The 72,089-nt window shown below is 43.1% G+C and overlaps 1 long non-coding RNA gene and 1 pseudogene across 1 annotated transcript; both read right to left on the bottom strand.

Annotated features, from left to right (window-relative positions):
- Positions 1–16,596: 16,596 nt before the first annotated feature.
- LOC131824407 (uncharacterized) lies at positions 16,597–50,080 on the bottom strand. Its single transcript, XR_009350849.1, has 3 exons — positions 49,965–50,080; positions 23,360–23,548; positions 16,597–16,864 (listed from the first exon to the last, which is right to left on the bottom strand). It is a non-coding gene; the product is annotated as an uncharacterized LOC131824407 (long non-coding RNA).
- On the bottom strand, positions 31,280–32,114 carry LOC131824406 (histone H2A.Z-like; annotated as a pseudogene).
- Positions 50,081–72,089: the final 22,009 nt, after the last annotated feature.

Here is a 72,089-nt window from a genome sequence, read left to right as displayed (position 1 = left end):
AAGCAAGTTAAAAAAGAACAATCCTGTCAAAGTCCCTAAATTCTGTTTCCTTCTTTCATGGTGTTATTTTCACAAAAGCTAAATAAATGCTATAATCCACAAAGCTAGGATACAAAACAGTGTCATGTGACTGTACTTGAAAGCATGGGATGTTAGGGGCACTTTAGAGACACTAATCCTGCCAAGCACACTTTCCATGTTCTTGTCCACGTGTGGAACACCCACATTGGTTCTGTACTCTGTTCATGCATGTTGCCAAGAGTACCTTGCTCTTTCCATTGACTTGCAATGACTTGTCCATCCTCTTCCACCAGGCTGTGAGCCATCCCCTCCATAACTCTCAATCAAGGACCAAAACATCAGTGCCATGTACACCATTTCCAATGCTCCCTCAACCCCCAAGCCCTCACAACAAATTCATGGTGTCACCACCATGATATTCTTGCCTCTTCCTAGAAGACATTACTCCAATTTGTTTTAAGCAGGGGGGATTGTAAGAAATTATATTACACAGACAACAGAGTATTGTTTTTAAAACTAGCAATGATAATACATGAGATCCTGAGCACTAGTAACTCTTGTTACTTAGAGCTAGTAACTCTTCCTTTCTTTCTCCTCTAGCCTCTAATTTGCTAAGTCAAAAAAAGAAAATCAGGAAATATTCTCAGTGTTTCTTGAATTTTGGTCCCAAAGTCATGGGCACTGTGGTATACATGATGATCTACTCCTAACTGAAAAATAAACTTGGTTTTCTTTGAGTTTTGATGACCACTCTGAGCCAGCCTTCGGTGAGAGGTTGGTCATACTCAGGTAGTACATTCAGCCAACCTTTAGGAAAGACCTATCCTTTTTCTGATAACCCCAAAGTTACAAATCACAGTGATGGAAAGGCAAACTGAGCATCTATTTCCTATCCACATTGTTGACTTCTGTGTCTCTCGGGTCTTAGCTGCAACGCCATAGCGTCTTATTTACCCCCTCCCCAATGTGGATTTGGTGGTCTCCTTTGTGTTCCCATAACACATCATGGGCCATGTGACATGGCTCTTCCAACACATGAATACAATCACTTCTACCTTCAAACAACAAAAACAAGAAACCAAGTTAAAAGAACAATCCTGTCAAAGTCCCTAAGTTCTGTTTAAGGTTCAAGATGACAAGCGCCTCCAAGATGGAGACTGAAAGTGTTCACCATTATATCCCCAGTGCTTTGCACATGGTAGCTACTCAATGAACGCTTGTTTAAAATATACAAGTAATCAAATGAGTGGCTTTCAAGATTCAAAAGTTCAGAAGTAAGACTCTAAATTTCAGTCATCCTACTTCTTAAGATGTTGAAAACCCTTTGTTTTCAAAGAATAATTTTTTTTAAGATTTATTTATTTATTTTTCAGAGAGAGAGATGGGGAGAGAGCAAGCGCAGGCAGACAGAATGGCAGGCAGAGGCAGAGGGAGAAGCAGGCTCCCCGCTGAGCAAGGAGCCCCATGTGGGACTCGATCCCAGGATGCTGGGATCATGACCTGAGCCGAAGGCAGCTGCTTAACCAACTGAGCCACCCAGGCGTCCCTCAAAGAATAATTTTGAAAGAGAAGGAACCATCTAGTTCTCAGAAAACAATTGAAAGGTTAAAGAGGAGAAGTTGGATGAGTTAGGCAGGTGCCCACCACCCACCCTCCCTTTCTCTTCTCAGTCTCTCTCTCTCTCTCTCTCAAGCCACTCCTGGAATGGCCAGCCTGAGGTTTTGCTTGTCCTTATCCAGCCATCTCTTCTGCTCTGTGGAGTGGAGGTGGATTGGGCACGTGGGTAGTGGTTAAAGGAACAAAACAGCTGGCAAGAGCTGAACCCTCCTTTAACAACACTTAATACACTCCTTTACAATGCTTGGGGGCTTGACTCACCGGACATGACTAAACTCTGGTCCCCAGTCAGCACTCGGGTCCTCCCAACAGGGGCCCTTTGCCTGAACCTGATGCTAATTAGGAGATCTCAGTCTGCACTCTGGATGGCTGTGGTTTATTCATGATAATCCCAAAACTTCTTAAATAGTAAACTTGTGGGTTAGTGGAGTATTCATGTGAGCTCAGAGCCAAGGGAAAGGCCAGAAATTGAGAGTGAAGACAGAATGGTTTCTTTTACAGTCTGTGAGCTAAATCTAACTCACCAAATGGAATCAACCGAAATGGCCTGATTCAGATTTCAGATGCTAATCATGGTTATGAACTGGGGTGGGGTGAATCACTAGTCTAAAGCAGCTGAGGTTCAACGAACATGAAATGTAGTGTCCACAAACTCAGGACTGGATTGTTCAAATCATTAATATTCACAAAGGTATCTTGGCATAGATGTACCCATCATTAATTCTGGTAGGAAAATACCAGTTGTATTACCATTGTAATCATACATTCAATGTCTACAATGGCTGCCCCAGCTGAAAGGCCATTTAGCAAAGGAGGAAGGCTAGGGACTCTTGGGCCTAGGGCCATGTTCAGGGCTCAAAGCCAGTTACCCCATCATCCTGAGTATCAGGAATATGAAAACTCTAAGCCATGCATTTGATCTTGATGAGGCTACTGTTGGTTACCGTTAAGGTGTCATCAAGTAAGTACCTGTACATGGTGTAGACACATAAGAGCATGGGTTTTAGAGACAGAGGGGGAAAGACTGTTTCCGTAAGCTGATATGTATATTGCTTCTGACCGATACAGCATTTTTGTCCCTACAGCTTTAATGTCCACTGGTAACTAACTTCCATGAGGGAAGGAACCGGATGAGTTTTGTTTACCACCATAGCTCAAGCACCCTGCAGCAGTGAAAGGCACAGACCAAGAGCTCAATAAACATTTGTCAAATGAATGAACGAATGGGCATACTGTTTCATTGTTTATTTAGGGAAAGAAAACTAAGAAATAGAGAGGCAACTGATGTATTTGAGTTGGGGTCACCCACTCAGCATTTGCCTGTAGGACTCATTACAGTTAGTTGCTCATAAAACATAGCTAAACTTGTGTCCTGGTGTTCCTTTCATATTTTTCTAAAAGGCAGGGGAACATAGAAACATGAATAAATGACAAATACATGTAGAACTAAGGACAAGTCTTGACTTGTGTCTAAAAAGCAATGTCTACCATCTTCTATTCATAATACCATAGACATGAAGAAAAACCCTTAGGAAGAGAGGAAGCAGGGGCCAGAACATGGGTTTTGATGTTTTCAACAGTGGAATAACAGTCTCTAAGCCCCTTTTTGTTAGACTATGCTACTGCTTTGCTCTGTAGCCACAGTGCCCCCCAGTTAATCTTCTTGTATTAGTAGAGGACAGAACAAGGAATTTATGTAGGTCAGAGAATATTTTGAAATTCCAAACAGAAGAGCTGCTAATGAATTTAGTTTAGGGTGTCTTGCCACCAGAAAAATGATAGACCTTCCTAAACACCTTTGGCTGTTTGCTCATCAAGAAAAGTCACACATTTTCTCTCTGCAAAACTAGCAAAGAAAAAAACCAGGCGGAGTGTCACCGTGCTCCTGAAGGACGGAGGCCTGGGGCTACTGTTAAATTCAGCATCTATCACTATAACCCTGGAGAACTGGAAGAAAGTTCCACTCAGAAGACACACGAGGTCGGTGGCTTCTTATTCCAGGTCAAGGAAAGAGCCCAGGTACAGAGGGAGATGCTGATGCCTGGACATATCCTCACTCATGGACAAAAACAAAGTTGGCTTACATTTCTTTTGTTTCCAATAGTGCTTTTTCAGTGACTTCCCCCCAGATTTCTGTCTCTGCTGCAGCAGCTCCTAAGGAGCCTTTGTCTGGCATCCAGATGAAGCTCTGGATGGGACTTTTACATACTATAGCAACCCCTGCATTGCAGACCCCACCGGTTTTACTATAGGGGTAATTTCTTCATGATTTCTTGAGATAAGTCAACTATGAATATGCCTTTGAACAAGTCTCAGTCCAAGTACGTGAGTTTAGATCCTGCTGGTCACTTGCTTACCCAGAATCTGAACAGTCAGTGAGGCAGTGCACTAGACACTGACTTGGAATCTCACATGGGCTCCCTCGTTACCTTCCAGTCTTGGTCAGGGCCTCAGTCTGGAGCTGGCATTCTGGGAGTACCCACCTCAAAGGATCAGGTACATGGAGACAAAACAAGGAGCCCATGGACAGTGCTGAGAAGGTTCAATGCTCATCGGCTGTACTGATCCTAGGAAGTGAGATCAAGCGCCTTTGGAGCATCATCTGTTCCAATGCCATAACATAATGTCCAGTTCCAGACTTCGTGGGAAATCAACCCCAAAACAAAGAGATTAAACTTGAAGGTGCAAAGCTCTGCCCCATTTTGGCGATAACATGTAAACACGTAAAATGCTCATCCCTCCATGACCAACAATTCCATTTTCCAGCCTTTGCTTTTTCTGCACTAAAGAAACCCACACACTCTGGTGCAAGAAGTGTGTTCAAGAATGTTCACTATAGCATTGCAGAAGAACTGTAAATAACCCAACTGCCCACTAATGGCTTAAAAAAATGTGTATAAGGGAATAGTTGGTGGTCTTTGTACAAGGAGGCCCTCTGCTTTCTAACACAGAAATTGCTGAATGTGAAGAAGAAAGTTCCAGAATGACATGAAGGTTACCATATGTATAGAATGTAGAATATGTGATTTCTCTCAGAATTATACATGTGTGTGTAAATACAAGGAAGTTGCTCTGGGAACGGGACAGCCACAGGGAATTGTGGTTAAATGAGAGGTCAGCCTTCTCCCTTATGTTCTGATTTGTTACAATGTGTTTCATGTATTAAGTAAAAATTGTCACATATAGTAACGAATTCATATGTATTTTTAAAAGATGTTATTTACTTATTTGAGAGAGAGAGAGAGAGAGCACCAAGCAGAGGGGGCCACAGGCAGAGGAAGAACTAGGCTCCCCATTGAGCAAGTAGCCTGATGTGAAACTTGATCCCAGGATCCCAGGATCATGACCTGAGCTGCAGGCGGGCGTTAAGCCAACTGAGCCACCCAGGTGTCCCTAATATACATACTTATATTTGATATCTAATGTCTATAGCAATATAAACTAATTTATAATTAGTACAATTAAAATTATTATTGAAATAATTTTTAAAATTTACTTACTATTAAAATTATGTGATTTGTGATTTTTTTATTTATACAGTATTCAATTTATAAAGAAAATACAAGAGAATCACATCAGGGTGTCAAACATGAAGATTCCTGGGTCTCATCCCCAGAAGTTCCAATTCCTCTATCTTTGGGATATGACCAGGAGTCTACATTTCTGTCATGGTGGTTCTTCTGCTGTTGATGGCCTCAGGGCCCCACTGGAGATCATTTCATATCAAAGTTTCTTCTCCCGTTGTAAGGCACATGGAAACCACACAGTGATCTAGGAAAGCACAGCTCTGTGGCTGAAGGTCTAGGGTGGTCCTAGCATTCTATGTCTTTAACACACTGATGATGCCTGTCCTTGGGCCCCACAGTGAAGCTTGACCTGACTCAGGTTTGGAAATGGGTAGAAATTCAATGGGAGCAGGAAGGACCTCTGAGAAAGAAGGGCAGATGTTTGGGGGCAGAAGCAAGGAAGCGTGAGAGACTGGTCTGACCAGTCTGGAGGGAGTTTTAATGCCAGGCTGAGAGTTGGCACTTGGTCCATGAGGACTGCTAGTGGCTTTAGGGAGGGGCCCAGCATCCCAGTAGCAAAGGGAGGGAGAATAAAGATGGGTAAGAGCTGGGGGTTTGCAGGAATAGCCAGTGACCCAGGGCTGGGCCTGGATCTGAGGTCAGGGCTGTTTGGCAAGACTTCCCCAGGGACAGAAGTATGATCCCAAATTACAGGGGGCTCCAGAGCTGCTGATACTCTGCAGTGGACAAGGGACCACCTTCCACATTCTAAGACGAGGGGAGTATATTCAGAGAAACACTTCACACTTTTCTTCATGTGAAATGGCACTTCTTCCCATGTGGTAAAAGAAAACTTTAATTTGTCAGGATTCAGACCCACTCATACACCTTTTGAGACGTCTTGAAGAGAAAGTTAATGATTACAGTCAAGCTGAGAATATAAGATGGGGTAAGGCAGGGGCAGAGTACTGCAAAACCCCAGCATTCCTTGGTCACATAGGACTCTTCTTTTGGTGACTGGACAATGAATAGTTAATTCTCTGCCTCACTTTGCAGAAGGGGATGAAACCACCCACTTTTTTCCAAAGTCACATGTAGAATGATTTCAGAGCAGCAGGCTCCCCTTAGCACCCATTCTACATCTCCAGCTTCAGAGACAGCTTCTCCCACTCCCCCAGCAGGAAGCTAAGTTCAAGTGGTGTCACAAAGAGTGGCACAGGACCTTCCTGGTCCTGCCTGACCACACCACCCACACACACCATGACGATAATGGGTGGTCTTGAAGGGGCTGAGGGGACACACCTTCAGAACCTCTACATGATCTAGATCAGCAGCTGGGCATTTTGAACACTTGTCAGTTGAAAATTACCACACATCTGCTCTAATTGCATCGGCAGGAAGTATAATCCAGGCACCTGCAGTAAACCTTGATACCCCAATCCCATTGCATCTTCACAGCATTATTTTTACCTGTGAACAGCTATGTGCCAAACTGAGAATCCAGTTTTGTCATAATAGTAAGATTATGGATTATTACATCTTTTACACTTTGATCATAATGGTGCCACTCTGTTTTCAGTTAAAAACAACACTTCCACAAACTTATACACACTATTTTCTAAACCAAGCCATTTAATTATTTTTACTAAAAACACTTCATTTCCTAATTTAAAAAGCAATACACGCTATTGTAAGAACACAGAGAAGGTGTAATAAAGACAATGAAAGTCATCCACCATTTCTCCATGCAGAGGTTTATATTTTATAACACTTAAAAATAAGAAAGTGGATGAAGTCTTAAATAAACTTTTTATGTTGGAATAATTTAGATTTACATAAAAATCGCAAGGATGGGGCACCTGGGTGGCTCAGTTGGTTAAACATGCAACTCTTGATTTCAGTTCAGGTCATGATCCCAGGGTCCTGGGGATCAAGCCCTGCATCAGGCTCTGCACTGAGCATGGAAACTGCTTGGGATTCTCTCTCTCCCTCTCCTTCTGCCACCCACTCTCCACACATGCTCTCTCTCTCTCTCTCTCTCTAAAAAACAAAACAAAACAAAACAAAAACAGTTGCAAACAAAAATAGTTGCAAACAGTTGCAAACAAAAGATAATACAGAGTTTGTGTACACACCCTTCACCCAGCTTCCCCAGTGTTAACATACTGCATAGCTTTGGAGCATTCATCAAAACCAAGATGGGAACACTGGTAAGATACTATTACCTAAACTGCAAAGTCTATTCAGATTCCTGTTTTTCCATTAATGTATTTTTCTGGTCTAGGATCCCACCCAGGGTACAACACTGGGTGGACTTAGTGCTTAGTTTTTGTAAGTCTCCTTTCTTCCCAAGTCTCATATGTAAAATACTAATAAGAAAACACCACAGGGGCGCCTGGGTGGCTCAGTGGATTAAAGCCTCTGCCTTCGGCTCAGGTCGTGATCCCAGGGTCCTGGGATCGAGCCTCACATCAGGCTCTCTGCTCAGCGGCGAGCTTGCTTCTCCCCTCTCACTCTGCCTGCCTCTCTGCCTACTTGTGATCTCTCTCTGTCAAATATATAAATAAAATCTTTAAAAAAAAAAAAGAAAACACCACATTTATATTTGGTATTTTTTTGAACTGCAGAAGAAAGCATCAAATATCTATAGCCTTCATGTCTGACGTGTGGTGTAGTGGTGTCTTAGTTCTTTCGGGTTACTATAAAGTGCCACAGACTGGATAATGTATAAGTAGCAGAAATTGCATGTAGCAGAGTATTTCCTTTTTTAAGACAAAGATAAGTGGAGACAACATCATAATGTGGTCCCCAGAAGGCCCAGAGGGAGTGCTATGGCCCTTCCGTCCCCCTCCCTCCCTTTCTCCCTTCTTTCCTCTTCACTTTCACTCCTTTGATCATTTATTCAACAAATGATTCTCGTGTGTCAGACACTGTAGCATGCAGTGCTGAGGATGCCTCTGTGAACAGGACGGACACTGTCCCCACTCTCACGGTGCCTGCTGTGTATCAAGGAAGAAGGCCTTTCTTCAAACAACCTCACCAATAACTGGCTACACACTTATAACTCTGACATGTGCTGTATGGTGAGGTACCAAGGTCCCGGAGACCTAATCTGAGCATGAAGGGGCTAAATGTGAATGATGGGTAAGAGTGGTTCAGACAAGGCAGAAAGGGAAATCTGGGCAGGAGACACAGCTTGGGCAAAGGCCCTGAGGTGGGAAAGAATGCTTATTGACATGGCATCTTGTGCAAAGGAAGAGGCCCTTCATAACCTTTGCTGAAGGGATGAATACAGTTTTCACTTCACAGTGTATTTGAAGGGATGTTCACTTAAGCCCAATCAACAATACTTGCCAAGAGCACACCAAATCCCCATCATGGCCCTCAGTGTCCCAATCCCTGTCAAAACAATTCCTCAGCATCACCTGGAATCTCCAGGTAGCCCCCTGCTTCTCTCTTAGGGCATAGGGTAGCCCAGCATGTGGTTAACCAGCTATCCCAGTCACTCTTGTTGGAATAGATGGTACTGTGCTCTCCTGGCATGGGCCAGATCCCAACATTGTCCGTTATATCTCCCTTTGGTGCCAGCTGGGTCCTACTTTGCTGCCCAGGGTGAGAAGGGAGTCCTCTGCTCAGACTCAACTTCAGCTCTGTGTATTTTGACAGCTCAGCCCTGTCACCCATTGATTCTAATCACAGAAAAACACATCCTTTCCTGCTGCAGGGCTATGTAGACCTGGGAGTTAACTTCATGACTGCCAGTGTCACTTCATAGCCAACTACCAAGAGACAGCCAACTCTCAGCGAGTCAGGAGCTCACATGGTTGACTGGAGGCTGGAGAGCCAATCTGGGAGCTTTGGCAGGCCACTCAGCAGAAATGACATGTATGACCTCCATCCGCCCTGGCATCACTGCGTTCCTTATGCTCTCTGGAAGGATGGCCCAGGAAGTGAGAAGAACATCTTCCCTTTCAACTCCCCTCACTCCCAAGGCCCCACACAAAGAGAAGTCCCAAAGAGTAACTAGGACAGAAGAGGACAAGAGGTTGGACATGGGACAGCCTGAAGTACGACATATGTCCACTACAATGATTTTATTCCTTCAGCCATTATCTGATGACTGCTTGATACGAGCCAATCCCTAGGCCAGACACTGGGGGCCCAAAGGTGAATTTGACATGGAACCTTCTCTCCAGGGGTCTTCCTTTACTTGCAGAGAGTAGCATATGGGAAACACATGGGCACTCTGAGTGTTGGAAGGGCCTGTGGCATGTCTGTACTGACACAGAAAGGGTGGGGTGGTTAATTCTGCATGGGGAGGCCAGGGGTGAATGATAAATCTTGATAGTAGAGGTAACACTGAAATTGTGTATTGAAGGAGGGCTGTTTGGCTGGCAGGCAGTTTGCGGGCGTGTTTGGGCAGGAATGATAACATTCCAGGCAGAGAGAACAGCAGATGCCAGTGCATGGAGGTGTGAAGTGGGCATAGGGTTTTAGGGAGTTGTAAGTCATTTGCTATGGCTGGAATCCCCAGTTTGAATGAATTCTGGCAAACAAATTAAACTTTCTCAAATAGGGCTAGGACACTGGGGGCCCAGGAACTTGGAATTTCATTCTCTAACTCTGCAGTGTCTAATGTGTAGCCTCTAGCCATATGTGGCAATTTCTATTTCAATTAATTGAAGTAAAATGCAACTAAAAATTCAGTTCATCAGACACATCACCCACATTTCAAGTGCTCAGTAGTTACATGTGGTTAGGGTCACCATATTGGACAGCAGAGATGTAGAACATGCCCATCGTCACAGAAAGTCCTGTTGAACAGTGCTTCTCTAGGCTGCAGGAATCACGGGAGGATTTTAGACAAGCAAATAGCAGCATCATATTTCACAGAACACTCCCTATAGCCAGTGAGGATGGATCCGAAGGGGCCGTGACAAAAGGCTAGAGACCAGTTAGAAGATTATTGGACCGGTCCAGCCAACAAGCTGCTTTTTGGGGACTGTCCCCTTTTGCCTGGAACTTATCCTTATCCAAAGTTGGGTTGAGAATCATTCAGGACGACTAATGTTTCACTGAACTCCCGATGTCCACCCACCCCAGCCTGAGAGACAGGCACCACCAAAGGATCATAGCAAAGCTGGGCAGTCAACACAGTGAGATTGGATCTCGTTTCATGGCCAGTAAGGCTTGAGGCTTGTTATGCGAGGTGAGGGTGTGTCTGCAGGCACAAGGACCCCAAATCTAGGCCCCCTCACACCAAATGGATGAAGAAGATTCAAGTTTTTCCACCATGAAAGTCAGGTCAGAATGGTCAACAGAGTGCTCAGTTGCCTGTTGTCCTTAACACTGAAGCAGTCACAAGTTGGGAGACTGAGAAAGCAGGAATACTCCATGAACCCCAATAAATACCCCATTAGCTCCGGTAAGTTTCCCTGCCTGTTTGCAGCTGCAGACATAGAATCTGGGAATAATGACACATCCTTGCTTTGAGTATAATTAATGACAATATGCCTAGTATGCCATTGACTCAGATGGAACACCTGACAGAGATTTCCCTTGAGGCTGCACTCTGGGGGTGTGGGTGTGCCCGCATGAACCGCTCTGAAGTGTGTGAAGATCACCCCTGTGTTTCTGGCTGAGTCAGAAGAAGATCTAGGGCTTAGAAGTCCTGGTCCAAAGCCTAGCCTTGCCAGTAAGCTAAAAACAGTCTTAAGAATGCTTCTCCCACTGACCTCTAGCCTTCACTATAAGTGACCCAGTCCTGGAGATATTCGTTCACTTAATCCTCATAACAACTCATGATGCTGATGCTATTATTATCTATACTTGACTGAGGAAACTGAGGCATAGAGGTTAAGCCACTTGCCCATGCTTACAAAGCTACCAGTATCCAACCCTAGCACCTTGGCTCCAACACCCACCCACTGTGGGCTACTGAGAAGCACATATCTGATATGAGCCACTGCCCTGAGGAAGCCTTCATGGCCAGACAAGTGAGTGCTTTTGTTGTTAGTGCTATGGTCCTCCTGGTGATGGTGATTCGGTGGACTGGCACCAGTTCCTTTGGGGAGGGGTTGCCTCAAGCACCCGGATCACACACCAAGTCCACAGCTTTTAGTATACCCCAAGCAAGGAGGTCTTGTTGCCCTTGTGACTGGATGCCACCGGGATGAAAATCCTATCCTGGTTCCTCCCATTTCCCCCATGGCAATACCACAAGCCTCCACCGCAGGCTTTGGAGAAACACCTCTTTCGGAGGCAATGTAGCACATGGCATGCTGGCACAGAGATGACAATACACACCTGCAGGCATTCCCGGTGCTGAGCCAAGTGAAGCCTGCCTCCCACGCAACTCCAGCTGCAGTGAGCTGGGCCTGCTCATCTTCTCACTGCCAGCTTCAGAGGGTCAACGTGGGTGTGTCTGAGGATAGTTTGGATTACTGAATATGCTGCCCAGAGGGGCTGTTGCTGCACAGGACCAAGTCCATTGGTGAAAGACATCACCAACCAAACTCTGGCCCTGGGCTCAAGGTAGTGATTTGAGAGCTCAGCATCTGCAGAGTTAGATATTTCCACTGTTCTATTGGGTGAAACCAGCAAATTATATAAGAATCTAAATGTAATGGAAAAATCCAGGGTAACCTCTCTGACTTTAAGTGTAGCTTGATCCGGGACCCAAAAGAGTGTCATTAGGACTTGTTTTGCCTTGATATCATACATTTGCTCTGCCATACATTGTTGGCTCCTTTTTTGATCTCTGTGTCATGACTGTTTCCTTACTAAAGCCAAGATGGCTGCAGGATGACTAAGTTCAGGGTTTCACTCAATGGGAAAGAATAAAAAACTCTTCCAGTGACTTCCACAAAAATTCCTAAGATTCACTTTGATTGGACTGACTTAGGGTGTGTGTCTGTCCTTAAACCAATCATTGTTGCCAGAGGTATAAGCTCCACTACTGAAGAATGAGGCAAGCAAAAATCAGAGAGGCCTTATTAGACAAAAGGGAACAGATACTAAGTAGTCAAATCACAGATATCCACAATGGGTACATAAGAAAATTTTCCTCAATGAGACTTGGACAAATGGTGTGATATTTGCAGGACAACAGGGCAAGAAAATGGCAGAGGGAGTAGTGTCTTAAACCCATCTTTAAGATCTCCTCTGTACATGTGAACTGACCTAACTCTGGGTGTCTCAATTGTGGCTGAAATGTCAAAGGGAAGCCCAGATAGAGGCTTTACAATGCACACACTGTCCTCATGGATCCTTTTTATTTTATGGCAAGGTCTGATGTTGCCTATACATTTATTACCCTCAATTACCCTCCTTCTTTACGTTTTGTCTTGCCTCTACTAGATTATTGCAACAGCCCTCCAGCTTTCACCCTGCTCAGCCTCTACAACCCTTCCTGCCCACTGCAGGGAACAGCCTTTCCCCACTGCAGCTCTTCGACGTAGAACGCCTTTCAAGAATTGTCCTGCTCATATGATATATTCAAAATTATAGAGAGGGAAAAATCTACAGCCAGGAATACTCTATCCAGCAAGGCTGTTATTCAGAATAGATAGAGAGATGGAGTTTCTCAGACAAATAAAAATTAACCACTAAACCAGCCCAACAATAAATATTAAAGGGAACTCTACGAGTGGAAAGGAAAGACCATAAATGAGAGTATGAAACATAAAAACAGAAAAAGTAAGTATTTCTGTAAAAAAAAAAGTCAGTCAAGTCATTCAAGAATAAAGGGGTGTAAAGTACGACACCATATACCTAAAATGTGGGAGGAAGAGGAGGAAAGAATCAGTTCAAACTCAAGTAACCATCAACCTAATATAAATTGCTATATGCAGAAGATGTTGTATACAAATCTAATGATAACCACAAATCAAAACCTGATAATAGATATGCAAAGAATAAACAGAAAATAATCCAGGTACTTCACTAAAGAAAGCCAGCAAACCATAAAAAGTATTTAAAAAAAGGATCAGAGAAAAACTACAAAAACAACCACAAACAAGTAACAAATGGCAAAACATACATAGTTATCAATAATTGCTTTGAATGTAAATGAACTAAACACTTCAATCAAAAGACATAGGGTTGGGGCCCCTGAGTGGCTCAGTGGGTTAAAGCCTCTGCCTTCAGCTCAGGTCATGATCCCAGGGTCCTGGAATCAAGCCCCGAATGGGGCTCTCTACTCAGTGGGGAGCCTGCTTCCTCCTCTCTCTCTCTGCCTGCCTCTCTGCCTACTTGTGATCTCTGTCTGTCAAATAAACAAATAAAAGAAAATCTTTAAATCATAAAAAAAAAATACATAGGATATCAGAATGGGAAAAAATAAGGACCATCTATATGTTGCCTACAAGAGACTCATTTCAGACCTAAAGACACCTGTAGATTAAAAGTGAGGGGATGGAGAACCATCTATCATGCAAATGAGTGTCAAAAGAAAGCCAGAATAGCAATACTTACATCAGACAAAATGGATTTTAAAAAGAAGCCTGTAAAAAGAGACAAGGAAGGACACTATATAATGATAAAGGGGACAATCCAACAAGGAGATGCAACAATGGTAAATATTTATGCACCCAACATGGGAGCACCCAAATACATAAACCAGTTAATAACAAACATAAAGGAACTAATTAATACCAACACTATAATGGTAGGGGACTTTAACACTCCACTTACATGGATGGACAGAGCATTGAAACAGAAAATCAATACGGAAAGAGAGCATTTGAATGACACACAGGAACAGATGGATTTAACAGATATATTCAGAACATTGCATCCTAAAACAGCAGAATATGCTTTCTTTTCAAGTGCGCACGGAACATTCTCCAGAATAGATCACGTATCAGGCCACAAAACAAGCCTCAACAAATACAAGAAGATCAAAGTCATACCATGCATCTTTTCTGACCACAATGCTATGAAACTAGCAATCAACCACAAGAAAACATCTGGAAAGAACACTAATAATGAAGGTTAAACAACATGCTACTAAACAATAAATGGATCAACCAGGAAATTAAAGAAGCAAAAAAAAAAAAAAAAAAATAGATGGAAACAAACAAAAATGGAAACACAATGGTCCAAAACCTTTGAGATGCAGCAAAAGTGGTTCTAAGAAGGAAGTTTATAGCAATACAGCCCTAGTTAAAGAAGCAAAAACTATCTCAAATACATAACCTAACCACCCAGCTTAAGGAGCTAGAAAAAGAACAAACAATACTCAAAACCAGCAGAAAGAAATAATAAAGACTAGAACAGAAATAAGTGACATAGAAACTAAAAGAACAATAGAACAGATCAATGAAACCAGGAGCTGGTTCTTTGAAAAGATCAACAAAATTGATTAACATCTAGCCAGACTCATCAGTGAGAGAGACAGAGGACTCAAGACTCAAATAAAAATCACAAAGGAAAGAGGAGAAATAACAACGAATACCACAGAAACACAAACAATTGCAAGAGAATATTATAAAACACTATATGCCAACAAATTACACAACCTGGAAGAAATGTGTAAGTTCTTAGAAACATATAAATTCCCAAAACTGAAGTAGGAAGGAAAAGAAAATTCAAACAGATTAATTACCAGCAAGGAGATTGAATCAACAACCAAACAACTCCCAACAAACCAAAGTTCAGGGACAGACAGCCTCACAGGCAAATTCTACCAAACATTTAAAGAAGAGCTAATACCTATTCTTCTCAAACTGTTCCAAAAATAGGAGAAAAAGAAAAACTTCCAAATTGAATTCTATAAACCAGCATTACCCTGAGGCCAAAACCAGATAAATACACCACCAGAAAAGAGAACTACAAACCAGTATCTCTGATGAACATATATGCAAAAATCCTCAACAACTACACTAGCAAATTGAGTCCAACACTATATTAGAAAATCATCCACCACAATCAAGTGGGATTTACTCCTGGGCTGCGGGGGGTGGGGGGTGGTTCAATATTCACAAATCAATCAACGTGTTGTGTCACATCAATAAGAGAAAGGATAAGAACCATATGATCATTTCAGTAGACGCAGAAGAGGCCTTTGACAAATTACAACATCCATTCATGATAAAAGCCCTCAACAAAGCAGATTTAGAGGGAACATACCTCAACATAATAAAGGCCATCTGTGGAAAACTCACAGGTAACATCATACTGAATGAGGAAAAACTGAAATCTCTCTCCCTAAGGTCAGGAATAAGGCAAAGATGTTTACTCTCACCGCTTTCATTCAACATAATATGGAAGTCCTAGCCACAGCAATTAGACAAAGTAAATAAATAAAAGAGATTGAATTGGTAAGGAAGAAGTAAAACTTCCACTATGTATAAATGACATGACACCAAATATAGAAAACCCTAAAGACTCCACCAAAATGTTACTAGAACTGGTAAATGAATTCAGTAAAGTCACAGAATACAAAATCAATGTGCAGAAATCTGTTGCATTTCTACACACTAACAGTGAAGCAGTAGAGAAAGAAGTTAAGAAAATCCTAACCTAAAATTGTACCAAAAATAATAAGATACTTAGGAATAAACCTAATCAAAGAAGAGAAAGAACTATAATCTGAAAAGTATAAAACACTGATGAAAGAAATTGAAGATGACACAAAGAAATGGAATGACATTCCGTGCTCATGAATTGGAAGAATAGATGGTTAAAATGTCTGTCCTACCCAAAACTATCTACACATTTAATGCAGTCCCTATCAAAACACCAATAACATTTTTCATAGAACTATAACAAACAATCCTAAGATTTATATGGAACTACAAAAGACCCTGAATAGGCAAAGCAATTTTAAAAAAGAAAAGCAAAGCTGGAGGTATCAAAATCCCAGACTTCAAGTTATTTTACAAATCTGTAGTAATGAAAGCATTATGGTATTGGCACAGAAACAGACACATAGGTCAATAGAACAGAATAGAAATCCAGAGATAAATCCACAATTTTATGGTCAATTAATCTTAACAAAGCAGGAAAGAATATCCAATGGGAAAAAGAATATCCAATTGTCTCTTCAACAAATGAAGTTGGGAAAACTGGTCAGCTTTATGCAAAAGAATGAAACTGGACTACTTTTTTTATATCACACACAAAAATAAACTCAAAATGGATTAAGGACCTAAATGTGAGACCTGAAACCATAAAAATCCTAGAAGAGATCATAGGCAGTAATGTCTCTGAAACTGGCCATGGCAACATTTTTCTAGATTTGTCTCCTGAGGCAAGGGGAACAAAAGCAAAAATAAACTATTGGAATGACATCAAACTAAAAAGCTTACTCTTATTTCCCCTGTAGAGCAAGGGAAACAATCAACAAAACTAAGATGCAGCCTGTGGAATGGGAGAAAATATTTGCAAGTGACATATCCAATAAAAGGTTAGTATCCAAAAAATATAAAGAACTGACACCACTCAACACTAAGAAGACAAATAATCCAATTAAAAAATAGGCAGAAGACATGAACAAATACTTCCCCAAAGACATCTGGATGCCCAACAGACACATGAAAAGATGCTCATCGTTACTCATCACTGTTACTGAGGTGTCTTGAATACTTCTTTCTCTGCCGTGGGTCATCAAAGGTGCACCCAGACCATCTCTCCAGTTTGCGTTTCTCAAAATTTCCATGTCAGGGAAGGAGCTCTGTTTTCATTCAAACTGAAATGATATTCCAACTGGTTTAATCCTAGAGAGCCAGAAAGAAGACTCTTGTTTAACCAAAATCTAAAAATATGGAAGTTCGAAGAGCCAGACAATATTCTACACATCACATCTCTAAGACACAGATACAATGGGAACAATCCGAATGGGGCAGTCAGTCCAGAGAGCAACCCCCGGAGCAACTGCAGTCTTGCTTCTAGTTCCTGACACTCCGAAATCTACAGGACCATGTGAGAAAATCAAACAAGAAGGAGAAAACCTTCCAGGCTCTCCTCCAGGTTCTGCCAAGCTCTGGTCCAACAGAGTCCATGACACTTCTGTTTTGTGTGGGCAGAGTTTGGTAGATCCACCCATTCATTGAATTCATTGAATATCTCCCATTGGCTGAGTGCCAAGCACTCTGTGGGATCAAAAATAAATAAATCAGTCCAGGTGTCTGGTTTTGAGGACACATGACAACGTGGTGTAATCTCAGGACAAGGAACCATCGTGCAGAGCAAGGTAGGTGAAAGAGCTGGCAGATGAGTTCAAGGTATTGGAGTCCCGTGCAGGTGTGGCAGCTTCCAAACAGGGCTATAGGGAGGGCTTCTTAGAAGAGGAAGGGGCATTTGCCTTGAATTCTGAGGGTCGGTGTTGATTTGGCAGGTACATGTGGAGACCGGGTTGGGACGGTGAGGGACAGAACTTCTAGGTGGGAGGAGTCAGGAGCAAAGCTGCATGGGCCTAAATTATACTCGTTAGCAGCGGGGCAGAATTTCATGCACCCAGTGCTGAGTGAAGGAAGCTGCTGGAGAGACCTATGGTAGAGCTATGTTTTATAAAGTTTAAAAGGCAAACTGAACCATAGTGATTAGAGACTCACATATAGTGGTAAAAGGATAAAGAAAAGCAAGGGAGTCTTTACCATTAAAACCAGCAATGCTGGGGCGCCTGGGTGGCTCAGTGGGTTAAGCCGCTGCCTTCAGCTCAGGTCATGATCTCAGGGTCCTGGGATCGAGTCCCACATCGGGCTCTCTGCTCAGCAGGGAGCCTGCTTCCCTTCCTCTCTCTCTGCCTGCCTCTCTGCCTACTTATGATCTCTCTCTCTGTCAAATAAATAAATAAATAAATCTTAAAAAAAAAAAAAAAAAAAACCAGCAATGCTGTTCCTCTTAGGAGGGGAGGGAGCATCATGACCTGTCTGTTACCCCCCTTGGCCATCATACAGGTATTTACTCTCCAATAATTCATGAAGCTCAGGTATGTTTTATTTTTCTATTTTTATGCTGTGTTTCATAGTGGCACATAATAACCTTACTTGTCCATGCTTGAAGGTGAAACAGTTCTTGTGTCCCCTATCTCCCTCTTGTCTTTGGAATCTAGTTCACCTGGTTTCCTTGTGACCTTAGTTCTCTGATGAGGTTTTGTAGATTATCTGTCTTTTCACACTGTGGGAGGTGGTTGGGAGGGATGGAGTGAAGTTCTCCTGTTGCTGTTCTCATGCTAAATGGGATTTTTAATGTTATAACTCATAATGAAAAAAACATTTAAAGATTTTATTTGACAGAGAGAGATTACAAGTAGGCAGAGAGGTAGGTTGTGGGGGGGCAGGCTCCCTGCCGAGCAGAGAGCCTGATGCAGGGCTCCATCTCAGGACCCTGGGATCATGACCTGAGCTGAAGGCAGAGGCTTAACCTACTGAGCCACCCAGGTGCCCCCCAAAATGTTTTTTTAGAAAGGGAGACAGAGGCAGCATCAGCCAGAGTATGTAGCGCTAGACAAGAGGGTACCTGCAGGGCTGTCAGGGAAGTGAGGTTGAGGTTGGGGGTGGGGGGAAGAGAGCTTGGGGAGTCAGGCTGGGGATGTGGTCAAGTCTGGAAGGCGATGGGGGGCAGGTGGCGGCAGGAGAGGACAGAGGCTTGGGCACATGGCTCAGCAGTCAGGGCAAGAGTCCAGCTGGGCTGCAGAGACCAGAGCAATGGAGGGCAGGGGGAATGGGAAAGGATGGATGCATGTGAGCAACATGGTGGCTGCTAGGCGAGAGGAGTTCAGGGCCTCAATGGTAAGAGTCTAAGAATGTCCTGGGCAGGGGTGATATGGGAGCATGCCAAGACATTGTCAGCTAAGAGGTGATGATTGGGGTGACATTGATACCACACTTGGTGCCAGGAGGACATCTGCAGACAGTTTTAAATGGGGGAAATCTTAGTACCCCTCTGAGAGATGCTGGGATGAATTAGGAAAATAAGGAAGGGCTTGGTGATACCCAACAGGTAATGTCCTCTTGGAAGGTGAGAAGCCTGTGCTTCACAGCAGACTGGGGATAGTTAGTTCGATTCTAGCATTCGTATTTACTTTATTTTTTTTTAAGATTTTATTTATTTATTTGACAGAGAGAGACACAGTGAGAAAGGGAACATAAGCAGGCTCTCTGCTGAGCAGGGAGCCCAATGAGGGGCTCGATCCTAGGACACTGGGATCATGACCCTAGCCAAAGGCAGATGCTTAATGACTGAGCCACCCAGGTGCCCTGGCATTCATATTTAATGTCCTGTCTTCTACTTTGCAACTCCATTAACATCATTGAGTTGAGTCTCGTCCCCACCATCTGTGAGTAGCCATCCTTCCCTTCATCCATCATCCCTGTGTGTCCCTGGTGATAGCTGTGAGGCCCCTGGGATCTTTGCTGAGTGTCAAGCCATCCATACCTGCGTGACCCTGGCAGACCTCAGTCTGGCTGGAGTACAAATAGAAGGGTTTATCCTCTACATTTGCAATTCAGCTCTGAAATCTAGAAGCACAGCCCAGTGTTCCTGTCACAAACAATACTGTTGATTCTTCAACTTTTAGCCATGCCTCAACCTTAATTCTAAGCCTCACTTTCAACTCTTTATATTTGATTTCCTGGAATATCACAACTTATGTCAAAAAGTCAGCCCAAGACACTAGGGAAAAGGTCCATTTTGTTCCTAGAACCTCCCTGAATTAAATTCTTCAAAATATAAAAGAATCAGCTCAGTTTGTTGGTAAGGGAGTCTTGTTTTCTGATTGTCTGGGTTTAATTGACATCATAGGCTCCCCTGCCCCAAGGGAAAGAACTGAGGAAATTTCTTTGTGGTAATCTTGAGAGCTTCTGGGGATCAGGATGGAATACAATCCCACCAATCTTTAGTGGGTCTCCCAAGGGGGCAAGGGGCACTGGCTACAGTAAGTTAGACACTAAGATGAAATAGACCATTACAGAGAGGCGTGTCACTAGAACAGAGTCATGGAGAAAAAACATGGTGCCTGTATAGGTTAGTTAGTAAAGTTTTACTACTTAGGTCAAGTGGTGTCTTGGTGTAGGTCTTATTTCCCCTAATCTGCATGCATACTCTAGGAAGTGGACAGGGCCCCAGAAACTCGGAATGTGCAACTTCTCACGATCTCTTTCAGTCTCCCTTTTTAGGGTGGTGATCATGGTCTTTACATAGAAAGAAGGTCCTAGGTCTGCCTGAGGCATTTCAAATGAACTGCCAATGAGAAGTTCTTGGTTCTTATATTGCCCAGTGAAACTGATGGTACTTACCTTGTTTTACCATGTTCTTTACTTTTCCTTTACTCCTCCTAATATCATCCGTCTTTTCTTTATTCAAAAGTTTGAGCAAAGTTAATGTTTAAAAAATTTTGGTGGGTAAGATTTATAGAGTAACCAACATAAAGAACACTGGTTTTAATGTTCAGCTCAGTTTTTAGTGAGTTTTTTGCAAGTGTGAAAATAAATGAATAAAGTAAAATAAACAAGTGGGAACAAGCAGAAGCTATTTATTCAGAACTTGCCCTAGCAAGAGAGTTAGCAATTGCCTTTGGTAGGGATTCCAAGGCAGAAGGGTGGGAAAGCTCTACAGGGAAAAAAAAGTGATGGCTTCAGGAGTCCTCTGATTAGAGGCTGGAGGAGGGGACATGGGTGAGCCAGAGGCCCATGAACTAGAAGCAGGGCATCCTATGTAATTGGTTAGGGGAGCGTAGTTGCTATTAGGCTTCCTCTAGTTGGCCTAGAATTAGAAGCAGGCTGTAGGGTCAGTGGTGGCAAACAAAACAAAACAAAACAAAACAACAAACAAACAAACAAACAAAAACCAAGGGAAGTTGGCTGCTATTGACCAAATCCTGACTCTGTCTGGGCCAATTGCTGTAGATACTGTGGTTTGGCTCTTTGGGCTTCTTGTGTAAGTCAGAATCCTATTGTTATACATGGTCAGGCTGTTCATTTGCTACTCTGTCTCTCACATGTGTCCATCCATGTTCCAACCAGAACAAAGGAAGAAGTGTGTTCGAAATGTATTTCGTGTCCTTGATTCGCATGTTTGAAATTTATTCAGTGTTGTTGAACCCATGGAGTACAGACAATGTTAGAGCCACTCCTATCTATGGAAGGCCTCCACGGTATTTAGAGAGGTGATTGTTTAAAGTGGTCAAGTTAATACATAGAGTTACATCTAGAAAAAAATCCTTGCCAGATTTCATGAAAGATAGGACTTTGTCTTTCCTTATTTTTAAGCTTCTCCTCTTTGTGTGAAGAAGAGAATACAAAAAGAGGAGGACAAAAGAGAGTTCTGTTTGGGACCATGGAGCCCGGGAAAAAGTTGATAGGACAAAAAGAAAGTTGAAGTACTGTGTGGGGCACAGGAAAAGAAGTGCTGGGGTTAGAGGAGGACAAGGAGGGACAACTAATAAAGGAGCATGGAATGGGAGACTTGTAACAGGGAGCCAAAGATTTGACTGCCATCTCCCCTTATGCCTTCAGACTGCCTCTCTCCTGCTTCCAAAGAAATACAATTCTTGGCTGGGTGCATGGCTACCCAGAAAAAAAAAATTAATTTCCAGTCTCCCTTGCAGGTAGTTATGGACACATGACTGTCTCCGGACCAAAGGGAAGGGTTATGCGGAACATCCAGGCTGTTCTCCTGTTGGTTAGAGGAGTGCCCTGCTTTTCTCCTTTGCTGTTGGAATGGGCACATGGTGGTGATGAATCATCTTGAACCACTTAATTGAGGGGAATAACTTAGGGACAGCAGAGAACAAGATTGAAGGAGACTGGGTCCCTCCCTCATAGGCCAACAGACCTGCCCCGGACTCTTGATGTCCAGGCTGTTAAAGCAGAGGGAAGTAGCTTCCATCTTGTTCAAGCCACCATTATTTGGATCTCTCCTACATTATGTCAACTTCTGTGAGGCTTACCTTTTCTATCTACTGATTTATGTGCTCTGCTGTATATAATAGTTGATACTTTGCTTCCCAGTACTCCCCTTGAAATCTGCCCAGAGACAAGCCTACTGGTCTTATCCCCAAGGCACCTGCTGGAAGTAGCCTAAGGGGGAAGGGAAACAATCACAGTGATGCCATGGGCGCCTTTTGGTTATGACTTCATAACATCAACCAGCAAACCAAGATGTTACCACACTTGAACACCAGACTTCCACATTCTGACAGCCAGGCTCACTGGACATTTATGGCCATGAGGCTGGTTTGGGGATTTCATTGCCATCCTTTCTTGAGCACAGCTGACAGCTTTAAGCTGACAACTTGTTTTTTGGTCCTGAATAGAAGCATCTGTGTTGAGCATCATGGTTCTGTTCCAAATCTAGTTTCTGTTCATCAGCTATGTCGTTAACAATATCGGTTTACTTCTTTCCTTCTTCTTCTTCTTTTTAATCTATTAGCACTAGGGTCTGGGTCAATTTACCCCAGAACACCTATGAGTCTCAGTGAGGCCCAGCTCCCAGCAAGCCTAGTGTTTGTAAAACAAGGAACATTTACTTTCCTGGACTATTGCACAACTAAATTAACATTCATAAAACTTCCTGAGATGTTCCAGGCGCAAGCCATTACTCACAACATGTTGCTGTGTTCCAGTGGGCCCCTTATATTGCTAATTGCTAGAGTTCCATAATTCTTTGCCCTGATCTGTGCAGAGGGTGGCCAAACAGTGGTCTCTCTACTATTTCCTCTTGCCTGGTTAATTGTTGCCAGACTTGCTGTTCTCTAAGCTAGAAACCATGCCAGCTGAATCGGCTTTGTGTTTGGGGCATTTGCCTCAAATGATGCCAAATCCATTCTTGACCCTAATTATATGAAATATGCTTCAGTAATTTTCCACTAGGTGAATTAAAATAATGCCTGCACCACTGCTTGAACCTCCCCCATCATTGTAACATGATTACAAAGAATTCAAGGATCCCGAAACATATCATATATTTCTTCCCAGGCTATTATACTCCAGATCCCTCAAGGAGCTGCCACAACCCGAGCGTAGTGCCAGGACTCCACTGAAAGAGATTGAGATGAATTGTGGGCTGAATTTTAATTGTAGAGCATTTCCAACCACTGAATCTGAGTTTCTCTGCTCTCCTCTCTCCCTCTCTGCCTCTCTGTGTGACTCCTGCACAAACACGTTTTATTTGGCTGCTCAAAAACTTTGCTCTCAACTTTTTCCCATACAACTCCTTAACCATCCTTTCATATCTGTTATCCAGCAAAGTTTTGTTAAGGAGCCACTCACTTTGAGAACACAGGGACCCCAGCATTTCATCGGGCAGTTGTTTGTTTTGACTGCCTTCCAGATGGATGCTTCCGGCCTCATTGTTTACCATGGGACACACACGCAGGCTCTTGTTTCCCCTCATTCTTCTCTGGGCACCAAGTTTCTCTGTGTCTCAGTAGTCACGGAAATCTCTCCTCTAAATACATCCTGTGAAACACAAAGACCAAAACAGCCCAAACTGGAAGGGTTCTTGTGCTTGTTTCCCACTGCCCACGTTCATCAGATTTTACACATTCTAACAGCATGTGTATTGCTAGCCAAGGAGGGGAATAATATTCTGTTGTCGGGATCAATGTCCTGATTTTACTTCATGTCTCTGAATAGATGCCCAACCATCGTACATGTCTAGTCCTCGAAGATGCCCAAATGTGTAGAGTTAAAGCTGATCCAGTTGCCAAGATGACAACTGGCTTGACAGTGATCCTCCTTGATCTCCATATTTGTTTCAGCTCTTTGCCAAAGCCCCATATTCATTTATCTTCTCTGCATGAGGTTGGGAAGCTCAACTCTGCCCTGGTCTCACTCTGTAATGAGCCTTGGGCCCGCTGACGGCAAGACTCCCCTCAGGCAGGTTTCATTCCTTTGCTGCTAGGGAAGTCCTAGAAGACCCAAGAACCCCTCAAATGGCCACCACACTCCAACTCCAGTGGAAGGGTTGGCGATTCCTCTCTCTTTCAACAGTGTTCTCACTATAAACTTCTTTGGGAATATGTCCTCCTCAGGTGAGCTGGGTTGGTCCAGGGTTCTGGGCTATATATATGCATCAGGAAATTGTCCTGGCCTACTGCCCAACTTCTTCATGGTTCTCTGAATTACCATGACAAGGAACTCAGCTGTGGAAGCTCATGGGTCCTTTCCTACAGGGCACTCTTCTGTAAGTAAGAGTGCTATCCCTCTGTGTCTCATCTTCCCAACATCAATTAACCTCAAATTCAATTCAGCATGTAAATGTTGAACACTTTCTCCATGTCAAACAAAACAGTCAATGTATTCTTAACCATTTTTGAATCTTGCATCTCTTTGGAAATCCCATGACAGCTATAGATCACCTTTCTAGAAAAATGCACAGATTTTTCTAGGCAATCTCTCAAAGCCAGACAAAAGGCCTAGATTTAAAAGCTGCTAAATGAAAAGAAAGAACTTGGTAGCTCTGTCATTACCAACAATAGGACCAATGGGGAACCCCCTCAAACTCTACAACCTTTAGTTTGTTTAACCATAAAATGCGACTGGTAGAACTTACCCAGATTATCCTTGTGGGATTGTAGTGAGGCTTTAACAGAGTATGGCTGTAAACAGAAAATGTTGTTCCTGAACACTTCCCACACATGAGAGTTGATAAGAATTTCAAATCTCACCTTTTGGAAAGGGGGGAAGTGAGGATTTGTGATTGCCAGTGTTTTACAAATGGAGATTCCAAGGTGGATTAGATGGCATCCTTTGCCAAATAGAATCTAATCTTACAATTACACAGGGACAGGAAGATAATCAAATATCGGGGGTTATGGAGATTTCCAATCAGGTTCAGGCTCTGATTGCCTTAGGGAGCCCCCTCACTTGCCAACAGGGTAAAGAACTACCTTGGCCCTCATCCCTGGAAACATTCCTGTTGGTCAATGTCTCCCTGAAGACGGCAACGCTGGAGTGGGTAAACCCATTTGGCTAGAAATCCAATGTAGCCATGATTCATTTGGCTCAGAACTAATCTGGGAGAGGTTTGTTGGGGGTATTAAAATGTATCCCCTTCATCTTCAGTGCTTTCATAGTATTCTCCAGGGATTTTGCCCTTACTCCAGCTTCCCCAAGATGATTTTAGGTTGAGAGTTTTTTTTTTTTTTTTTAATTTTTTATTTTTTATAAACATATATTTTTATCCCCAGGGGTACAGGTCTGTGAATCACCAGGTTTACACACTTCACAGCACTCACCAAATCACATACCCTCCCCAATGTCCATAATCCCACCCCCTTCTCCCAAACCCCCTCCCCCCGGCAACCCTCAGTTTGTTTTGTGAGATTAAGAGTCACTTATGGTTTGTCTCCCTCCCAATCCCATCTTGTTTCATTTATTCTTCTTCTACCCACTTAAGCCTCCATGTTGTATCACCACTTCCTCATGCTGCCAGAAATGTGACTGGTTCAGAAAATCTGAGCCCATGTTCAGTACTAAGAAAATGGTGAAGGGTCCAAGGCTTGGCTCACATTTGCTTTCAATGGTTTTGTTGATACTCAGACCTAGAGCAACTATTCTGCTAATACGTGAAGAAGTTGGAAGAACCGGAAATTTTCTGTTCAAAATCTATCAGAGCTGGGCAGAATCTATTCCCCCAGAGGTTTCCAGAAGCTCCTTAAAACAACATGTGATTGTGTTTACTTCTAAAAGTAGAGCACAACAGCTTGGTGTACAAAAGGTATGTCAGCAGCCCTGTGTGCCAAAGGTTTCAACATCACAAAAGTTTGGAAGCCAGGGAGGGAGGAAGGAAGTAATGAAGGCCAACAGAAAATAGAAGCCAGTATGAATATTCAACGTCAGCAGTTCCCAAATGAACAGGAACTGAATCTGTAGCTAACAAGTAGAGTAGGATCATGGGCTAGGAGGCACCTGTCTGTACAGGGCGAGCATCCTCTTCACAGGGGTGTTTCATTGTATGTATCTGAGGACACTGACTCCCTCCTTCCATATTTAAGATTTCTTTGAGTAGGAAAATAATTCACTAAACCTTTTGCTTTCTTAGATGAGAAAACAACAACACTGGCTGTCTGGAGAGTCTCTAAAGATACTGTGTAGCATCAAAAATTAAATTCTATAAAAAATAGATAATAACAAGGAACATTTGCATTGGGTTTTCCAGTGAACATCAGACTTAGGTAGACTTTTATTCCTTTGATCTTTTAACAGCCCTGCAAGGCAGACAAAACAGTTATCTTTTATTAATGTCATTATGGATGAAACTAAGGCTCTATGGGATGTCCAAGCCTACAGACTGTCTGGTCTCAGCCTTGTGGTTCAACTGAAGTTCTCGGGCCACAGCAAGGGAGAGGGGAAAAGCCCTAAATCTATAACTGGCCAAGGGGAAGGAGATAGGAGTTGGGACATGGGATTTTATGAGCCCCAAGAAACACCAGGTACAATCCAGGACTGTTTAAGTCTTAGTCTGAGGAATAAACACAGGGAGGGCTAAGATGAGAAGGAGGCTATGGGAGTGATATGCAGGGCTGCCTGAGGAATTGGAGATGCCCACATCCTCTTCTGGGAGGGTTTTCAGTGAAGGGTGTGAGTCTGCTTCCATTTGCCTTTGATGGTTTTGTTGATACTTGAATTGGGACTGGTAGTCCACTGATGCATGGGCAGAGCTTCAAACCCAGGTTTTTCTACATTCCTCACTTAGTCCAGTGTTCTTTCCACTTCAGTCAAAGGTTTGTGAGGGAAAACCAAAAATATGTGTTTGTATTTTAACAGCTTGTCTCTGGCAGCAAAATGAAAACCATGCATCAGCTAGAGTTAAATTCTGCATGCAGGACATACCTGACCCTAATCACACAAATGTGCCTGTCAACAAGGGGCTAGAAATGCTGAAAAGTGCTCATGTGGCTGAGCCATCTGGGAACTGACACTGCCCAGTTAGGGGATGTGTCATTTCTTCTGCAAGGAGGTAGGTGAAAATACCTCCCACCCACCCCGGTCCTGTTGGAGACTAAGTGTGGTTTCCCATAGGTGAGTCCAGCAAACCTTCTTTTCTACTGAAGAAGTTTCCGCTGTGTTCTGGAGGTTATCCAAAGGAAGGAGTGGGGGCCAAGCATGGCATTGAGATCAACAAAGATTCAACAAGGTTTCCTCTGAGAAACATTCAGAACCCTCAATATGTCAAAGCTCCAGGAGGGACATTCAAGATAGAGGTGTTCCCAGATTTCTTTGATCATGAGACTCTTGCTGTGAGCATCTTGGGGGAAGGATAGACCACAGAAAAAACTCTGGCTGTAGCATGATTTGGATCTTCTCACATTGCATTCACATGAGCAAAGGAAATCTAGTTCTTGCATTTTTGTCAGGAAAGCCTGCCCTGTCAGGTAGCAGGAGTAAGGGACAGGAGCAGCCATGTTTACAAGGTCCAGTGCACTTGGTTAAATGCAGTCGCTGACACAGTCTTTCTAGGTCTTCATGGGAAGTGCTCCACTTTCTGAAGTGATGTGTAAATATAAGGGAAAGGGCTGTATATTACAGGACCCTGCGATATCAGAAGGAGGGTGGGATGGTTGGATAGATGTAAGGGCCAGTCTCAGCCATGGGGCAGCAGTCTGGGATTGCTGTGTGCATGGTGACCACTGGATCTGGGTTTCCTACTGGTGTTGCTGCTGTCACTCACAGACTGGTTCCTCTCAGGTTGACTTAGCCCACTGTTGCTCTTGTTGGCACCACACAGTCTTCTGAGTGTCTCTCCCACTCTCCTCTGCTCAGGGACAACCTCACCTTCACCAGGGGGCTCTCAGGAGGCCCAGTGCCTCTCAATTCAGCTTCGTTGTACCCTGAGAGGGCACATGGGGACTGGAAAGTATCTTCCAAATCACATAAGACCCAAACTCTTTCTGCCAGATCACACTGGGCCCCTGAGTGTTCTCTGATGTGGCTTCCCATGGTAGGTTGGTATGGGGAGCTTATGGGGTCATCTCCTCCCAGGGTCCCAAATGAGACGTAGGCAGAAGTGGTGCCCCCAATTTCTCTCCATTCATCTGACACACTACGCAAGCCCAGAGGCAGTGTTTAAGACACATACTGACACTGGCTTCTCCCTCCTAAGCCCCTTTTCTCTTCCTGATTGAATAGGACTCTGTGACCTAAAAGGCTGGGGTCACCCTCAGGTCCACCAGGACTGCCATTCTCTCTAAAGGGTAGGGAAATAAGGACTTAAAAAACCTTTTTTCCTAAAGGCATTTCTTGATTTAAAATCCTAGTTTGGGGGCTTAGTCAGTTTCAGCTCAGGTCATGATCTCTTGGTCTTGGGAATGAGCCCTGTGACCTTCCCCTTGCTCAGCATGGATTCTGTTTGTTCCTCTCCCTCTGCCTCTCCTTCCCCCTCTGCTCCAACCCCTCCCCCCATCCCCTGTCCCTGCACTTGTGCGCTGTGCTCTCTCACTCTAAAATAAATAGTTAAATAAAATCTTTTCAAAAAAATAAAATCCTAGTTTGGATGTTAGATGCTAAATGCATTTAAAAGTTCCCTAAAACTCCCCAAGGCCAAAGGATTCCTCTTGAGGGAAAGGGGGAGGCATTAGTACCAGAAAATACATATTTTAAAATATTATTTTGATTAAATGGTGTTTGCTGCTCAGAGAATTGGATAGCCATGCCAAATGCAGTTAGTGGAAACAAAAACATTTAATTTAAAAAAATGGGGGGGGGTCATTCCTATGTGGGTTACTGAAAAACCGTGGTTTTTAGTCAGTCTATACAATTACAAAAAGCATGAAAGTTAAATAGTGGAATGTGTACTGCACTCAACGGCCTCCAGCTTGACTGAGAAAGCCCCAAATGCCTGCTGGTCAGTGGCTGCCTCATCCTGCAGACTGCAAACTTAACCCTAGCCCAGTCCCACACATGCACAGGGGCAGGTAGAGCCCTGGCCAGCTTCCAGATCTGCACAGTCCTAGTGTGTGCTATCATAGGCTTTCACTGGGATGATAACAACCCAATAGGTTTACAACTTTTCGAGTAATCCAGGCCCAGATTTTAGGGGACAGATACGCACAGTTCTACTTGAGATTGTCCAAACTCATAGCTTTCATAGCTGGAAGTTCTTTAAAATTGTTGTTATGAAAAGTTTAAAAAATACAGAAATGAAGAATAGTAGCATGAATCTCCACACATCCATACTTGAGATTTAACAATTGTTAGCATTTTCCTGTATTTGCTTCATTTCTTCTTCTGACGTGATTTTAAAGTAAGTTACAGACATCATGGCATTTCTTCCCTCAATACTTCTTTAAACAATAGAAACAATTCCTTATATAACCATAATATCATTTCTTTAAAGTGGACTTTATTTTTTTAGAACAGTTTTAGATTTCCAGCAAAATTGCGTGGGAAGTACAGCGATTTCCCATATATCCCTTGCCCCACACACATATAGACTCCTCCATTATGAACACCTGTCACTAGAGTGGTACATTTGTGACAACTGATGATCCTACATGACTCATCGTGATCATCCCAAACTCGTACTTTACATTATAATTCACTTTTGGTGTTGTGTGTTCTATTGTTTTGATAGATAGATTTGATAGATAGATTGATTGATGTATAATGACATCGATCCATCATTATACCATCATGCAAAATTGTTTCACTGCCCTAAAAATCCTGTGTGCTCAGCCTTTTTGTCTAACCCCCCACCTTTGGCAACCACTAATATTTTCATTATCTTCATAGTTTTGTCTTTTCCAGAGCATCGTGTAGTTGCAATTATAAGGTATGTGGCCTTTTTAGATTAGGTTTTTTCACTTCATAATATGCATTAGGATCTTTCCCTATATTCTCATGGCTTGATAGTTCATTTCTTTTTAGTGCTGAATAATATTCTATTGTCTAGATGCACCTCAATGTATTCATCCATTCACCTACTAAAGGACAGTAGCTCTTGGCTGTTTCTAAGTCTGGGCAATTATGAATAAAGCTACTATAAATATCTATGTGCATGCTTTTGTGTGGACATAACTTTTCACCTAACTTGGGTAAATACCAAAGAGCACAGCGCTGCTGGACGGTATGACAAGAATATGTTCAATTTTGTAAGAAACTGCCAAATTATCTTCCAAAGGGGCTGTACCATTCTGCACTCTGACCAGCAAAGAGTGAGAGTTCCTGTTGTTCCGCATCCTTGACAGCATTTGTTGTTGTCAGTGTTTGGAGTTTTGGCCGTTCTTATATTTAAGTGTGTAGTGGTATCTTGTTGTTTTAACTTGCAATTACCTAATGATTATATGATGTCGAACACCTTTCATATGCTTACTTGCCATCTATATATCTTCTTTAGTGTCGTTAAGAGCTTTTCCTCATTTTAAAAATCAGATTGTTCATTTTTGTATTGTTGAGTCTTAAGAATTCTTTGGTTTGAATAGCAGTCCTTCATCTCTTTTGCAAATGTTTTCTCCCAAGTCTGTGGTTCGTCTTCTTATTCTCTTGACAGAATCTTTTACAGAGCAGAAGTTTTTAATTTTAATGAGGTTCAACTTCTCAATTATAAGGCTATGGTTGTGATTTCGGTGCTATATCTAAAAAGTCCTTGCCATACCCAAGGTCATTTAGATTTTCTCCTGTGTTAGCTTCTAGTTTTATAGTTTTGCATTTTACATTGAGATCTGTGATCCATGTCAAGTTAATTGGTGAGGGGCATAACGTCTGTGTTTACATACATATTTCTGATCGTTCCAGCACGGTTTGTTGAAACGACTTTTTCCCTGCATTGTATTGTCTTTGCCACTTTGTCAAAGATCTGTTGACTATATTTATGTGGGTCCATTTTTGGACTATTTATTCTGTACCATTGATCAATTTGTCTATTCTTGATTAATATGTCTTTATCCTAAACCTTGAAGTCAGATAGTTTCAATTCTCGCCATCCTGGGAATTTTGCCATTCCCAATACACTTTAGAATCAGTTTGTTAATATCCACAAAATAATCTGCTGGGACTTTGATTGGGATTGGGATTGAGATTGGATCTATGGAACAAGTTGAGAAAAATGAGCATTTTTTTTTTTTTTTTTTGGATATAACCTTTATTGAGCTTATCCACTGGAGTGGAAATAATGTCTGTACAAAACCAAATGTTTGTTACTATAACTTCTACATCACAATTAAAGTCCAAACAGTTTTTTAAAAACAAAACCCACTACTTCAGAATCAATAGCTTCTTTGAAGCCACAATAACACTTAAATATGGTTAAGACCCAAACGCAGAAATTTGGCTGGTTGGAAAGCTAATTAAACTTCCAACTTGCTCAAATAGAATTACAAAAAGGCAAAATTCTGTTTTTCACAGCGATACAGTCCCCGAAAATCACCAACACTGGACAGCTGTTAAGAGTATTTAGAGTCCCGAGTTAATAAGGAATCCAGGCATCCTTGAAACAGTCTTCCTTTGTCCTTTCTTCCCAATCAGAGATTTGTGGATGTGTGGAATGACACCACCACCAGCAACTGCAGCCTTGATGAAAGAGCCCAATTCTCGATCTCCACCAATAGCAAGCTACAAGTGAGGAGGAGTAATATGCTTTACCTTTAAGTCTTTTGATGCATTTCCTGCCAATTCAAGTACCTCTGTGGTTCCTCTACTCCAGGATGGCTGCACTGTACATAGCAACAGCCGCGCCCACACATCCATAACTGGTTGTCCTAGTTTCAGGTGTCATTGAACGCGGACCACCGGGAACTGCAAGCTGGCTCTCTGTGAGTGGGAAACCGCCTTTGTCGTGGCCTTTCCAGAGTCTTCCCAGCCTCACCGCCAGCCATTTCGAATTCTGCTGAAGCTCAAACAAGCAAAGCTGAGAAAGAACTAGTCAGACAGCCAGCGAGATCCCACCGCCTACTCCTTCATTGCACCGCGATTCAAACTGCCGAAAAATGAGCATCTTGACAATTTTGAGTCTTTTTATCCACTGACATCTATTTATTTAGTTCTTTGATTTCTTCCATTGGAGTCTTGTAGTTTTCCTCATGTATAGATCTTGTACATGTTTTTTGGATCTATACCTAAGTGTTTTATTTTGGGGGTGCTAATGTAAATGATGTGGTTTTCAAAATAGTTTTTGTTCAAGTATAGTTGACATAGGTAATGTGTTTTTAATTTCAAGTTCCACTTGTTCATTGCTGATGTGTAGAAAAGCAATAGACTTTTGTTAGTTAATCTTTTTTTTTTTTTTTTTTTTTTTTTTTTTTTTTTTTTTTTAAAGATTTTATTTATTTATTTGACAGAGAGAAATTACAAGTACATTGAGAGGCAGGCAGAGAGAGAGAGAGAAGGAAGCAGGCTCCCTGCTGAGCAGAGAGCCCGATGCGGGACTCGATCCCAGGACCCTGAGATCATGACCTGAGCCGAAGGCAGCGGCTTAACCCACTGAGCCACCCAGGCGCCCCTGTTAGTTAATCTTATATCCTGCAACCCTGCTATAATAGCTTATTTGTTCCAGGAGGTTTTTTGTTGTTGTTGATTTTTTCAGATTTTCTACATAGGCAACCATGTTGTCTGTTAAAAAAAGACAGTTTTATTTCTTCTATCCCAATCTGTATTGTTTTTTATTTTCTTGTCTTATTGCATCAGCTAGGACTTCTTGTACAATGTTGAAAAGAAGAGGGAACATCTTTATTTCATTCATGACCTTCGAGGGAAAACTTTGAGTTTCTCCCACATAATCATGTTAGCTGTAGGTTTTTTATAGATGTTCTTTATCAGGTTGAGGAAGTGCCCTTCTATTCCTCCATATTTTTATGCCTAAAAAATTAACATGAGTTCTTTAATATTATCTATAATTGGTTTCAAATATTTCCAAATATCTTTTTACATTTAGTGGTTCAAATCAGAATCCAATTAAGGTTGGCCTAAAATTCTTCTTTTAAATCATTTTTTAATGTGTATTATTTATATTGACCATGATAAATGGACACATATTTACCCCTTTTCAAAAGGGACAGATCCAGCATGTGGTAGGAAATATTTAATTGGCTTTCTGGGTCAGGTTGGGGGTAGATCTTACAGATTTTGCTGATTTCTGTGATGTAATTACCCTTAAAATGCCTGAGTTCAACCTACCAATGTAATGCTATTGAATAGGACATTTTGAAGAGCTATGAGCTACTGGTTTTCTTAAGCCAGTGGGAACTAGCTCTGGCACACCACTGGTTGAATTGAGGGATTAAACCAACAGATAAAACCAGGGTGTGGCAGCTCATGTGACCCTGGAACTGGCTAGACTAAGGACCATGGGAGCAGTGGGTGTGAAAGTAGGCCAGTCACAGATGAGAAGAGTAACTACATAGAAAGGTGGGGACGCCTGGGTGGCTCAGTTGGTTAAGCAGCTGCCTTCGGCTCAGGTCATGATCCCAGCGTCCTGGGATCGAGTCCCACATCGGGCTCCTTGCCCCACAGGGAGCCTGCCTCTCCCTCTGACTCTGCCTGCCACTCTGCCTGTGCTCTCTCTCTCTGACAAATAAATAAATAAAATCTTTAAAAAAAAAAAAAAAAAAGAAAGGTGGATGTACACAGGTTGGGTCACCCACGTTTTGAGGGCTGAATCTTGGTGCAGCTCAGAGACTCTTTTGTGATGCAAATAGCCTTCAGAGTCACAGTAACCTGCTCAAGAGGCTGCTGCCAAGGTTCTGTTGCTCTATGATAACAGTGCAGCCAGCCAGATGCAACAGTTTTCTGTGCCATGAAGTGCTGCATGAGGCTTGCCTGGGCTGACTTTGCCTCCAGAAGCTGAAATGAAATCAAAGAGAAAGGATAAATGGAGGCTTTTCCTTCTCTTTGGTGTGCGCCTATGTGATATAAGCATATTTTCCATCAAGAATTAGTTGCTTAGAGAAGAAGGATCCAAGGAAATCTGGACCAGGTGTTCACTCCGCTTAGTCCTCGAGCCAAGAAAAACCATTTTCTGGGCACTGAGAAGAAGGAAAAGGGGAAAACTAATTAATGGTCCTCTTTCTAATTGTTTCTGCTTGTCCCAGGGACTGGGCTTCATTTGACCCTTCAAGCTCCAGTGGGCAATGGGACCTTATTTCTGCAGAGGATTTTCTGATGGTCATGAGGAAGTCACCCTGTGGGGGGGGGAGTTTTAAAGATCGATGACTTCCTTTATGAAGTAAAAGCTTTACCTGCAGCAGTGTCTTTAGGAAACCAATACAGGTAACAGAAAATAAGAAATTCAGCTACTCAATCTGGGAAGGGCAAGCAGAAGGCTGTGGGATGTCACATAAGCAGGCTGATGGATTTTTCCCAGAGTCGACGGGTGTTTTGGCAGAATTGTCCTGAGTGACTGGTTGCTTAGGCGATGTACAGACACAGCTTTCTTCTAACTCAATATGATGTCAATTATCTTTCTCTTTACCTGCTAGACTCTAGGAGAAATAAATCTGTATATTTTAGGAGGGTGCATATATTCTCTTTGTGAGTGAAATGAAACCAAGGGGATAATTTTAATAAATTATGAGTGCTCATTTATTCTGAAGGGGAGGAAAGAAAGGGTGATTCTCTTTCTAGAGCAGTCTCTTGATCTGTCCAATCTCTTAAAGAATAATTGAACCAGCAACAATCACTTCCATGAAGTATCTATTAATTACGCTGCTCTATAAACAGTCTCTGCATTCAGACATGCTGACTGCTAAAAACAGATCATTACATCAACAAGAGTGTCGTTAGAGTTTTAACTACTCCCAGATTCAGATCTAACCCTGAAAAATCAGGGCTTTTGCTTTATTTTGCCTTTCCTTACTGTGCCCCAAATCTCATCTCACATATTCTGAAGTCTTTGCTTTCCTCCAGATTCAAGTCTTTTTATCTTCTTTTCTTTTGTGTTATCAATCTCATATGGTATCCCAAAATACACCATTTCTCTTAAATGATTCATTTTTTTTTCTTATTCAGCAAACTCCCCGACAGCTGGCAGAAAAGGCACCACGAACCAAGCCTGATATAGTCCATTCAAGCCTGCATTTTTTTCTTTCAAATGAGGAAGTTGGATTATGTGTCACTTAGGATTAGGTTCAGCTGTAATGGAGACCAAAATAACAGTGGCTTAAATTAAACATGGGGTTATTTCTCTCCCACATAGTGAAGCCCGGTGGTAAAGAGTACAGGGTTGGCACAGTAACTCCATGATCATCAAGGACCCAGGCTCCTTCTATCTTGTTGCTCTGACATCCTCCAAAATTGACTTCCACCTCCTGGTCTAAGATGGCTATTTTAGATTAAGCTGGCATGTCCACATTTATTTAAGTTATCAGTAAAAAAGGGTGCATTGCCTCTGACAGGACACTACCAGGAGTCACACTCAATACTTCCACTTAAAAGCTATTGGATAGCTGCAAGAAAGTCTGGGAAATGAGGTGTTTATTCTGAGAAGCTACTGGCCAGCTAAAAATGGGATATTCTATTACCATAGAGGAACAGGAGAATAGACACTGGGAAGAGTTAGCTGTTTGTACCACAGATTAGATCTGTGATTTGAATTCCTGTCTTCAAAGTCCTAAGGTTTAGGTGTGTTGCCAGGGACTACTGTGGGTTTGAGAAGGGGTGATGTATGGGTAAATTTGCATAGGATCCCAGAAATTTTCTCAAAGTCAGAGCATATGGATCCCCCACTTTGAATTGCATCGAACATTTCTGATGAGAGGTAGTGGTCTAGACTGAGAACCATGGGCAGCCAACGTGTAAGAATTCTCAGAGCCCCAGGGTAAGAGGTGGTTCAGGGAAGTGCCCTCAGTTGGTCAAGGTGAAATTTGATTCTGGAGCAGGGAGCTAATTTGGACAAGGACACATTGTGCTGATGTTTAGACTGCTTTTCATCACTGACCTCATGTATGTAGCATTGACAGAAGCACCAGCAGCTGACAGCTGGGCCCTGAAATTGAAATGATAAGATTCTGTCTTTTTCTCCCTGAATGGGCTGTGATCCAAGTGATGGTTACAATAGAGTAGCATTCTGAACCTTGGCATGATTGACATTCAGGGCCAGATGATTCTCTGTTGTGTATAGCTATAATGTGCATTGTACGATGATTAGCAGCATCCTTGGCCTCTGCTCAACAGATGCCAGTAGTATCCTTCCCATGGCAAAAACCAAAAATGCCTCCAGACATGGTCAGATGTCCCCTGAGGGCAAAATCACTCAGTGCCCAACCACTAGCCTAGGATCTAGGTAATGGTGCCCATTTTTATATTTGCTTATGGTTGTGTAATTTGGTGTCCACCCTTTCAAAAATTAGATGGGCTACATATCAAAGGCCTTAATATGTTCATGACTTTGACTTAATAATCTAATTTCTTGGCCTTTGCCCTAAGGGAAAATATTGCAGGAGGCTTTCTGTCTAAAATGTTCTTTGTAATACCATTTTCAATAAAGAAAAATTGGAAACAATAAAAAATATTTAAAAGTAAGGAACAAATTGAGTAAACCATGGTAGATTCTTGCACCCACTGAAATGCATATATGAGTTTATAATAACATGGGAAAATACTTATGATAAGAAAGCACACAAAAAACTATGCAGAGGAAAAAAGGCAGGAAGGAATTCACAAAAATGGTAGACTCTGGGAAGTGGGAATTAGGACCAGTTTTTTCCTCCTTCCATTTTCCTATAATTTCCAAACTTTCTAAGCTCAATACGAATGATGTTATAGCAAACTACAAAACAAAACTTAAAAAAAAAAAAAAAAAAAAAAACCACATCTGATTTTTAAAAAAAGTTCAGGTGGTCAAAGGAGGAAAGCAATTCTCACAGCATTCCTTGGGAAAGAGTACCTGTCTTGGAGCATCCACAGACCTTTATAAACACTCCTGGAGGGGCGCCTGGGTGGCTCACTGGTTAGGTGTCTGCCTTTGGCTTGGGTCATGGTCCCAGCGTCCTGGGATGGAGCCCCATATCAGGCTTCTTGCTCTGCAGGAAGCTTGCTTCTCCCTCTCCAGCTCCTCTGTGCTTATGTTCCCTTTCTCACTATCTCTCTCTGTCATAAATAAATAAAATCTTAAAAAACAAAAAACCAACCAACCAACCAACCACTCCTGGAAGCAGCACTGTGGGCAGAGATGCCAAACTGTGTGTCATATGACCCTACCAGCTGGCATTGAAGGGGGAATCCCTAGTAAAGGCTCTGATAGAACCCACTCCACTTATGAGAAAGCTTGACCGAAGCCACTGTCAAGTGAGAGTCCTCGATATTGGATAGTGAAAAACAGGCCAATCAGATCCTGTCTCAGGACGAGTGCATAAATACACTCCCTGAGGACTCTTCTCCGCCCACTCCTCCAAGTCAGGAGATTCAGGGCGGTAAGCTGCTGAGTCCTGAGCTGTGAGCACTATTATCCTGGTTCCTCCCCAGACAGGAAGATGGCTTTCCTTACTCTGTCACTTTCTTACAAGAAGTTTCTGCCGTAGGTGGAGAGCAAAGCAGCATGGGACCTGTGTCTTACAAAGCTTATTTCCCTTTGGGTGTGTGTAGTAGACACTGCAGGGGCAGCTAGAGCCTTCTTCCCTGCACCTGATGGCTCCATAGGCCACCCTAGAGATGAGTGGCACAGGGAACTTGTATTAAATTCCAGATTCCCAGCTCCTCCCCCTAGATAATCTCATTTAATAGTCTTGGAAAATGGGGCACTCAGGAATTTGCACGTGAGTTCCCAGGTAATTCTGATGCATAATCCAATTTGGGAACCATTGTTTTACCCACTCCTGGAAGAACTACACCCTCATGCTCTTCTTCTGAAGTAATACTTAATAGTATAGAGGTTCCTCAAAAACGGAACTCTGTATCCCCATGTTCATAGCAGCATTATTCACAATAGCAGAAATGTGGAAGCAACCCAAGGGGCCATCGTAGATGAATGGGTAAAGAAACAAAACGTGGTATAGACACCCAACAGCGTATTTTTGTTCAACCTTCAAAAGGAGCAAAATTCTGACACATTATATCAGAGATGAACCTTGAAGACATTATCCTGAATGAAATAAGTCAGACAGGAAGGGACCAATATGGTGTGATTCCGCTTACAGGTGGTTTCCTAGAGAAAGTGGAACAGCCATTGCCAGGAGCCGAGGGGCAGGAAGGGTGGGAAGTTATTTAATGGGTATGGAGTTTCAGGTTGCAGAAATGAAAAAAATTGTGGAGATACGTGGTGGTGATGTTCTTAATGCCAGGAAACTGGACGGTTAGAAATGGTTAACAGGGTAAATTGTACATACAAAACCCCAAGAAACCAGCCAAACATCCACCAAAATAAAATCTGCAATTCTTTCTAGCAAGGAAATAAGCCAACATGAAGAAGCCAATAAAAATCATTTTTTCAGGATTACAAAATACTATCAGTGACGAAAGTCTTTAGGAAAGAAAATTAGTACAAAACACACTTCTTGTATCATATCGGGGTCCCTTATAAAATAAATGGAAATAGGAACAGGGAGAAAAAAGTAAATCTCTGGTTAAAGGGGAAAAAAATAATTCCTAAAAGTTTATGAGCAGGTCTTTCTGGGTCTTGAACAATGTCTCTGAAATGTTGGGAGTTCAAAACTTTCAGAATACTATAGCCTCCTGCCCCCACTCTGCAGATGGGGGACATCTCTCTCCTGTAAACATAATCTGTCTTTGATGTTCAAACAGATTCAGAGACTCTGGGGTCTTCTTGTGCTGGGTGCCAACAGAGGAGCCCCGTTCCCTGCATCAGCGGGAAACCCTTCTGGGTGCGCGATGACTTGCTATATAGACTAAAGAGAGCCTGGTGAGTTGGGGACTGTGTGATCTAAAAGGGCCTAGTGGGCTGGGGGCTTGTATGAACGTGAAAGACTACTATTAGGGTGGTTAGCTGCTCGTCATTGTTTTCCCAGCTTTACATAGAGCATGAGTGATGTTTCAGTTTGGATTGGATCTGTCCTGTCTGTGTGAGTGAAAATCTAAAACAACAGTGGCTAAAACAACACAGAAGTTTATCTGGCAGTCCTGTAAATGCATCCAGAGCTAGGGAGTCTGGGCTGCTGTGGTGGCTCTGTGAAGCTCTGTAGGGATTCAGGCTCCTTCTGCCTCATCACTGCTGTCCTGGGCTCACAGCCCAATACCATTATTTGACTGTTTGGCTTCAGCCATCTAGTTGATGCTCTGGCCCAGGAGAAAGAGGAGGGGTACAGAGACCCACTCCATCCCAAAACACCAGGTGCGCAGGACACTCCCATGTAAATGGAGTGTCCCAAGGGCCAGAATGTCCTCTTATAGCCACAGCTAGCTACAGGGGAGGCTGGGCCATGCAAGCTCTATTCCAGGGAGCTGTTGCCCAGCTAGGAAGGAAGGGCTGATATTGGGGTGGATGATTAGCTGTCTTTGTTCCCAGGAAGACAGTCAGAAGATAGGATACTGGCACTTCTTCTTGAACCCTGTGCTGCATGTCTCTGTGAGACTTTTCCGGGCCCTCAGACCTCAGTGTCTCTTAATTTTTACAACTTCCCCAGGTTTCTATTATTTTTCACTTTACAAACAGAGGTACTAAGACCCTGAGAGCTTATGTCACTTGTCTGAGGCAGCTCCATAAACAGTGCCATTGGCCTCCAAATTCTTCAGAATCAGCTTTGGGTGGTCCCAAGGCCTTTTGTGTGTAACACCCAATGGTGCTAAGTAGTGTCTGGCCCCGGGGATGCCTGTGTTGGTCTACTGTGGGTCCCTCAATTCTGGGCAGCATCACCTCTAAACATATGTCTTATTAACTCCTGAGTCTGCTATGCCAGAGCCCAGGAACGCATTGTACGGAAAGCGGCACATCAGCCCTGTCTTTACCCAGGAAGCTCAAAACCTCAGTTGGGTTGTTGCCTCGCTTGTTTTTGAGCTCATGTGACCATTCCAGTGTGGATTTGCCATCCTCCGTTGGGCTGCTGTACACACTTTAATTCAGGACATGCATGTGCTAAGCAGGGGAGGAGGATGCTTGTTCCCGACCTCAGAGAGACAAGGAGAAAAAGGAGCATCCGTCCAGAGCTGGGCTCCCCCAGTGCTGAGATGTCTGTTGGTAAAGGGAAACATCTCAGAATGAGAAAGCTGGGGGGAAATATCCCCCTTTGGCGGCTCCATTTTCTCTTGCTGTTTATATGAGTTCATTCCATACTTTCAAAGACTACTCTTGAGGGATTAGGGAATTACATGTTTAAATCAATGAGGAATAAGCCAAGAAGTGTAGCTTTTAAGAAAGATGCTGGTGTCCTGGGTTTGGTTCCAGCCCAGGACCTGCCCCCCACCCCTCGCCTTTACCCCTGTCCATTTCCGCTGGTGGAAGTCTTCTTCTTAGGGGCAGTTCTAGGAAGCACTGACAGCCCTGCCTTGCTGAGGAAGACCACAGAGGCTTCTTTTCAGCTTCATGGCAGGGTTGTTCCATGCAAGGTTGGGGCTCAGTGCCTTAGCATCTCATCTCCTTTGAAGGAGCACAGAGTAGGTTGCACGTTCCTTTCCCATACGTCTTTTCTTTCATAGATGACACCTCCACCATCCTGCCTTTTGGCTGCTACAGAGAATCCTCTAATTCTAGCTCTTAATTTCTGTTTTGAAATAGCCTTTCAACAGCAAACATAAAAGCAAATTCTTGTTTATTATTAAAAAAAAGTTTAGAAAACAGAGATACCTAAAAGAAGAAAAAAAAAAATGTGCCTCTTATTCTATTACCCAGAGATAATTGTAACCAATTATTCATAGATCTTTCTAAGCACCTAAGCATATGCATGGGTGGATAAAAAGCTTTAGAGAAGCAAAAGTGAGGTCAGGCTACTTTACAACCAGCTTTTTGTCTTTCTATGTCAATAAATACATTTCTGCAGTATTGTTCTTAATGGCTGAGGACAGTACATCACATCATCATTTTTTGTTTCTGTTGTTTCCACCTCTTTTTTTTTTTTTAACATGTAATGTATTTTTTGCTTCTGGGGTACAGGTCTGTGAATCATCAGTCTTACATAATTCACAGGACTCACCATATCACATACCCTCCCCAATGTCCAACACCCAGCTACCCTATCCCTACCCCCACCCCCACCCCACGCCAGCAGCCCCCAGTTTGTTTCCTGAGATTAAGAGTCTCTTATGATCTCCCTCCATGGTCCCATCTTGTTTCATTTTTCCCTCCCTTCCCCTCACAAGCCCCCACCCTGCCTCTCCAATTCCTCATACCAGAGAGATCATATGACAATTGTCTTTCTCTGATTGACTTAATTTGTTTAGCATAATAGCCTCTAGTTCCATCTACATCATTGCAAATGACAGGATTTGGGGGGGGAGGGTTGATGGTTGCATAGTATTCTGTTGTAGATATATTTACCACATCTCTTCTTTATCCATTCATCTGTTGATGGACATCTAGGTTCTTTCCATAGTTTGGCTATTGTGGACATTGCTGCTGTAAACATTCAGGTGCATGTACACCTTCAGGTCACTACATTTGTCTCTCTAGGGTAAATACTCAGTAGTGCGATTGTGGGGTTGTAGAGTAGCTCTATTTCAAGTTTTGAGGAACCTCCATACTGTTTTCCAGAGTAGCTGCACCAGCTTACATTCCCACCAAGAGTGGAGGAGTTTCCCCTTTCTCCACATCCTCACCAGCACCTGTTATTTCCTGGCTGGTTAATTTTAGCCATTATGACTGGTGTGAGGTGGTATCTCACTGTAGTTTTGACTTGTATTTCCCTGATGTCCAGTGATGTAAAGCACTTTTTTCATGGGTCTTTTGGCTATTTGGATGTCTTCTTTGCAGAAATGTCTGTTCATGTCCTCTTCCCATTTCTTGATTGGATTATTTGTTCTTTGGCTGTTGAGTTTGATAAGTTCTTTATAGATTTTGGATACGAGCCCTTTATCTGATATGTCATTTGTAAATATCTTTTACCATTCTGCCAGTTGTCTTTTGGTTTTGTTGATTGTTTCCTTTGCTGTGCAAAAGATTTTTATCTTGATGAAGTCCCAATAGTTCATTTTTGTCCTTGCTTCCCTTGCGTTTGATGATGTTTCTAGGAAGAAGTTGTTGTGGCTGAGGTCAAAGAGGCTACTGCCTGTGTTCTCCTCAAGGATTTTGATGGATTCCTGTCACATTGAGGTCTTTCATCCATTTTGAGTCTATTTTTGTGTATGGTGTAAGAAAATGGTCCAGTTTCATTCTTCTGCATGTGATTGTCCAGTTTTCCCAGCACCATTTGTTGAAGACACTGTCTTTTTTTCCATTGGACATTCTTTCCTGCTTTGTCAAAGATTTGTTGACCATAGAGTTGAGGGTCCATTTCTGGGTTCTCTATTCTGTTCCACTGATCTATGTGTCTGTTTTTGTGCCTGTACTACTTGATGATACTGTCTTGATGATGACAGCTTTGTAATAGAGCTTGAAGTCTGGAATTGTAATGCTGCCAACTTTGGTTTTCTTTTTCAATATTCCTCTGGCTATTCGGGGTCTTTTCTGGTAAATTTTAGGATTATTGGTCATTTCTTTGAAAAAAGTTGATGGTATTTTGATAGGGATTGCATTAAATATCCCCTAATGTTAGGCAATAAGATTAGTTCATTACTCTATTTTTAAAAAGATTACTATTTTTTTTTTTAAATTTTTTATTTTTTATAAACATATATTTTTATCCCCAGGGGTACAGGTCTGTGAATCACCAGGTTTACACACTTCACAGCACTCACTAAATCACATACCCTCCCCAATGTCCATAATCCCACCCCCTTCTCCCAAACCCCCTCCCCCCGGCAACCCTCAGTTTGTTTTGTGAGATTAAGAGTCACTTATGGTTTGTCTCCCTCCCAATCCCATCTTGTTTCATTTATTCTTCTTCTACCCACTTAAGCCTCCATGTTGCATCACCACTTCCTCATATCAGGGAGATCATATGATAGTTGTCTTTCTCTGCTTGACTTATTTCGCTAAGCATGATACGCTCTAGTTCCATCCATGTTGTTGCAAATGGCAAGATTTCATTTCTTTTGATGGCTGCATAGTACTCCATTGTGTATATATACCACATCTTCTTGATCCATTCATCTGTTGATGGACATCTAGGTTCTTTCCATAGTTTGGCTATTGTGGACATTGCTGCTATAAACATTCGGGTGCATGTGTCCCTTTGGATCACTACATTTGTATCTTTAGGGTAAATACCCAATAGTGCAATTGCTGGGTCATAGGGCAGTTCTATTTTCAACATTTTGAGGAACCTCCATGCTGTTTTCCAGAGTGGCTGCACCAGCTTGCATTCCCACCAACAGTGTAGGAGGGTTCCCCTTTCTCCGCATCCTCGCCAGCATCTGTCATTTCCTGACTTGTTGATTTTAGCCATTCTGACTGGTGTGAGGTGATATCTCATTGTGGTTTTGATTTGTATTTCCCTGATGCCGAGTGATATGGAGCACTTTTTCATGTGTCTGTTGGCCATCTGGATGTCTTCTTTGCAGAAATGTCTGTTCATGTCTTCTGCCCATTTCTTGATTGGATTATTTGTTCTTTGGGTGTTGAGTTTGCTAAGTTCTTTATAGATTCTGGACACTAGTCCTTTATCTGATATGTCGTTTGCAAATATCTTCTCCCATTCTGTCAGTTGTCTTTTGATTTTGTTAACTGTTTCCTTTGCTGTGCAAAAGCTTTTGATCTTGATGAAATCCCAGTAGTTCATTTTTTCCCTTGCTTCCCTTGCCTTTTGCGTTGTTCCTAGGAAGATGTTGCTGCGGCAGAGGTCGAAGAGGTTGCTGCCCGTGTTCTCCTCAAGGATTTTGATGGATTCCTTTCGTACATTGAGGTCCTTCATCCATTTTGAGTCTATTTTTGTGTGTGGTGTAAGGAAATGGTCCAATTTCATTTTTCTGCATGTGGCTGTCCAATTTTCCCAGCACCATTTATTGAAAAGGCTGTCTTTTTTCCATTGGACATTCTTTCCTGCTTTGTCGAAGATTAGTTGACCATAGATTTGAGGGTCTATTTCTGGGCTCTCTATTCTGCTCCATTGATCTATGTGTCTGTTTTTGTGCCAGTACCATGCTGTCTTGATGATGACAGCTTTGTAATAGAGCTTGAAGTCCGGAATTGTGATGCCACCAACGTTGGCTTTCTTTTTCAATATCCCTTTGGCTATTCGAGGTCTTTTCTGGTTCCATATAAATTTTAGAATTATTTGTTCCATTTCTTTGAAAAAGATGGATGGTACTTTGATAGGAATTGCATTAAATGTGTAGATTGCTTTAGGTAGCATAGACATTTTCACAATATTTATTCTTCCAATCCAGGAGCATGGAACATTTTTCCATTTCTTTGTGTCTTCCTCAATTTCTTTCATGAGTACTTTATAGTTTTCTGAGTATAGATTCTGTGTCTCTTTGGTTAGGTTTATTCCTAGGTATCTTATGGTTTTGGATGCAATTGTAAATGGGATTGACTCCTTGATATCTCTTTCTTCTGTCTTGCTGTTGGTGTAGAGAAATGCAACTGATTTCTGTGCATTGATTTCATATCCTGACACTTTACTGAATTCCTGTATAAGTTCTAGCAGTTTTGGAGTGGAGTCTTTTGGGTTTTCCACATATAGTATCATATCATCTGCGAAGAGTGATAATTTGACTTCTTCTTTGCCGATTTGGATGCCTTTAATTTCCTTTTGTTGTCTGATTGCTGAGGCTAGGACCTCTAGTACGATGTTGAATAGCAGTGGTGATAATGGACATCCCTGCCGTGTTCCTGACCTTAGCGGAAAAGCTTTCAGTTTTTCTCCATTGAGAATGATATTTGCGGTGGGTTTTTCATAGATGGCTTTGATGATATTGAGGTATGTGCCCTCTATCCCTACACTTTGAAGAGTTTTGATCAGGAAGGGATGTTGTACTTTGTCAAATGCTTTTTCAGCATCTATTGAGAGTATCATATGGTTCTTGTTCTTTCTTTTATTGATGTGTTGTATCACATTGACTGATTTGCGGATGTTGAACCAACCTTGCAGCCCTGGAATAAATCCCACTTGGTCGTGGTGAATAATCTTTTTAATGTACTGTTGAATCCTATTGGCTAGTATTTTGTTGAGTATTTTCGCATCTGTGTTCATCAAGGATATCGGTCTATAGCTCTCTTTTTTGGTGAGATCCTTGTCTGGTTTTGGGATCAAGGTGATGCTGGCCTCATAAAATGAGTTTGGAAGTTTTCCTTCCATTTCTATTTTTTGGAACAGTTTCAGGAGAATAGGAATTAGTTCTTCTTTAAATGTTTGGTAGAATTCCCCCGGGAAGCCGTCTGGCCCTGGGCTTTTGTTTGTTTGGAGATTTTTAATGACTGTTTCAATCTCCTTACTGGTTATGGGTCTGTTCAGGCTTTCTATTTCTTCCTGGTTCAGTTGTGGTAGTTTATATGTTTCTAGGAATGCATCCATTTCTTCCAGATTGTCAAATTTATTGCCGTAGAGTTGCTCATAGTATGTTCTTATAATAGTTTGTATTTCTTTGGTGTTAGTTGTGATCTCTCCTCTTTCATTCATGATTTTATTTATTTGGGTCCTTTCTCTTTTCTTTTTGATAAGTCGGGCCAGGGGTTTATCAATTTTATTAATTCTTTCAAAGAACCAGCTCCTAGTTTCGTTGATTTGTTCTATTGTTTTTTTGGTTTCTATTTCATTGATTTCTGCTCTGATCTTTATGATTTCTCTTCTCCTGCTGGGCTTAGGGTTTCTTTCTTGTTCTTTCTCCAGCTCCTTTAGGTGTAGGGTTAGGTTGTGTACCTGAGACCTTTCTTGTTTCTTGAGAAAGGCTTGTACCGCTATATATTTTCCTCTCAGGACTGCCTTTGTTGTGTCCCACAGATTTTGAACCGTTGTATTTTCATTATCATTTGTTTCCATGATTTTTTTCAATTCTTCTTTAATTTCCCGGTTGACCCATTCATTCTTTAGAAGGATACTGTTTAGTCTCCATGTATTTGGGTTCTTTCCAAACTTCCTTTTGTGGTTGAGTTCTAGCTTTAGAGCATTGTGGTCTGAAAATATGCAGGGAATGATCCCAATCTTTTGATACCGGTTGAGTCCTGATTTAGGACCGAGGATGTGATCTATTCTGGAGAATGTTCCATGTGCACTAGAGAAGAATGTGTATTCTGTTGCTTTGGGATGAAATATTCTGAATATATCTGTGATGTCCATCTGGTCCAGTGTGTCGTTTAAGGCCTTTATTTCCTTGCTGATCTTTTGCTTGGATGACCTGTCCATTTCAGTGAGGGGAGTGTTAAAGTCCCCTACTATTATTGTATTATTGTTGATGTGTTTCTTTGATTTTGTTATTAATTGGTTTATATAGTTGGCTGCTCCCACGTTGGGGGCATAGATATTTAAAATTGTTAGATCTTCTTGTTGGACAGACCCTTTGAGTATGATATAGTGTCCTTCCTCATCTCTTATTATAGTCTTTGGCTTAAAATCTAATTGATCTGATATAAGGATTGCCACTCCTGCTTTCTTCTGATGTCCATTAGCATGGTAAATTCTTTTCCACCCCCTCACTTTAAATCTGGAGGTGTCTTCGGGCTTAAAATGTGTTTCTTGGAGGCAACATATAGATGGGTTTTGTTTTTTTATCCATTCTGATACCCTGTGTCTTTTGACAGGGGCATTTAGCCCATTCACATTCAGGGTAACTATTGAGAGATATGAATTTAGTGCCATTGTATTGCCTGTAAGGTGACTGTTACTGTATATGGTCTCTCTTCCTTTCTGATCTACCACTTGTAGGCTCTCTCTTTGCTTAGAGGACCCCTTTCAAGATTTCCTGTAGAGCTGGTTTGGTATTTGCAAATTCTTTCAGTTGTTGTTTGTCCTGGAAGCTTTTAATCTCTCCTTCTATTTTCAATGATAGCCTAGCTGGATATAGTATTCTTGGCTGCATGTTTTTCTCGTTTAGTGCTCTGAAAATATCATGCCAGCTCTTTCTGGCCTGCCAGGTCTCTGTGGATAAGTCAGCTGCCAATCTAATATTTTTACCATTGTATGTTACAGACTTCTTTTCCCGGGCTGCTTTCAGGATTTTCTCTTTGTCATTGAGACTTGTAAATTTTACTATTAGGTGACGGGGTGTGGGCCTATTCTTATTGATTTTGAGGGGCATTCTCTGAACCTCCTGAATTTTGATGCTCGTTCCCTTTGCCATATTGGGGAAATTCTCCCCAATAATTCTCTCCAGTATACCTTCTGCTCCCCTCTCACTTTCTTCTTCTTCTGGAATCCCAATTATTCTAATGTTGTTTCGTCTTATGGTGTCACTTATCTCTCGAATTCTCCCCTCGTGGTCCAGTAGCTGTTTGTCCCTCTTTTGCTCAGCTTCTTTATTCTCTGTCATTTGGTCTTCTATATCACTAATTCTTTCTTCTGCCTCATTTATCCTAGCAGTTAGAGCCTCCATTTTTGATTGCACCTCATTAATAGCTTTTTTGATTTCACCTTGGTTAGATTTTAGTTCTTTTATTTCTCCAGAAAGGGCTTTTATATCTCTCGAGAGGGTTTCTCTAATATCTTCCATGCCTTTTTCGAGCCCGGCTAGAACCTTGAGAATTGTCATTCTGAACTCTAGATCTGACATATTACCGATGTCTGTATTGATTAGGTCCCTAGCCTTCGGTACTGCCTCTTGTTCTTTTTTTTGTGTTGAATTTTTACGTCTTGTCATTTTGTCCAGATAAGAGTAAATGAAGGGGCAAGTAAAATACTAAAAGGGTGGCAACAACCCCAGGAAAATATGCTTTAACCAAATTAGAAGAGATCCAAAATCGTGAGTGGGGAGAAAGGGGATAAAAAGAGGTTCAAAAAGGAAGAAAGAAAAAAAAAACAAAAAGAAAAGAAAAAGAAAAAAAAAAAGAAAAGAAAAGAAAAGAAAAGAATTTTTAAAAAAAGAAAACACCTAAGAAAAATGTAAAAAAATATATATATATATATTAGATAAACTAGTAAAAAGTCGTTAAAAAAGAAAAAGGTAACAGTTAAAAAAAAAATTTTACCCGAAGGTGAGAAAAAAAAAAAAATGAAAAAGAAAAAATTAAATTAACTGCAAGACTAAAAAAAATCACAGGAAAAAAGCCATGAGTTCCGTGCTTGGCTTTCTCCTCCTCTGGAATTCTGCTGCTCTCCTTGGTATTGAAACCGCACTCCTTGGTAGGTGAACTTGGTCTCGGCTGGATTTCTTGTTGATCTTCTGGGGGAGGGGCCTGTTGTAGTGATTCTCAAGTGTCTTTGCCCCAGGCGGAATTGCACCGCCCTTACCCAGGGCGGGGGTGAGTAATCCGCTTGGGTTTGCTTTCAGGAGCTTTTGTTCCCTGAGTGCTTTCCGGAGAGTTCCAGAGGACGAGAATACAAATGGCGGCCTCCTGGTCTCCGGCCCGGAGGAGCCGAGAGCCCAGGGCCCCACTCCTCAGTGCGCCCTCAGAGAACCGCGCCCAGTTAATCCCGTCTGCCTGACCTCCGGCCGCGCTCCGAGCTCACCGAGCCTGCGACCGGTTCAAGGTAACACGGAGCTGCGAGCTTACTGTCGGCTCTGTCTCTGCAGCCGGCTTTCCCGTTCCAATACCCGCAAGCTCTGCGACACTCAGACACCCCCGATCCTTCTGTGACCCTGCGGGACCTGAGGCCACGCTGACCCCGCGTGGGCTTCGCCCCGGTTTAGCCTCTGGAGCGATGTCCCTCAGCGGAACAGACTTTTAAAAGTCCTGATTTTGTGCGCGGTTGCTCCGCCGCTTGCCGGGAGCCGGCCCCTCCCCCCGGGGTCTATCTTCCCGTCGCTTTGGATTCACTTCTCCGCCGGTCCTACCTTTCAGAAAGTGGTTGTTTTTCTGTTTCCAGAATTGCTGTTCTTCTTCTCTTCGATCTGCCGATGGATTTTCAGGTGTTTGCAATCTTTAGATAAGCTATCTAGCTGATCTCCGGCTAGCTGAAGCAGTCTCAGCTTGCTACTTCTCCGCCATCTTGACTCCTCCCCCAAGATTACTATTTTTTAATCTTTATTTTTAATATACATAAGATCTTAGGGTGCATCCTTGATTATTTCCTTAGAATAAATTCCTAAAAGTGGAGTACTGTGCAACTTTTAGGGTTTTTAAAAAAAATATATGTCAAATTTATCTATAGAGAAGCAGTAATAATTTACACACATCTGCCATGTATGAGAGGATTCCTTGCATTCTGGTTCAGTGTTTTTCTTTTTTCTTTTTCTAACTTTATTTAAATTGAAAAAAAAAAAAAAAGATTTTTAAGTAGGCTCCATGCCCTGCCTGGAGCCCGATAAGGGCTTGAACTCACAACTCTGAGATCAAGACCTGAGCTGAGATCAAGAGTTGAAAGTTTAACCAACTGAGCCACCCAGAGGCCCTGGCACTGTATTTTTCTTTCAAGTTCTGGAAAGTTAATGACATTCTGTAATCTTTTGAGAAAGAACCACAATTGCAGATCTATCATATACAGAAAGTTTTCCTTCCATGACAACTCCATCTGAGAACTCAGGACCAAAGTCTGCCCCAAAAAGAGAGAAATTAGACCCAAAGTCAGATTATGTCTATCTCAGAACATTCTCTCGTTTCCATCAGCCCCTGAACACACATCTGCCCAAACCACTCTCTGTTATTTATGACCTAGGCTGGATTCAATGCTGACCTAGATAGAGAATACTTTGGATCTCATTACCAGCCCTCTGAACCATCTGGTCCTAGATAAACACGTTAGCCTGCAGTTGGAACCTTCATCACTCAACCAGCTTTCTGCTTGCCAGTTTTCTAACAAAAAAAAATATTTCCTTGCTTTCTACACAAAAATAAAGGGTGTGGATATCTTTTGTTTATTTTTACCTGATAGCCAAGTTGCTTTTTTTTTTTTTCAAACCTTGGCAATCCTGCAGATTTCGTCGCAGCATCCTGAAAGCCCCAGGAGAGCGTGGAAAGAGAAGAGAAGGCATGGATTCCTGTAGTCACAAGGACTTGGGCTGGAGGAGTTGCCTCTGCATGTTATCTCACTTATGTTAATACTTAAAATATTTGTGCTTGGAGGGAAATGCCAATTATTTTCAAAACCGAGATTCTGTTCTTCACTACAAGCATTTTTTCAAGTTCCTAGAATGAACTAGTGGATTGTTCTTCCAAGCTCATAAGCTATTTTTATTTACAGCAATATGGAGCACACACACACCTGTTTGCACATACACCTACCTGCATGGACACTTGGGTTCATTATGTTGAAGGTAGAGCTAAGAAACAGTAAGCTCGGTATTTTACCACCAATGTAGAAGTGTGTTGTTGGGGCACAAAAGACTGTCTTCCTTCATAGGTACTCATTTTCTCAAATAATACTTTGGAATCTTATAATCAGTCATATGGGGGGAAAAGACCTAGTATTAGAACCTTCTATTGTTAATTTTGTTGCGTTGTTGTGGTCTCTATTTAATCATTCAAAGTTTCTTCATCAAGAGCCTACTGGGGGCAAAGCCCTCTGCTGGATGCTGTGAAAACCATGAAGACAGAATCCCTCGTCCAGCTCTGTCACCCATCAGCTGTCATGAAAGTGTCATTTTCCTTTACACTGTCTGTTTACGCACCTTTAAAACAAGGCACCTGGACTTACTGATCATGGAGTGCTAATTCCTGGACACTTGTGGGCTCCTTCTGGTGGAGTGACAAGCCCTGCATCCCCTGCCACAAGTTGGAGAGACCCAAGGCTTATTCTGGAGGTGAAGCAGGTCAAAGCTGCAGGGAACTACTCCCCAGACATGGATGCAAGCCCTGGTCAGCCCAATAGATGCTGAGGTCGCACCAAAGGTGTCTGATCCAGCACCTGACATTATTTGTAGTCATATAATAGTGACTTTATGAAAGGTTTGACTACAAAGACTTCCAGAAAATACATAGTGCAGGTAGAAGGGTGTGATGAAAACTCAGGCACTCATTGCCGGGATCCAGCCATTTGACGCAATCCCCTCTTACTCCCTGACTCTGTGAATCCCAGATCCATGTCATTTCAGCCATAAATACTTCAAAGTGCATCTGTAATTGGAAGGACTTTTTAGAAATGTAACTACCACAAATCACTCCTACAAAATTAATAGTCATTCCTTAATATTAGATCAGTTCTCTTAAAGATGTCTCTTTAGTGTGTTTTGATGTATTTTGTTTTCAAATCAGAACCCAAACATGGCTCGTGCATTTCTTCTGATGCTTCCTATGGCTTAGGTCTTTTTTTTTTTCTTCAAGATTTTACTTATTTATTTGAGAGAGAGCACACACACAAGCAAGAGGAGGGGGCAGAGACAGAGAGAGAAGCAGACTCCCTGCAGAGCAGAGAGCCCAATGTGGGGCTCTATCCCAGGACCGTGGGATCATGGCCTGAGCCAAAGGCAGATGCTTAACTAACTGAGCCACCCAGGTGCCCCTCTTGGGTCTTTTTTATTCTTTAACAATTTCCATTCTTTTCTTCCCTTTTTCCATTCTGTTGATTTGTCATGGATACCAGGTCATTTATCCTGTAGAACATCCCACATTCTGGATTGGGCTGATTGTGTCTTTATAGTGTTGTTTAATTTCTTCTTCAATCCCTATATTTTCTGTAAACTGTTAAGAGAGACAGAGGCTTGATTAGTTTCAGGGTCAATTTTTTAAAGACAAGGATGTGTCCAAGTTGGTGCTGTGTATTTACATTGCATCACCTTAGTATGCGCTTAAGGCCCAGTTATCCTATTTATAGTGGTAGATCAGAGGGCCCAAGTGATTAGGTAAATAGACCACCTTGACAAGAGGCAGAGGGGATGGGGTTTGGACCTTCTCAATCTGATCTCCAAATGTATACTTTGAGCCACTACCCCATTCTGCAGGAAGGACAAGTGCTCCATTTTCATACCTTGCTCTCTTCCTGAAGTCCCTGTGACCTGCATTCGTGCTTTCTCAGTACCAAAATGCTGTGGGTTGGCTTATATAGATTAAACTAGGGAGGACAACAGGTGCAACGGTTTCAAGTATCAAGAAGGCCCACCATGTGGCTCCTTCTCTTCTCTCCCGGTTTGGTGGAAGTCATGAGAGGTGGGAGGATCTGGGGAGGGTCTAGCATCTGACAAGTTTTCCTCCCCACCTGCTTTTCCTTTTGGCCCTAAAACCTTCAGGCTCCAGCTGTGAGTGTATTGCTTGCTAAAGGGATTGAGGACTGTACCAAAATGTTAACACATTTTCAGGCTTCATGCAGTCTTTATTGTGAATTTCCCATCTCCTTGTCTTGCCTCGTTTTCTTTTCTTTTCTTTTTTTTTTTAAGATTTTTTTTTTTTTTAATTTGACAGAGATCACAAGTGGAGAGACAGGCATAGAGAGAGGAAAGGAAGCAGGCTGCCTGCTGAGCAGAAAGTCCAATGCGGGGCTCGAAGCTGAAGACAGAGGCTTTAACGTACTGAGCCACCCAGGTGCCCCGTTCTTTTCACACACTCTTCTGCCATGGTTTTTCTCATATGGTGAGATGGGGTTTCCTCTGGGCTCATCCATCTTGTCCCTTCCTCAAGGGACAGGGAGCTTTGGCACAATCCCACACTGAACTTGCACTTCCAAATATGGCTGAGGCAGCAAGGGAAAGGTGGGTGTCATAGGTTCTGCCCTCTGAAGTCTGTGAAGGTCCCAAACCTGGGGGTCTACCTCCACCCTGGAGGTAGGGAAAGAGTTGCACAAAGGAACTCCTTGTCAGGTTCTGGGCTCCCTGAGTCCAGGTTGCTGAGGAGTGCAGAAGGCAGAGAAACAAGAGAAGACAGAAAGGCCATCTGAAAGAACATAGAGGAATCCATTGCACCTGCCTCTGGCCCATCGGTTTCTCCTCAATTCACCCAAGTTGAAGGTGTGTTCTTTCCATCTAAGGGTGATCAGTACTGTAGGCCTCCTAGATGTGGCCATGAGAGAGGGAGCAGCTGGACATTTGTTCTTGCAGTTTGTGGTGGCTATTATCTTCCGTGCCCTCCTCTCCTTCATTTGCAACTAATATTTACAGAGTTTCTGGCAATTTGCAAGGCCAGGGGCTCTCAGGGTGCCTTCAGGAGGGGAGAAACAGGGACAACACTCGCAGTCTATTTGTCGAGATTCCTCCACAATGAAGTGGCTGAGCTGGGGATTGAACCCACATCCCTGGAATGCTGAGTGGCTTCCCCTATGACACCGTCCCTGTATACAAGCTTCACTTCAGAGAAGTAAGAGGGACTTGGGTGTCACTTTCTTCAGGGCCCAGTGACTCTTCTTTTCAGGCTCTTAGGTGAGAAAGCCGATTGCGTTTGCTCTGCCTGTCATCAGTATCCTGTGAGAAAGGCTCAGCTGGCTGTTCAGAATGGGAAAGAATTATCTGTGAGTGCCCCCCCTTTTCTGCACTAATTAATAAACGCATTTACAAAGCCCACTGGGGCCTCTCAGTACACATTCCTTGTTGCTGTTATGGTTGTTGATATGGTTAGTGATTTGACTTTTTAAAACTTAAAAATCATATTTCCTGCAATTCCAGGAGTCACATGTGCTCATTTTGAAAATATTAGAAAAACAGAGAAAAGCATGAAGAAAAGAAAGCTTGCCCAGTCTCCCACTGTCCTGAGTCAAGTGAGTCTTGGTGGGTTTCCTTCCGTCTTCTTGCCACCTATGCGCCTCCAGATCCTTGCCTCACCCTCCTCCTTGTCTCGCACCGTTTTGGCAGGCCCTGTGCCCTCTCCTAGGGCTGGCTTCATCTATATGGGAGACCTGCCAGAAGGAAAGAGAGTAAGGTTGAGGAATTTATGTCCCTGGCTCTCTGTACACAAGATCACCTCTGCTGAAGGCCACTGCTCCTCTCAAGACCCAGGGACCCAACGAGACACCCTCTCCCTGCAAATTCTGGTACTTAGTCCCGATCTCCTTCCTTTGAGCCTGAAAGTGGTGAGGCCCCAGCCACTATACCACCGGTTGTGCTTCCACATACCCACACTTTTATAAATAACCCCTCCCCAGATCATCCTGCTATGAACGTGCCATCTGCTTTTCGGCTGGGAACCTGACTGATGCACCTTCGGACTCACAGACATTTTGAGGCCTTTCTCTGGAAGTTCTCATTGCTGTGACGTTTTCTGAGGTTTCCAAAGCATTGTATGAAGTGCCCAGAATAAACTTGGGGGTCCTCAGGAGAGAGGACATTTAATTTCCTGACTGCCACCTGGTACCCCCACCACTGCACTGGCATGGACTAGGACGAGGCCCAAGGAATGACTGCCTTAGCATGTAAAGCCACCTCATGCCCCCACTCACTGTCTGGCTGAGCCTTCCTGCCCCTCTTGTTGCAGTTTTGATGAGGCCTCCCCCATGAAGCCTCTGAGCCCTCCATCCTAGCTAGGGGTCCTTTCTCATGCCTCTTACAACAATGTCTTGTACCTTTCCTGAGGCTGTGAGGCCTGTGAAGGCAAGAACTGTGTCTTACTCACCCTTCCTCCTGGCACCCCCCATAACACTTGGCACATGATACATGCTCCATAAATAGGCTGGATATTACACGTTTGGGACACCATCCAGAATCATATTTCTCCACTGGATCCATTTTGAAAGGACTGTTTCCAGTTGGAAGAAACTTGATTTGAACCAGCCAGCCACTTCTTCCTTGAATGTTGTACCCATCCCCACAGGCACTCATGTGAATGGACCCCTAGACAGGTGAGTTTGGTGGAGGTGGAGGTGGACCTTTGTCAGGGCCCCTTGTGGGATTGTCAACACAGGAGGAAGCAGAGGAGCAAGAGACATGGGGAAAAACTATTCTATTGCTTTCTCAAGAGCCAGGTATATTTTTAAAAGGTCACGGCTGCTGACAGAGGCAATTTCAGTCTTCTGGGGTCACTTCTGAATTTATCTACCTTATTTAATATTACCCTTTAATGTGAGGTGAGGGGAGCTCTGTGCATTAGTGAAATATTAAAAACCTCTCTTTTTGAAGAAAATACTCTGTATTGGCATAAAGCTACACTGAAGGGTTTATAAGAAACAAATTTAGTGGTGACTTCTAGGGTGAGGGGTGGACGGATCCATACAGACTAGGGAGTGGTGGGAACGAAATGTCTCAATTCTGCCTTTTAGTATCATGTTGACTTTTGAATCCCAGGAATTTATAATCTATTAAAAAATAAAATTACAGGGCGCCTGGGTGGCTCAGTGGGTTAAGCCGTTGCCTTCGGCTCAGGTCATGATCTCAGGGTCCTGGGATCGAGTCCTGCATCGGGCTCTCTGCTCAGCAGGGAGCCTGCTTCCTCCTCTCTCTCTCTCTGCCTGCCTCTCTGCCTACTTGTGATCTCTCTCTGTCGAATAAATAAATAAAATCTTTAAAAAAATAAAATAAAATAAAATTACATTTAGAGAAACTTTCCAATGGAAAAAAGATAAGAACTTGTTTGCAATAGCATCACCAGACAAGTAGCTTGCTTTTTAAAAATTTTTATTTATCTTTATTATTTATTTATTTGTATTTTCAATTTATTTTTTATTAACATATAATATATTGCTTTGCTTTTGCAATAGGGACATCGATGATTTCTACCTAAACCACAATGTACAGATATCTTCCAATCTAGTTATTAGACAATTATGGGCACCAACTACCAATGGGATGAATATGGGATCCTAAGCACTGAAAAGAAGATCAGATAATCGGTTATCAACTGCAGTACATGGATAACATAGTAGCAACAACTGATGAAAGCTATAACTGAGCTTGCTTCCTCCTCAGTGTGGGCATTCTGGCCATGCACAGTGAGGCATGGCCAGAAGGAGCTGTGCAAGTTGCCACATGTGGCATGACTGACGGAATCTGGGTCAGAATGCAGAGTAAAAGTATTCTAGTCACACATTAATTTTGGTTTGCAAATTCCAAATTCAGTCATCCTTGGTGATTCACTTAATAAGTTACTGGTAAGAAGCGATGAGTTCTTCATAAACGACAGTTGAAGGATGGTGTGGCATTCAATCAGACAAGCAGAAGTAAGGACTCCCATGTTTGGAGAGCAATTTGTATCCATCACAGAATTCATGCATCCCACCAGTGGCCTTCCAGCCCACTTGGAAAATGACTATGTTAGAATTTCCGTATTGCCAAAGTCATAAAGAATTTGAACTCTGATGGAAAGGATCACTCATCCAAATCATGCTTTTTCCCAGTGGGAAGTAGCCCTTCAAATGAGGAAGGTCTCTGATGTAACAGCTTTGGTATCTGGAACAACTTTTCTAGAAGGAACTTGCTATGTGAGCTAGCTGCAAACACTCGGGAAAATCTTTTCACAAGCAGGTTATAAGGTAGGTGTCGAGTAGCTCCACCCCTTCCTTACACTGAGCCACACTAAGCTTCCCAAGGCAAGGATGATAGAGTTTTTGAGGCAATGGATTTAGACTCCTTTGTTTCCCTATGCCCTAGTCCTCTAGGATGCTCTAGGATCTTCCCAGCATCTGCTTTGATTGTCCTATCTTTCAGGTCTAACTCTACACATGTCCTTTGGACTTGGGAACACTCTTAGGCTTCTCCAGGTTTGACTGTTGCATGCTATCTTTTGGCACTGACACTCACTTCCCACATCTGTTCACCCAACCCATCTCCAATTCTACATCCAGCTCCAGTGGCCCAGAGGGGAAATGGCATGTACTAAAATGAAATCTTCAAGGTTCCTGAATCCAAACTCTTCTGCTCCTTGCCACCTGCTGTAACCAACCATCATGTATGCTTAGGGACAAGTCTACTCCAGCCATGTAGGATGAATCTCTAGGAATTGAGAATATGTGTGCATTTAGGGTTGACAGTCTACTTGTTAAACATGGAATTATGTCCCTGTCACATGGTACAGCTATTGTCCTGCTGCCCTGACCACCTAGACTCCTTCCCTAGAACTTCCGGGACCTTCATCTAATCCTACAGCTTTAGGAACACTGCCTGGCCAACGGAGTGTGGAGGTGGGCCTAGTGCCCTGGTTGGGTACCCTGGCTGACCTCCATTCTGATTGGTCAATACCTGAGCATACTAGTTGCTGTATGTATTAAATAACCACCTTGTGCAAGTGAGCCATGGGCAGGATTTCCATATTAAAAAAATGAAAAAGAAAGAAAGTCAAGGGGCTGCTGTCAGGTATTCCCTTCCAGCAGCCTCTTCTCTGTAAGACTGCCCCAGAGGCATGAGGGTTTGTTTGCAACAAGCAGATGATTTAGTAAATATTGCTTTTGCCAAATCCCCAGAGGCTCTTGAATGTTAGGTGCTAATAAAGCCCATGTTATTATTAGGCATGTGGTCCATGTAGGTCATTGCTAAGTACATCATGACAAAGAGCAAAGAAAATAAGCTAAGCCCAGACAGAAGGTGGATGGGGAATGGCAACCCTATCTCCAAAGAGGAAACATGACTGAAATCTCTCTTGTTTCCTGAAGGACTCTGTTTCTTCACCCATAAAATGAGGGTCATGTGAACAATCCCCTTTACTAGTGTCTTGGGAGTTTGGACAAAAAATAGGCCTTTTCAGTAGAGGGTGGGGGAACCCACTGGGGAATAGCACTAGGAGATTCGACCCCATCCTCTAGCTGTAGGCTTTCGGCCCCGTTGGAACAGTGTTTGGCTTTCGTTTGACCTAGCGGCCCCAGAGAGGGAATGTGGCTGTGAGCACAAGCAGGAAATAGCTCCAGGAACCCAAGCTCTGGACTGAAGGAAACAGCAGATGTGTGTGCCTGATTCCGTTCGGACACAGGCCTTTTTCAGATGTTCGCAGGAAGATGACTTATGTCAAGCTCTCAACCATTTGGACCAAGTTCAGGATTGTTCTTGAGGGAGACCTCTTCCTGAGCAATAAGGAACACACGCGTTTCCCAAGCATCCTGCTGGGCGGTGACGTGCCCTTCCTTCCCATGGTGCTCAGAGCTGGATGGGTGTCCGTGCTGGCGGGAGATGGTCTGGAGCTGGGGGAGGATGCTGGGGTTGGGGACCTCTGGAAATATTGTTGGATCCCAGATTGAGTAGGATGTTCCCAGGGCTGAAGGAAGAGGGAGGACAGACGGAGGCGGTGAATCTACCTGAGCTGATAGCAACTCTGGGGGAGGTTTCCAGCAAACCTGGGGCATTTCATCTGAGCCTGGCAAAGGATAGGAAACATTCAAGAGAAAGAGCAGGAGGAGCTGAACTCAAGCCATGCTGCAGGGAGGGGACAGGCCGCAAGGTTTACATGACAGCAGAGCCCAAAGTGAGCCCTGAGCATGCTCCATTTTTTTTTAAACACGAGTATAGTTGACACATGATGTTACGTTAGTTTCAGGTGTACAACTTAGTGATTTGACAGGTTTATATGTGATGCTATGTTCACCACAAGTAGAGCTACAATCTGTCCCATTACATCCCTATTACAATATCACTGACTGTACTCCTTATGCTCTGCTTTTTATTCTTGTGATTTATTCATTCTGTAACTGGAGGCCTATATCTTCCTCTCCCTTTCACCTATTTTGCCCAACTCTCCATTGGCAACCATCAGTTTGTTCTCTGTATATATAGTTCTGATTCTGCTTTTTATCTATCCATTTTTCATTTAGATCCCATTTATGAGTGGAATCATACAGTATTTATCTTTCTCAGCCTGACTTATTCCACTTAACATAATACCCTCTTGGTCCATCCATAGTGTCTCAAATAGCACACTCTCATCCTTTTTATGGCTGCATAATATTCCTCTGTCTGTGCATGCATTTATGCACATTTGTGTCACATTTTCTTTACCCATTTGTCTATTGATGAACACCTGAGTTGCTTCCATGTCTTGACTATTGTAAACAATGCCACAGTAAACATAGGGATGCATGTATCTTTTTGAGTTAGTGTTTTCCCTGGGTCAATAGCCAATAGTGGAATTATGGATCGTATGGTATTTCTATTTCTTTTCTTTTCTTTTTTTTTTTTTTTTGAGGAATCTCTATTCTATTTTCCACAGTGGTTGCACCAATTTACATTCCCACCAACAGTGTGCATGTGTTAGCTTTTCTACCCATCCTCACCCACCCTGTTGTTTCCAATTTTTTTAAAGAAAAACAAAAACTTGTCTAGTGTGTACTCTTCTTCCTCTATAGAACAAGTGAGGGGACCTTTATTTTTAGGTATTAAATGAGCACTAGCTACACTTACTTTGGGCCAGGCTCTCTTCCAGAGTTTAGTCCCCAGGAGAGGCAGAGCTACTGTGATCATCCTCATTTGACAGTGAAGAAACCAAGGTACAAAAAGGGTTAAGTGGCTTATCCAAGGTGATGACAGACAGGATTGGACCCAAGGCAACCTGGCTTCCAAGTGTGTGCTCTTGGCGCTTGATTTTTTTAAAAAAGACTTTATTTTTTAGAACAGTTTCTGGCTTACAGAAAAATTAAGATAGTACAGAAGGTTCCCATTTTTTATATTTATAAATATATAAGCTGGTACATTTGTTATGATTAATTAACTAACATATTTTTAAAAGATTTTATCTACCTATCTATCTATCTCTCTATCAAAGCAGAGGGAGAGGCAGAGGGAGAGAATCCCAAGTAAACCCTGCGTTGATTGAGGAGCCCCATGTGGTATTCATTAATGAACTAATACTGATACATTATTAACAAAAGTACATAGTTGATTTGGATTTCCTTGGTTTTTACCTAATGTCTCTTGCTGTTGCAGGACCCCATCCAGGATGCCACATTACACTTTGTCCCCAAGCCTTCTTAAGATCTTCCCCGTTGTGGCAGTTCCTCTGACTTCCTTGTTGTCAATGGCCTTGATGGTTCTGAGGAGTCCTGGTTAGGTGTTGGGGACACATTTGGTGATTTTTCTCACAATTAGACTGAGGCCTAACTTTGACCTTTGATAGTGACAGGGAGCTCTTGTGAGGCAGGTATAAACTCAACAGGGACATTTCTGTTGCTTTATTTGGCAGAATTCCATACTATATCAACCTTTTCTCTTACATCTTTGCTTCTTTCAGAAGGAAAAGGAGACTCCTGTTTTGTTGTTGTGCTGAGTCATCTGGTTCCATTTAAAGAAGTCATCCTAACTCAGGCTCTCTGCTGGTGAGAGGCCCTTGGTCGATGTTGGGCCCCATGTTTCAGGGTCACAGATTGCACTTGGGTCCTTCAGCTCTCTGGCCTGGCCTTGTTCATCACCGCTAAGACTGGGACCCTGAAGCCCAGGTATGATGCATGGGGGGCTGCCTCCCAACTTCCTACACTAGGCTCTGTCTCTGCAAATCTCTGTCTCTGCTATCTCTGTAGAGGCATCTCCTCAGCCCAGCAGAAGCTCCCTCAACTTCCTGCCTTCCTCTGGCAAAGTCCTGGTGGGTGGACCCCCCAGCCCAGGCGACAGACCACACCATCAGATGGACCCTTCTAGGCCAGCCTTCCCCAGGGAGGACTCCAGTACTAAAGATGTTTACACACTAGAGAAGTGCTTGGTATGTGGTCTTGAGATGATAAAAATATACACAACCTTTTAAAACCATGGCAACACAAGAGGCAGGAATGCTGCCAATTAAAAAGCATTTAAAATATGGCTCCAGGCTGCAGGTTTGGAAATAAAGTAGACCAGGAAAACAGATGGGTGGCACGGAGTCCTGCCTTCATGCTCGCCTGTGCTGCGGCCCCGGTGAGAGCTCCACCGAGCTCCAAGCCCAACCCCCTATAAATATTGCTCATGAGTGAAGAAAGGGTATAGCATGGGCACAGCTCCTACTTCCAATCCCTCTGCTCCTTCAGTCTGGATGGGCAGGGGCCTAATAGCTTCCCAACCGTTCTAATACCAGATTGAGTCACTGATCTCAATCTCCACCTTTGGCTGCATCCATACCCTTTGCTGTGTGATTTTATGTATCCTCCTATAATTTCTGGAAGAGAACACTTCTTTGCCCCAAGACTTTGGGCTTGGCCAGGGATCTTAGCAGATGTGACGCATACAGTGGTTTTAAATGTGCTGGTATGATTGGGTGTGACCTCTTGTGCCTCTGCCATTGCCAGAAGAAGAACATGCCCCAGCTAGCTTGCTGTTCCCCGGAAGATAAGAGACATGTGTCACAGACCTGGACCCCAATGGCAGCCTGGAGCCCAGGCCAGCTGATGCCACCCAACATCTCAAAATGTGGCTGACCTGCAGTGTGTGATTAGAGGCTTAGTTGTCTGCTGCTGATGCTTTCAGTCATTTATCACCACCAGTAGCTAATGGATATACATATTTCCTTCAGTGCCTCTTGGACACCTACACAGGAGGACGATTTCTGGGAAGAGGAGGCATCATGGGAAACCCTGTCCCAGGAGACCATTCCTTCCTCATGTGAGTCTTGATAGTGATGTCACAGTCACTGTGACTCACCTCTCCCGAAAGCATTAGTGTGTTAGTAATAACAGTAATTAGCATTCACCTGGGGTTTTACAAGCAGGAGGTAACGGCAACATAGAACTATCTCATGAGGTGGCAAGGCCGGGATTATCATGTCCATTTTGCAAAGAGAAAATAAAAAACAGACAAGGTGGGTGACTCACCAGAACTGGACCAGGAGACAGCTGTCTGGAGAAACAACAAGATAAGGAGTTCCTTGTACCCAGGGGGAAGTCACGTGTGTGTTTTAATTTTTATAACCTTTTCTTTAAAAAAGGGATACATGCCGATTGTAGAAAAATAGGGAAATAGAGAAAGCATAAAAAATGAAATTTCCCATTCTACCTCATAGTATTTTGGTTTATTTCTCTTTGTGATTTTTATTTTTAAAGATTTTATTTATTTATTTATTTATTTGACAGAAAGAGAGAGAGAACAAGCTGGGGAGCAGCAGGCAGAGGGAGAGGGAGAAGCAGGTTCTCATTGAGCAGGCTGCCAGACACAGGACTCGATCCCAGGACGTGGAGATCATGACATGACCTGAGCCAAAGGCAGATGTTTAACAGACTGAGCCACCCTGGCACCCCCTCTCTTGGTTATTTTTAATGCATGTATGTTTATTATATATATTTTAGAAATTAAAATCTTACTCTCTATATAAGAGCATTTGGTGCAGCATTCAAAACTCTTGAAAAAAACAGTTTTTAATGCATAGTATTTTCTGTGGACTTACTCTAATTTGTTAAGCATTCTGTATTATTGCGAATGTCACTCATTTCTGATTTTTTGTCATTAAAAACAGTGTTTTGGTGAACATCTTGGCTGCTAGAGGAGATAATTGATGTATTTGATGCACAGTACATGGTATATGCTCAATAAATAGTAGCTGGTATAAATATTTGTCTAAATCCCCAGTGACTTCCTTAGAATAAACTGTTTAATCAGCTTTAACATTTAGTTCTGATGCACGCTGTCAATTCACTTTCCAGGAAGATGTCCCGGGCACTCTTACTAATAATGGTGCTATAGTTGTCCATCCTACAGGCTCCACACTGTTTTCTTTCAAACAAACCATTGCTAATTTGACAGGGGAAAAAAAGTAGTTCATTGTTACATTCTTTATTACAACTGAGGCTAAAACTTCTCCCATAACTATCAACCATCAGTAACACAATGGAGGGGGAGGGAGCCATTGGGTCAGGGCCTGGCAGAATAAATAGTTTCAAATAAATGAATTATCAAAGGTGGGCCCCACTGTGGATAAGAGTAGAACCACCAGGGCTGTGGGTGAAGGCCTGGAGTTGTGGAATTGTCGCTTATATAAACAGGAATCTATTCCGAGTCTTTCCTTGCTCAACTGAAAGTACTTTCAAATGGACAGAACTCTGTGGTAGAAAGGAGGTTTGGGAGTATCTATCGGGGTGCCGAGAAGCAGGTGCTGAAATTTGGAGCTGACCAACCAGCCAGCGTGAACCCCAATCAGGAAAAGGAGCCCCTGGTCAGCAAACCAAGGGGCTGGGGCTGCCAGTGGTGCCTTTACTCCTGCGGTCTCCCCGCTTATAGCCCAAGCACACGCTTGTGGCAATGGGGTGTATTTGGGCTCTGCTCTCCAGGAGAAGCCAGGGATGTGGGCTGGAGCTTTCCCATCTGACTGCATCATGACTTGACTCAGCCACCAGCCTGGATGAACTGGGTTAACCCTTGCCAACTTCCCATGTTTCCTTCCTCCTGGTTGGGCTGAGCTCCCCCTCCTTATTCCTCCCCCATGTCTCCTTCATCCCAAACCACAGCTCTCTTGTAGTATTTGCTACCCTGAATTGTAATGTTTCGTTTACCAGTCACAGTCCTCTCCTTGATTCAAGCTACTTCAGGGTCTTACCATCTTTGTATCTTCAGCAGCTGAGCGTGAGAATGAATGAATGAATGAATATACACTCCAGGAGCATCCAAAGTGCACCAAGGATAAACTAAGCACTTCGAACCTATTTAGGAGAAGTAGCTAGAGGTTATTCTCTATTAATATGTTTCATCACAGAGCTATTGAATTGGGGAAGTTACAACTCAGATGTTAGACTCAGTGGTTGGTTGGGGTTTTGACATCACATATCCATGTGCCCTTAAGGTTTCTGTGTTTGCTCTGATTTGACTTTACACTGAGAGCCAGCTCTTAACTAAAGCAGGATTTTTTTTTTTTTTAAAACCATCTGCCCAGCTTTCCCTTAAAGCAAGTTTTCAAACTGCTCAATATCAGAATCACTAGGAGTACTTGTCAACACATGGAAAGCTGAGCTTTTTCTTTTTTTAAGGATTTTTAAATTTATTTGTTTGACAGAGAGAGAGAGATCACAAGTAAGCAGAGAGGCAGGCAGAGAGAGAGAGGAGAAAGCAGTCTCCCTGCTAAGCAGAGAGCCCCATGCGGGGCTCGATCCCAGGACCTGAGATCATGACCTGAGCCAAAAGCAGAAGCTTAACCCACTGAGCCACCCATGCCTCCAGAGTTTTTGACTTAGCATTTCTAACAATTCCCCATGTGGTGCTGATGCCGCTGGTACGGGGACCACACTTTGAGACCCACTAGTCTAAATGTTCTAACATGGCACCTGTTAGATAAAGAGACAGACTGACCTTCTCCCAAGGCCAAGGAGCTGGGGGTTTGAAATGTTTGGCCACAGTGCCAGGGCCTGGCTCTGTTTACCCTCAGGGTCAGACTTGGACTATCTTTCCTTGGCAGCCTGCAGGGGCACACTGGGACATTCCAGCCTGTGTCAAAAGGCCACCAAGGCCTAAAAATCACTGTAGCAGAATCTGAAGCCTTCTCAGAATACCTACTTGCTTTTAGGAGAAGCACCTGAAGCTTCGGGGAAGAGAATTTTACATCCTGGGAAAACCCCACGCTCTGGGAGCCAAACCTTAAACAGGAAGCAGCAACCAGGGATCTCATCTGCCCCCTTCCAAAGGCCAAGGGACTCCTGGTCCTCATCTGTGAATGTCTCCATGTACTCTCCATGCCACCTGGTCTGTGCCTGAGCCCACACCTCTTTCTCTCTTGACCTTTACAGGAGAGGTGAGAAGGGCTAAGATATGCTTTCCCCATCATGATTCGAATAAAATCCGAACTCCTGACCATGGCCTGCCTGGTGCTCAGACCCCATCTCCCTGCTCTGAAGCCTCTCAGCTCCACTCTGGCTCTCTGGCCCCACTGCCATCCCTCAGACACCAAGCTTGTTCCCATCCTGGAGCTCTTTGGTCCCTCCGTCTGCTAAGGCAAGGACCCGGATGGCACGTGACACCGGTGGTTCGGGCATCCCCTCTCCAGAAAGAGCTTCCTCTTCACCTTCCATAAAACAGCCTCACCTCCCACCCTTTCCTTCTGTCCCTATCTTCAGAAGCACTTGCCACTGTCTAACACCACCTCCAGGGGGGCAACCGCATGAATGCCAGAACCTTGTCTGCCTCTCTCAGCCATGTCCCCAGCACCTAGAGCATGCCCAGCACACCATATATATTCAATACAGATTTATGGAATGAATGTGTGGACTCTACTGGATACACTATGGGAGGCAAGGTCTAGAATTCTTAAGCGATATACCCCAGATCTTGACCCTCAAGTCCAGATTCTGTCTGCAGGTCTATTTCTTAACAGCTTATTCAGATGGGAAGGACCAGGGCCATAAATGAGATTTCTGCCATCCTTACTACCCATCACCCTGAACAAAGCCCTCAACAGGTGTTGACCTGACCTGCCTCACCTGCCAAAGGGTGGGGTAACATTTGTGTCACCTTGCCTCCCAGACCATGTGGCTCAATGAAGTCATTGCTGAGAAACTACTATGCTAAGATAAAGGGGCTGACAAATTTGAGGTTTGGGGATGGTTGTACTTCCCTGTGGCTTTAAAATCTGTACACAGCATATAATTTTACATAAGCTTTTTATTCTGGCAGTTTAAAAATCATAAAGCATTGTTGTCTTCATTAGCATAGGGTAAGCTGGCCACAGACGAAAAAAATGTAAGGAGTTACATTCAAAAAAGAAATCCTGGAATTTGAGCCCCTGCTAAGAATGTCTTACCTTGGTTATTTCTCTGCCTTTGTTTTCCTGCCCATGAAAAACATTTGACAGCCATCTCCCCAAGGCAGCTGGGCTTTCTGCTTGGCATTAGGGAACTTAAGAATGAGTTAAAGAACAGTTTGGGGTCTACATTCCTCATCCCAGCAACAGTTGAGAATCTTAAAAAGTGATTTTAGTTGACTTCAGATAAATAGCTGGATTGGAGAGATCCAAACCACCCCCCCATCATGTGGGTGAAATGGAGTCCCCCATGGTTATCAGGCCTTCTGTTTCTCACCTAGGCAGGGAATTAAAGGAGTAAAGTCTTCCTGGAGAAGACCTTGGGTGTTGGGTTGCCAGGGTTGATAACTCTGACAAATAAAAACGTAAGATGTCAGTTTCATCTGAATTTCAGAGGAGCAACAGATCAGGTTTTATTATAAGCATATCCCATGAGTTATTTGAGACATACTTATACTAATAAATATATATATTTATGGTTTATCTGAACTGTAGGTATAGCTATGTGCCCTCTGTTTTATCTGGCCTGCCTACCTTGAAGACCTCTTCTGATCTTCAAGTCCTCAGTCCAAAGAATGTAGGGTCAGGGACACTGTACTTTTCCTAACCCACTTTACTCTACAGATAAGAGATGCTTCGTTCTCAGTCTCCACTCCAATTCCTTTTCCTTCCTTCCTGGCCCTGGCCTGCTGGTCAAGGGCAATAGATGGATGTGACCTTAGGTAACCCGTCTGCCTGGGCTGCTGCTGAGATACCGCCCACGCAGCCATAGTCCTTGGAATCAGCAGGGCATTTACCAAAGCGCAGATGCCAGGAAAATGCTCAGGTCCTAAGACAAACCAGGGCAGGAGTGTTTTATGGATGCTGGGAGCATTTGATTCTTAGATAAAGGGCCTATGAGACCCAGAACACTTCCCTGAATGCAGAGCAAAACTCCCGTCATTCTATTTATTTTGGTATTACTAAACACCACCTTTCTTACTAATAATACCTCGCACTCATGTAGTGCTTTTCATCCAGAGATCTCTAGGTGCAGTATTAGCATTAAGGGGCCCAGTCCTGTGACCCTTGGATTATGTAATTATACAGAGAGCTTCCTCAGGTGGAAGGGTTGGCCCTTCATGGGATAGACCTAGATGGAAGCCAGGAATAGTGGGGTCCAGACCTGAGGCAGGAGGAGAGGGGACAGAAATTTCAGTACATGTTCCCCACCCACCCTATGACTCTTTAGCTTCTCAGCTATAAGACTGGCCCTGTCTTCTTCTTCCTTTGCACCTCCAACATTTAGCACAATGACTGGAATGTAGCAGGTGAATGAATGAGTGATAAGCAAACTAACCTGAAAATAAGTTCAGCCTTTCTTCCTTGCTTTCTTCCCTTGCAGATAGGGCTTAGAGCAGTGACTGTCAGTCCTGATTTGCTATTCCCTCCAATCATTTTGATGTTTCTGGGCACAAGGGTCCTCCTGATGCTTCCGTTCCCAGGCTCACCTCCATCTCTATGTCAGAGGACTAGCCACAGGCTACTTACTGGAACAGCTTTGGCTATGTCCCATATGACCCACTCCTGTACCCTTTAACCAATGACTGAGGGATATAAACTCTCCAACTCTCTCATTCCTGATGGGGATACTTAAGTGTGACCTATTCTGTGCCAACATTACCCTCGTAGGGACTTGGCTTGACATCATAGCCTTGTTTGTACTTCTTCCCTCCCCAGGCACGTTTCCCCACCCTACAGAACATGGAGGACACCCAGGAACACTTCCTAATGAGTCACCTTCATTGGATTAATCTGTCAGGATCTGCTTCTGGGGAACCGAGCTTAAAACTGGATCATTTTCATTTCTTGACCATGGCTCATTTTCCCCGTGATGCTGACTCTTTTTCCTGAACAAGGAAGGATCTTCAAATAGAATACAACAATAGTGACAGTCACAAACACTCTACCTATTGGAAGAAAAGCAATGGGACATAAGGAGCAATCAAGACTTTACAACAGCTCGGGTCAGAATATACAATTTTGGCTTGGAATTTTCTTGAGCAAAGATAGGGCAACAAAGTAAGCTTCTAACTCTTACACCCATAAACATGTGGCCCTCCTTATAGGCTCCCCACCTGGGGGCTCTCTTTAGACAAACCTCTGCAGGAGCCAGAGTGAAGACCAGTGGTTCCTAAATGACCACCACAGGGTCTTATGATTGGAGGCTGGGCAGGACCTGGGTCACCTCCCCCATTTAGATCAAGGGGTCCTTGTAGCAAAGTCATGGCAGGTACTGCACTGAGACAATGTGATGGGTTAGTGGCCATGTTTCCTCAAAAAGACTTTTAAAGAGTCATTTCTCCATTCCCTTGGGCTTTCCCATCCCCAGACTTCCCATCTTTTGGAGATCAAGTTCAGATGTGGAGGGGCATCCAATGGAACAGCATTTAATAACTTTCCTGACTGTACCATAAACACAATGACAGGGTAAGTGTTCCTGAGCTCCCTGGGATTTTATTAGTTTGTTATACTTCAAAGGGCTCTGGTGATGCTGCCGTAACCTACTTGGGAGGAAAACATTTATTATTAACATTGGTTTAACACTTAACTTTCTAGGGTATTTGTGGATGACACAGTCATACATCTGCCTTTTTATAGTGCTTCACAGCAGAGCACAAGACCTTCTGGCTGACACCTCATAGATCATCAGAATTAAGACCTCTAGGCAAACAGAGGAAAGTAGGGCGGGGGTAGGGTGGGGGACAGCAACTGGGGATGACTCAAATAATTTCCCAGTTAACTTTCTTTTAGAGAGAGGCTGCTTCCATTAAGGAGCAAATTATTCTTAACATTAAGACATCCTTGTTTCCGTGGCAACCTATCATAACTGGAAAGGAATGGTCTGCGGTGGCCATAAGGCCAAGTGATGCTTCCTACCTGACAGGTAGCTGGTGGAGATTAACCCAGACATGGGGTCAGCCAGGCAGGGGTCAACCTCCACCTGCTTGGCATTCAGCACCCTGGTGCTCCTGTGCTAGCCAGAAGAAATCCAGAAATCAGCAAACCAGAGTGAGAGCAGGTTCTCCAGCCTTTATAAACAGAAACTGTATCTTCACAATGTCAGGCTCTTTGCTAAAGATATTGAAAATGAGGGCAGAAAAATGATGAACAAAAGGAAAAAAACAACTCTTTTTTTTTTTTTTTTTTTAACTGACTCCCCTTCATGGTCCAAGCAGTGGCTGACATTTTGGGATCTCTTAGACCTGTCTATAAAAAGATAAGCAAGAGGCCGTAATTGTGTGGTTTCACATGCTCTTACACCCAGGAGACTTTCTCACTCAGACTGGCCAAATGTGGCAAGCGGAGAGGGAGGTATTTTCTGCGGCCGTTTTGTAGAGATTGTGTTGGTCCAGCTTTATGTGGGTCATAAACTTATTTTGTACAAAGGACTCTGACCTTTATTTTGAGAAGAACAACAATCGTTGCCCCTAAGCCCTGAGACCAGCAGTAGCTTTGAGGAGGGACAAAAAAGAACCATGAAAAAGAAAACTTACTGACAAGTGGGTAAGAACCCCAAAACCACCATTTGGGGGAATTCTTGCATGAGATGACATAAAACCTTGCATCTCTCCCACTGATAAAGTGGCTGCTATTTGCTTTGGGCTGCTAGGAATCAACTGTGCGTAGTAGGAAATGTAACACCAAGCCATCTGCTGGGAGCCTTTTCTTGTCTTCTTTTTTCAATGGTATGACATTAACCACACTATATGACATTTGCGCCATGCATCAAATACATGCCTGTTGCTTTCCAAACATCCTGTCCGAAGAGAACAAGAGCATATTACAACTCAAATAAGGAAGCAGGAAGGGGTCATGCTGTTGCTGGTCAATAAGACTGCCGTAAAGGCGTTGTGCACTGGAAGATGGGGAAAACAGAGAAAGCTTTTCACATTCTGGAAAAAAAGGCAAAAGGTGCAGGGAGAAGCAAGGCTGCTCTTCTCAGAAAGATAAAAGCAATTACGTTAAGCCACAGCTTCCTTTCCCTGATGTTTTTTCTTCAAGTCCAGATAGCCAATCTGTACTGGTCAGTACCCAGTTATGTTACATTTGTTGTTTTCAATTCTTGAATGATGGGATACTGTCTGCAGAAACATGAAACACAAACTGCATTAATGGGCATGACATAGAAGTCTTTCTGGTAGGGGGACTAGGAGTCTCATGCTAAGAGAGGGAAAGCACAGCTGCATTTGACATCACCCTTGTTTGGACGGCCAATCAGAGAGCACACACTACTCCAGAGGAAATGTAATTAGTTTGATTTGTCACAAAAATGGTTAAATGGGACTAGACTAATGGCAACTGATAAACCAGTAAGGCCACTGGGCAACACAGCGATCGCTTCATCCTCTAGGACCTTATGCAAAGTGCTTATCTGACTTCCTCTGTGCCTTCCCCCTCCCCAAGCCCTCCCTTCCCTTCCCTTCCTCCATTCCCTGCCTCTTCTACCTACCCAAGCACCAACAGGAAGTCACCATGTCCCTCCATCCTGGCCACCTTTCCTCCTTTCTCTCTGCTGATGCACGCAGGCCGGTGTTCTGTATACAAAGGGGAGACGGGGTGAACCTTCTCCGCGATGCCTTTTCTACTTTCCTGGTGGCCAGTGGGGAATGCCTTTGAGTCACTGAAAGAGACAAGATGTGGGGGTGATAAAGGGAGAGTTTCTAAGAATGTAGCCTGGAGGTAGAGCTGGGTTGAGTGTGTGTGCAGATGTGCGTGCACACACTAAGGGACAAGAAAAATCAAGCCAGGGCTTAACCAGCTGGATTCCTGTGCAAAATCCCCAGGCTCCCGAGTCTAACAGCAGCTGGGAGGAAGGGGCTTCACCGACCATCAGCTGCCCTCCCCTGACTTATCTGGGCTCAGAGACTCTGAGGCCTTCCCAGTGTGAATTTTACCCCCACGCCCCTCATTATCTTTAAAATGTCACTAAGCCCTTTAAGCCAGGTTTGAGCAAAGGCTGCATTTTTAAAGAAGTAAAGTTATGAATTCCCTTATGAAGGGAAAGATTCCTCAACCCTGCTGTATAGACCTGAATATAGACACGAGAGGAAAAAAACATGTGTCTCCCCCCAACCCAAGTCTTTACTTGATTTATCCTGAGAAGCAGTTGAGCCTAGTGGTCCGGGACACAGACTGGAACACCACATTGCCTGGGTCTGGCGGCTTGCCTCTGCCAGTGGCAGGAGTGGTGAAAATGGGCAAGTCATTCAATTTCCCAGTGCCTCATGTTTTGTATCTGAAAAGTGGGGTAATAACTTACCTGCTGCTTGTATTTGCCAGGAAGCCTCAATGAGTTCCTACATATAAAGCTCTTGAACCAGTGCCTGGTCACTATAGGCTCTCTCTATCATGTGGATGGGCTGGGCCAGTTCCATGAGAGCACACGGCTACCTGTATAATGCTTTGCTGTCACCATCTTGAAATTATTAATGAGTTTATCTTTGAACTTGGGTTTTGGAAGAGAAGTCAATGAGACAATGGAGCATGCAGGTAAGCAGAGATGTGTGAGCAATATGGATATCTGTCATTCCCCGCTGCCCCAGCTCAAATAGCATTTTTGATGTCCCATGAGCACAGAATTCCCACAGACCCACAATGAGTACAAGGGAAGTGGGTTACCAATGTGACTGACTAAGCAGGGAAGAGGAGGGGGGAGTCAAGCTTGCTGTTCAGCCACAGCTGGCTTTGACTGCAGAAAGAAAACAATGGTGTTCCAAGAAAGGCCAAGGAAACCTATCATATTCTTACATTACCTCCCTGTGTTAACTAACCACCAACATTGAAAATGAGGATATAGAAGGAATGACAAAGACAAGGCAACCATAGTATATTTTCCTTTCAATCCTTCCCTTACTTGTCAGTAAGAGAATGGTACAGACAGTGGATAGGATGCATATGTTTCAAGAACTGAAATAAGAATAGAGGCCTGGGGTGCTCAGTCAGTTAAGCATTGGACTCGGTTTTGGCTCAGGTCCTGATCTCAGCAGAGCTTCTGGCTCAGCGCAGTCTGCCTGAGATTCTTTCTCTCTCTCTCTCTCTCTCGCTCTCGCTCTTGCTCTTGCTCTTTCTCAGCCCCTCTCCCCACTCTCTCTAAATTATATAAATCTTAAAAAAAAGAAGTGAAATAAGAACACTATCACGCAGCATTTCCATTGTTCTGATAGAAATTAATTATATGTGCATTATGAATTAGGAGATATGAACTGTGTCATTTTGGTGATTCCACATCTGTGTTAAACGCTCTTACAGAGGAGAAGGAGTCAGGATGGCGGAGAAGTAGCAGGCTGAGACAACATCAGGAAGCAGGAAATCAGCTAGATAGCTTATCCAACCATTGTGAACACTTACAAATCCAACGGGAAATCAAAGAGAAGAAGAGCAACAATTCTAGAAATAGAAAATCGATCACTTTCTGAAAGGTAGGCCCTGCGGAGAAGTGAATCCAAAGTGACGGGAAGATAGACCGCGGAGGGAGGGGCCGGCTCCCGGCAAGCCGCG

This window comes from Mustela lutreola, chromosome 2 (assembly GCF_030435805.1).
Source record: "Mustela lutreola isolate mMusLut2 chromosome 2, mMusLut2.pri, whole genome shotgun sequence".
In the NCBI taxonomy this organism is placed as follows: Eukaryota; Metazoa; Chordata; class Mammalia; order Carnivora; family Mustelidae; genus Mustela; species Mustela lutreola.
Note: the sequence above shows the minus strand (reverse complement) of the source record. Positions and strands in the feature narration are given on the sequence as shown.